Here is a 72,089-nt window from a genome sequence, read left to right as displayed (position 1 = left end):
CTCCCGCTCACTATAAGGAGCCCCGTATCCAATCACGACCCGCTAAACTTCCCGGGCAAACTTGAACAAGACACACCTGTGTACTGCCACTAGTTTCCACCAAGGTCTGGAACCTCTATCATATCCGGTCTGTTCCCAGTAATTTCCGTTCAGCGCACACCGTACCTCCTAATCCAACAACAGCTTCCAATGTGGTCCGTCCTATGAATAACATCCGGAAAGTTTAGCGGGTTGTGATTGCTTTAGAAATAAATTTCTGAAATTAGAGAGATTGCGCAAGTCTGAGTTAAGCAAGTGGTGGGACGGCGTAACCCTAAAAAATTACATGGAACAAAAGAGAATACCCCGAGGGTTACGCATACTTATATTCCCCGTATTCGATGATTTGGAGGAGGACCATTTGAAGGAATGGGAAGAATACCTCTACGCATCATCTTTTACCATGATGAATATTCTTATAAAGAACTCTGAGAGAAAGGTAGAAAAATTAAGACAACAAATAAGTGATTTAGAGAAAGAAATCAAGGATATGAATCTACCAGAGTTAACAGACAAAAATCACTTAATCTTAAAGGATGTCATTAACAGACATCAATTGCAAATCAAAGACAAAAAATTAAGTAAACTAAAAAGGGATGAGCGGGACTATAATGAAGGAAGGATTTTCACGTTTGCCCGCAGTTATGGAGAGGTGGCTAGACCCAAAACCAAATCAAATAAGACATCTGGGACAGCTCAATCAGGTGATTTGAGCACATCCACAAATTACAGTAGTTCTAGCATTTCTGCTATTGATTACAATACAGCTGGAGCTGTAGGAGGGACCCCCAAAACCAATTCATCTTTTTGCGACGAGTTAAAAATGATAAAGAAAGGTCGGAGAAAGTTTACAGGAGGATCAGAAGGGGGAGGAGGAAATCCCACAATTACATGGATGGGTATCAAAACAGAATTAAGAATTAGACCAGGATCAGGCTACCAGGGGAGAACTAGAAGTCATTTAATCTGTCAGATAGACACTTGAATGAATACAACATTTCTGTATTAAAAAAAGGCTTGAAGTACTGTCCTGTTAATAACTGTGATTATAAGAACCTTGAAATTGCTTTGTTTAGGTTTTGTAGAAATTTAAAATTTAAAAGTTTCTTTTCACTTTTGGATGCAAATGTACAGAGGAAAATACTAAATAAAAACTCAGAAATGACAACAGCAGAATTACAGAATATTCATTTGTTGATGCCTTTATTGGGGGAAATGGATCTGAATTTGGATGATGTAGCTAGTCTCTGTGATATAGAAACAGATTATCACTGTACGAGTGGGTTAAGTTGTAAATCTAAGTTTATCCCCCATGGCAGCCAGTTCGTAGCTATAGATCTATTCATGGAAAGAACTCTACAAGAGTTTCATAGATTACAAGACAAACCATTGTGAAAAAAGCAACAACATAGACAATCTGTCCCAGCTGGAAAGATTAGCTCTATCAGACCTTAAACAAGATACATCAATAACAATTAGGGAAGCCGACAAGGGGGGAAATATTGTGGTTATGAATAAATTGAAGTATATATCTGAAATACGTGAACAATTCGAGTGATCTTAAATGTTACGAGAAAATAAGAGGCAATCCAAAGAAAGAAGTAACAGAAATCATATCAGAACATCTTTATGTTTGGAAGGAAGAGGGTCTGATCGATGCATCAGAGTATAAGTATCTAAATGTCATTCACCCCATTTTTATACACATTAAATAAAATCCATAAATGCAGGGAGAATCCCCCAGGAATACCGATAGTCTCCAGCATTGGCAGTGCCACTGAACATCTCTCAGAATTTGTAGATGTTTTTTTAAAACCCATAGTGGTTAATCTACCCTCCTATGTGAGAGATACCACAGATATTTTGAATAAATTAAATGATTTCAAGTGGGAGGATGGTATGATTTTAACCACGTTAGACGTGGTTGGTATATATACCTGCATTCACACAGACAAAGGAATAGAAGCGTTAGAACATTTTCTCAGCAGTAGAAGTGCGAGTCTAAAGCACCACTTGAAAATGCTTGTGGAAATGAGTTGGTTGATATTGAATAATAATTATTTTCTCTTTGAAGATGAATGGTTTCATTAAATCAGGGGTACTACGATGGGTTCCAGGTTTGCTCCCTCGTATGCCAACCTATTTATGGGTTGGTACGAGAGGGAGCATGCCTGGACCCGCAGAGCAGGTGAATAGATGGATCTGGTGGTATTTTTGGCCAGATTCATCGATGACATCTTACTAATATGGAGAGGCACTTCTGATGAATTAAAAGACTTTTTGAATTATTTGAATGACAACGATTTCAATGTAAGACCTACGATGAACCAGAGTTCATCGAGCATAGAATATTTGGACGTGACATTAATGGCAGATAGGGATAGTATACAAAGTAAATTGTTTAGAAAAGAGACTGCTACCAACTCTATCCTAAGGGCAGACAGGTTTCACCCAGGAGCTGTTATCTCAGGCATACCATATGGAGAAATGGTTCGGGTCAGAAGGAATTGCAGTCGTGAGGAAGACTACACTAGGGAATTGAAGAAACTGCAGGAAAGACTCGGCAGGAGAGGCTATGCCAATAAAGATTTAACACGGGCTAGAGACAAGGTGCCAAAAATCAACAGAGAAACCACTTTACTTACCAAATGGAAAGAAGTGACTAAACGGGGACCATCTTTTGTTACGACATATTGTATACAAAAAGACAAGATTAGACAAGCTTTAAGCAGAAATTGGGCTTTACTTAAAGGTTTGCCGGGTTTGGCGACTTAGTTGGATGACAAACCACGATAAATTTTCAAAAAATGCCCAACGATCAAAGACAGGATTTCTGCTAATTATATTCATCCGATGACTGTAATGACACAGGACTGGTTTCCACCACAGCCTAAAGGTTTTTAAGTCTGTGTTTCTTACATAATATGTGCACAGGGCATGAATAAAACCAAAACTTTCAAATACAATAGCAATAGACAATTCTGGATTAATGAATTTATAAATTGTAACAGTACAGGAGTTGTTTATGCCATTTTATGCAGTTGTACGAAAGTATACATAGGGAGTACTAAGAGGCCCCTTAAAACTAGGATACAAGAACATAGGCGGGCAATCATCAATGGTGATGTAAAATCCCCACTATATGTACACATGGAAAAGGAACACAGTTCCAATAAAAACTTTAAATTTCATGGGATACAGAAAGTTTTTCAACATGTTAGAGGTGGGGATTGGGAGTTACGAATCCGTCAGACAGAAGCACAAAGGATAATCAAAAGCAGAACTATGAAACAAGGTCTGAATATTGACTCTGAGTTACATCATTTTTTGGCATAATCTGACAAAAATACTGGAATAAACTTAGATATATTGTGCAAATGAGTTAAATTTTAATGTAAATATTAATGAGATAAATCTGAATATGCTTTTTTTTCTGTACACATACTGGGATAAATACTTAGGCAACAGGTTGTATATACAAAGCATTCTTATCAACAAGGTAGTACTATTCCTTTGACCCGCTAATAATCCTAATTATAAATGTAAGGTTGGATCGATTGTCAACTTTAAAAAGATCTATTTACTTGAACGTAATCAATTCGACTTGGCTAAGTATAACATATGTTATTTATCACTCAAACCACATACTTTACAAAATTCGTGTCTTCGTTTACCTTTCGGAATCATGAAAAGTAAACATAAATGGTAGTAAGACCAGGGCCCAATCAGATAGGGACAAACATATCTAAACAGCAAATGACGTTGCCTTTTACAAAATCGCGTTCATAATATTGGCGCGATCTCGGCAGGTTGACAACGGAAACGTATGGGCGTACACCGGATGTTATTCATAGGACGGCCCACATTGAAAGCTGTTGTTGGATTAGGAGGTACGGTGTGCGCTGAATGGAAGTTACCGGGAACAGACGGGATATAATAGAGGTGCCGGACCTTGGTGGAAACTCGTGGCAGTACACAGGTGTGTCTTGTTCAAGTTTGCCCGGGAAGTTTAGCGGGTCGTGATTGGATACGGGGCTCCTTATAGTGAGCGGGAGTATTTGGATGACTGCTATCGGGACATATCGAACCCGGGCGACGTTGGAGTAAAATGAGGCTTCCAGTGCATCAGTAGGTGCATAGGAAACGAGGAACCCATTAATTAGACAGAATTAAGTTAGATGATATTAATGGTGCGACATGCTTATCTTTTTCTACCTCTGTAGATTGTGCTTTGTGCAATGATGAAGAAATGAGGTCTGAATTGAGGATCTTCAAAATATTCACTTTCTAGAAACCTTACTTTGGGTGAGTGATTATTAGTGTCACACTTATCTTATTTAGTAAAAGTCCTGTAGAAGTAAGACTCCTCATGTTTGAATGCACGATGTGTCTACAGTATGGTCTGCTTACTTCACAATAGGTGGGAAAATTAGAGAAGTTAACTTGAAGAATTGAAACGTTGAAAGAACGGGCAGATCCAGTGTTGATTTCATTAGCTGAGCGGCTTAAAGGTACATTTACTTATGTCGATATAGAATCTAGCAACAGTGATGCAATTAGCAATGAATATAATAGTGCGGCACGGTCCACATGAGTTGACATAAAACTACTGGGCATGGAATAAAAGACAGTGGAGAATGTTTCTAAATAAGGGGTTTCATAAATGGAAATCTCCTTTTGAAAGAAGATGTTTTTACAGTTATTAGGAGCTAGGAACATGATAGATTTAGATTGACCAATTCTTTTTTCTATTTTTAATCTAAGCATGGTATCACACTTGTAGATTGACGAAGGTGCGTGACTTATGTTGGGAGCCTCCTAGACTCAAGGCATAGAAATATTGCAGATTTGGAAGCGTCGAAATAATAATTTTCAAGGTGAGCTCGATTATCTCTGAAACGTGGCCCACATGGCATCATATTTGCCATCTTTTAGAGAACCGATTAGAGTTGAACATTAGCGAATGTTTCCCACATGACATACTACTTGCCGTTAGTGTTAAATTTCGAACAGGTTGCCCATACTATCCCAGTATGTCTGACATATGTAATAAAACAAATGCACAGATGTTTTTGTGTATATAGTTCCCGCAGAATCTCTGAGTTTTATGAGCAAATGCTATAAGAACGTTTCTTGTCTAAATAATGTTACCCTATTGGCACCAGGTTGGAAGATGTTGGAAGAATAAAATGCAAAATAACTGTTTGGTCTTTCTACAGAAACAATAATAATATTTGTCATTTGACTTATTTTTATGCATTTTGTGTTTATATTTGAAGCCCTGATGACGTCCTACCTTTAGGACGAAACGCGTCTGCTGCTGGCAATATAAAGAAATTCACTTGGAATACAAGAATTATATTGTTTTCTTGATGAAGTGTTGCTCAATCATCGATTTTTTTTGTGTCAATTGTGATTAAATAATTGTACTTTTTTGAGAAAACTTAGCACTCCCAGCTCATTCTTTGAGTACTTATTAGGATAATTTGGGGTTGGACGGTGCCCTAGTAGCTGGTAGAAGTGCAACCTAAAAAAATATTAATTGACAAAAACCCTCAGAGTGCACCCAAGTACACCCTACGTCGTCCACTAGTTTTTTTGAAGCTTCCACACTATAGAGGCCTGGTTCGATACACTCACCAGCAGGATAACTACATGGGGCATGATTGGATTGGCAGAATGTTAGATTGGACAATGCAGAGGAGCATCTATTGGGCCTAGAAGATGGCACCATGACCACAGCCAAGCGGACACCTATCTCAAGAAAGACGTTTGGCGTCTGATGCAGGGTAACACCCCAGGATGCAAATTTAAATCTGAACTCCACAATGTAAGGATGTATGGACGTGCATCTACCACTGGTTAATTTCAGTGCAAGCCTCATCTTTATTTCACACTGTTAGATCATTCACCATCGTGCTTTGTTCTGGGGAAGGGTCAGGGGCTCCACTGGCAATTCCCAGACACTGTCTTGGATGGTGAGGTGTTCTAGTCTGAACTTCCTGCATCTAGTGGAGTACTTAGATTTTGGGACCATGGAACAACAGGCTATGCTATGGGATGCCTTCAAGGCATATATACGAGGTGTCTGCCTCACCCAAAACTATGGGGTGCAGCAGGATATCCACATTGAATCTGACAGCATTATATGGACCACCCAGAAACACAGTGCCTATATGGGCTCAGTTACATCTGCACAATCCTACTGGATGGTACTCTTTCGCCCCTCAATGATGGAAGCAGTGATTACCCTACCACTGAAGCCAGGTAAATACCCACAACTCTGTATACCATACTTCCCCCTGCCATTAAACAATTTTGACAACAAAATATTGTGACTCGGTTGTGACTCGGTTGACATTACTGATGGACCAGATTATTTCACACAAACTGGGCTTGTCCCTCTTCGCTCCAAGTCCTTGAATCTGTGCGTGGTATTCTTGGCATTGAACAGGATCTTTTAAAATGTCCATGACACAGTTAGCTTGTTGGATGCCAAGAAGGCATTTGACTCTTTGTAGTGTCCCTTCCTACACACAACACTATGCATACTAGGCCTCCCAATCATTTCACTCATTATGCTATTATACTCCAATCAAAAATTGACAAGCTATGTGTTACCAGATCTCTTTCAGAAACCTTCAACATAATAAACACAGGTGCCCCCTGTTGTCAATTCTATTCCTCATAGCCGTGGTACCTTTGGTGGATCATCTACAAGAGAGACATCTACATCGCATCCTGCAATTTTTTCCTGGCACCTTGCTCCTCTCGTTCTATGCAGACAACATTTTATTGTTCATATGACACCCTGCTGAGAACGTAGTCCCTATTGTATGGAAGATTGTCTACTTTGGCAGGTACTCTGGCCTTCATATCAATAGGTCTAAGTCTGAGTTGTTAGCCTTCACAGATACCACCACCACAGTGACATGTGAATAGCCTCTCAATTCAATTAAATTCAATATAAATGTCTTTATTCAGTTATAAAAATAACTATAAAAGCACAAAATAAAATTCATTCAATTCATTGCTAATTAAATACATAATGGTTTAAAAAAATATTCATAAAAAAGCAATAGTACTTAAAATAATGAGATCTCAATGGCATTTGAATTGATATTCACAGTTTACAATAATATGTTTTCCATAAATTAAAAGCATTTTTTTATAAACACAGTAACTGATGCAATAACAATATTCATTCTCTGGGTATTGTATTGCAAGAAATGCGGGATGACACTGTTTTAGCCCTAATTACTTTAAAACGGGGATGATCCATCTCCTTCTTGGTGTATCATAGTACCTACAGAATAGAAAAATGTGAATAGTAGATTGTACAGAGATGTCATCACATGGGCACTGACACAAAACTCTTGTCCAATTGTTTACATCGGGGAAACTTAAAAGTCTAAGTAAAATATTTACCCTAAAACGTGGCAACAGAAATTGATCAAAATCACCAACTATTAATAATAGGTATGCCAGTGTTTATTTCCCTGCGGCTGGGGCGGTGACGCTCTGCAAAAGGACCTACCTGGGCTTAATCTTCAACCCGCCAGAATACCTCGGTGTGCTGCTTGGTTACCCCCTGCCGCCGCTGGCTGATACTCAAAGCTGCCGAGCGGGGGTTACTACAACATCCAGAAGCCTTTGCTTAAACACGCCCACTCCATCACGCGCCCGGTGGCGCTGAAAAGCCCGTGAGCACTCCAGTGGTGCGGGTGCTGGTGTTTGTTTCCCTGCAGCTGGGGCGGTGACGCTCTGCAAAAGGACCTACCTGGGCTTAATCTTCAACTCACCAGAATACCTCGGTGTGCTGCTTGGTTACACCCCGCCGCCGCTGGCTGATACTCGCGGCCGCCGAGCGGGAGTTATTACAACATCCAGAAGCCCTTGCCTGAACACGCCCACTCCATCACGCGCCCAGTGGCGCTGAAAAGCCCGCGAACACTCCTGTGTCGTGGCAGAGGGCAGGTGTGCCCGTGCTAAGACCGGGCAAAGGGCCGGCCGTCTGTGGCCGTCCGGGGCCTGACGGAGACTGGACTGGGCTACCCCCTTTACATTTTACATTTTACTTCTCGTCTCCTGGGAACTGTGATCAAGGTGAATTTTAAAAATTTGTGAAGTAGTTGACACTTGCACTAACTGCATTGTGTAGATTCATTTTGAACATATACTCACAGCTGTTTTAAGGCAATTCTAAATATGAGTACGAACAAAAGAACGCCAATGGCGACTCGTTCGTTCTCAAGAAAAAAGCACAAATAACTACCCCACTCCCAACCTTAACTGCTATAGACAGGATGCTCCAAAAGACTAAAGGAGTCGTCACTGCGATTGAGAGCACGGAGAGGCGCCTTTCATTACCACCAAGTATGTGCCTATCCACTCAGCTTACTCAGGAAACTAATATGCACGCAAATAACTCCACATTAATGGCCTATTCACAGGACTCTATTCTCATGGAATCGTATTCAGGCTTCCAGGAAAAAGAAAAAGAGAATAACCGCGCAACCACACTACATCAAACCTCCCCAATTGACTTTTTAACTCGGGAAAGCAGGTTGTCATGGACTCCTTATATGCGGACAAATGTAGAATTCCCCCACTCACTAATGTTTCAGATGGTGTAGAGGCAACAGATGTCTGTATTATTAACGACAGTAATTCTGCAGATAAAGTGCCAACCTTTGGAGATCAAATACCGATGAAGGCTACCCAGGGAACCACAGGCCCCAATATAGAACTGTTAAACCAGGTAAATGATAATAATACTTGCGTGGACACCCTCATGCAACGAATGAAACATTTAATGAAGTCGCTTATGCTCCCAATGTGCGAAAGGATAAAAGTATTAGGAGAGAAATTGGTAAAAATAGAGGAATTCCAACAGCATAACGATGAACTTCCGGTAAAACACTTTGAATCCACCCAAACACAGACCCAGAATAAAGGTAATGACAGGCCAGAAAACCTATCAAATAATAAGAATACTATTAAAGCTGCACCAGGCATACGCAAACCTGCCAAATGCACGCAGCTACTGACACCATTAGGCAACGGACATAAGGAGTCATTAAAGGACCCGCCAGTACACTCAGGTGGTTTTAGAGATGAGTTGCCTGCTAGTGCTAGTGTACAGCCCAGAGAAGCAGGACCGGAAAATACAAACGGGAGGGATGAGAGTAAGAGGGCAGCTGAGGGTCTGAATAATAACAACCAACAGAAGCAACCCAATGGAGTAAGACCACCCAATTAGAACACACGCATTGATTTGCCACCCGAGTCTCACCCTTTTACTGTGGTCATGATAGGAGTGCCAATTTTAGGAGAGGGGTAGCTAGCAAACCACTTAGAACTAAATAACAAGGTTAGCCATTGGCTAAATAAACATAGGCCTATTCCCCCTTTCCTAAATGGTCAAATACTTCATGTAAGAAGATTAAGTTGGGTGGGACAGAGGAAAAAGGACCAAGAAGGTGACTGCATTATCATAAATTTTAAAGACAGGCGTGTAGTGAACTATATTAGCAGTTGGATGGAAGGTGACTTAAAAAGCAGAATTCAAACGGTAGATCTTAGTTATTTCTACCCGTCACCACCCATGCTTCAACGTAATATGTTCTCAAACTATACACAAACCCTCGCCGCCGTTCCACGCATCTGCAGAGCCACCGTCGGAGGAAGATCCTTCTCATACCTGGCAGCCAAGACATGGAACTCCCTCCCCGTCCACCTTCGGCGGACCCAGGACCATCTCTCCTTCAGGAAGCAACTCAAGACCTAGCTTTTCAAGCAGTGGCAGACCCCTCTCCCCCAGCGCCTTGAGACCCTCCCGGGTGAGTAGTGCGCTATACAAATGTCATGTTTGATTGATTGATTGATAGGTACCATGACCCTTATGACAACCAATATAGGATACCTACTTTCAACCGATTTGACGCCTTCCATTTCCAGGAAGGCCTCGAAGGAGTGGATTGACCCTTTGTTGAAATTGGGACCCTAGCAACCTATAATTCGTTTAAACCACGAAGTAGTGTAGCGAACAGGGAACAGGCGCAGGCAGTCCTGCATTCAGTCCCTGCCTCACGGGATAGATTAGAATCACTACTACTAAATATCCCGGGGGAAAGGGATGAGCCTGAGAAATACACAGGGTAATTGGCGGTAGATAATGAATTACTGAGTAACAAAAATGTAGTTAAATACCCAACCGCACAAATGTGCCAATTTATAAGACTGCCACTAACTGAGCGGAACAATGCCCCGACTTAAAAATACTTCGCTGGAACGTTGCAGGCCTTGAACCCAGACTAATGGACAAAGACTGGGTTGATCTAATTTCAAGGTACGACATAATTATGTTCCAAGGAACCTGGGCACCGTACGACTTGCATGTTAACGGGTTCCACTATTATAACACAGTGGCTCACAAGTCACACTATGGTCGAACAGTAGGAGGATTGTTTGTCGGATTTAGTATAATGGCCGGGGGAAAACATAGGATCTTCAACACTAATAATGCTAATATACAAGCTATTGAGTATACGCGGAAAGTTTCCTTTGCTTTAATAAACTTTTATACCAATGATTTTCTTTCGGCTCCAAATAGGAATTTCCTAGCACTTTCTAAATTTATCTCTAAATTAGAGGACACTTGGGGCAAAAGTAATAGATTAGAGATTATATTGGGTGGCAACTTCAATGCTCAGCTCCCAAAGAATATACGGCAGGCAGATTCAAGAAAGGGGGACCCAGCTAATCAAAGGGGCCAAGAATTGAGAGTCATGCTGGAGGAGCATATCTTGAGTAACATAATGGACTTTGGTCAAAAAGCTCTGTCGCATCAGGCCCCTACGCACTGAGGACTAGCTAGCACCTCTACTATTGATTTTATTTTTGTTTCTCCTGGTATGGCAGACCGTATAATATTAACTGATGCAATAGCATCAGACTTTTGGGACCATAATCCCGTAACTGTAACTATGAAATAAGAACCCCGACCCGTTTTTAGTATGATGCAAGGAGCTAAGGATATAAGTGTAATTACTGATGAATTGAGGTTGAAATGGAAAGGCATAGATAAAGAGGGAATTACTACATCCCTACTAAGAGAAGAACAGAAATCAATAGATTGCTGTCTAGATTCCACAACTAGTGGTCAGGAAATTATTACATATTTTAGTACAAAGTGCTCCACAGTTAGAACTTTGTTGACAGTATCAGCATCCAAGGGCCCCAAAGACACTAGGTGGTTTGACAACAGCTGTTCTGTGGCAAATAGGAATCTACGCAAGGCCCTTTCAGAGATCCCCAGAGTCAGGGCGAATGTCAGTGCAGAAATGAAAGCATTCAAATTAGCCTTAGATAAACATGGAGCCACACTATTGGGTGAATGCTGGGAGGCCCTGGCTGAAACTGCTGGAGGGAAATCAAGCAACCTATTCTGGCCTGCAGTAAAAGAACTTCGGAATATGGGCCAACAACTCACCCCAATTAGTTGTACTATTGCCAGTAGCTCCTGGGAATGACACTTATCAAAAGTTTATGCCACACCATTAAATAATCTGACCCTCGATACACTCGATACACTCGAGGTGACTAGCAATCTAAAGATAACTCTGGGAGAAGTGGAGGAGGCAATTGCCCAAAGTCTAGGAAATAAAGCTCCCGGCTGAGACGGGCTGCCCATTGATCTTATTAAATGGAAACCTTATCTCTGGGCCCCGATATTGGTGAATGTTTTTAATAGCCTACCTCAGGCTATAATGCCTAATACTTGGGGCACTAGTATAATAGTCCCAATTTATAAGAAAGGAGATAGGAATGACCCTATGAATTACAGACCAATCTCATTGTTAGACAACACATGAAAAATTGTGGGTCATGTCATCTACAATAGGCTAATATCATGAACAGAGGAAAGTGGGATTTTATAATCTTGCCAATTAGGATTCAGAAGTAGGGTTGGTACTGTTGAACAATGCCTCAACCATAAACTAATTATTGATAAATATAACATTGCTCGCTCCGTCCCTATTTATTTAGCATTTATGGACTTGTCATCCGCTTTTGATTTGGTTAACAGGTCCAAACTTTGGTCTTTTTTATTGGAGTATGGCCTGGACATTTCCCTGGTCCACGTTTTAGCTTTTTTACACACAGATCTAAAGTCCAGAGTGAGAATAGGAATGGGTGGGGAACTATCAGGACCGATTAAAATTGGAAGAGGAGTTAGGCAGGGGTGCGTTTTAGCACCCCTGCTCTTTATTATTTATATTAACGGTCTCAGTAACTATCTTGGAAAGTCAACCGCAGATGTGCCCCTAATAAATGGTAAGCCCATACCGGCTCTACTGTATGCAGATGACGCAGTATTAATGGGACGCACTCCGAATTCACTCCGTATTTTGGTTTTAAATTTTTCAAAATTTATGGACAATTTAGACCTGCGGGTTAATTAAAAAAAATCTTTTATAAATGTCATGTGGGCCACGAAAACGACAGATGAACTCCATACAGGTGGGTGAAGAAAAACTCATTGCTACCTATCATTTTCCATATTTGGGAGTGACCTTTGCTGCGAATGGCTCATGGACTGGGCATTTGGCCCAGGCCACGAGCAAATTCTCAAAGGCCACCAATTCGATTTTAAGTATCCCTAGACCAAAGAGATCAAAGGCCACTAAAGCGATTGTTAACATTTTTAAATTACAGTGTGTCCCAGTAGCAACCTATGGGGCAGTAGTATGGGGTATTGGGAAACGCACCATTATCCAGCAAGAAGAAAATAGGTTTTGCAGGAAATTGCTAAGTGTGCCAATTTTTACATCTAATTTTATTGCGCACAATGAACTAAACTTTCAATTTGTCTCGGATTTTCTCAGTGCTCAACCAGTGCTATTCTGGCACTCAGTTTGGATGAATCACTCAACGACACTCACACAAGAGATAATAACTGACTGCTTAAGCTGCGACAGGGGGATGAAGATCCTGTGGCTTTCATATGTACAATCCAACTTGAGAAAAATAGGCATGGATAATATCTTTGCTAATCCAAGTAACACTAGTACAGTTAGGAAATCTGAACTAAAGGAAGCACTATATGCACTTTATTCATCGAAAAGACTTAAGATTGAATTGAGGAGAACTACAGTCGTGAATATAGAGACACCCAGACATTCTTTTGCACTGTATCTAACATTACCACTGACAAATTGGGAAAGAAGTCTTTTGTTTCGAGTAAGGGCTGGCTCCATCAGGTACCTGCTAAATTTTCCCTTGGGTCACCAGGCAAGTATAGTTAAAATCAGTTGCCCCTGTAATGGGCAAAGTAACCAAAATGATTTGCACTAAATACACAAAATTAGCACAAAAATACTGCTCCCTGTCAGCGAGTCATTCCAAACTCTGCAGGGGACCTGGTTAACTGCTCCATATGTGGGTGGCGCCCTGCCTCCAACGGTATTCCCCCTTGCAATTGTAAAAGCACAAAATTTGTGAATAGGGACAAGAAGGGCACATAAAAGGTTTCAAAAGAAAATGGCTTTATTGCCAATAAGCTGCAGCTGAGACAATTTGCAGGACTGCAAAGTGATCTGGTTTTACAGAGAGGAAATCAGTCTTTATATATGTTTTCACAGACTCCTGACACATTATTCATTAACAACTACATTGTGGTGTGACCATCTCAGCCATGTGTACATTACAACATCATGGTGCATTTCAGAAATATGACTACGTTCACACTTTACATTATTCGTGACGTATCTGACCATGCAGATACTGGTTAATCTTTTACACCACTACCTCCTGACCTACAGCCTTGGTCGGTTATCTTGAAATGTCAATGTGCACTGTTTGATCTAATCAGCAGAGGCCCGTGTTTTCTGCTTTCCCCATGCAAATGACGCACAACCTATTTGTGCTGAACAAATACTTTACCCCTTCACCTTACCCAGGCAAGGGCAGAGCAAACTTGACACGTCCTAGGTCAGCGAGCCCTTTCTGGGAATTGACTCGCTGAACTGGCTCTATACACAGGTGAAAGCTTGTGAATCATTAAACAAGTTGGAGTTACAGCAGAATGGACATGTACACGTTCACTTGCAATTCTTTTTGGTTTCAGCTGAATTTCAGACAACTTAATTTTAACCATTTGTGCAGCATGGAGCTACCTTCCATTATGAGTGGCTCATATCATTTACAGGCAGATGACAGACATAAATTAATATAAACTACGGTTCACTTTAATGTATTCATTCAACAAAGGGCCAACTAATTTTTCATCTTTTACAAAACGACCCTTTGAACCTTAGTTTAAAATAATTTCATCACGAAGCATATCACAATTTAATAATTATATTGTCCATTCTTATCATTGTCAGAAATGTCTATGTTCATCAACTCAGTAGTGACTGTTTGCATCAGCATTCTTTATTTTTCATTTAATCTCCTCCCTTGGCATTTTGTCAGCTGTCCCAATAGTTGACAGCACATTGGCAGGCAATTAATTAATAGACAACAGCCTATTATTAGTAGGAAAATTGTTATGAACACCATTCCTATCTTCCAACCCCATGCACTCAACCAACTCCAAAGTGAACCTTCTATATCCCATGTACCAGAATCCTGATGTGCTTCTACACCTATATTATGCAATCTTTTTATTGCCTCCCTGACAGCAACAGAGGAGTCAGGGACATAGGTGCAACAGGATGCCCCTATAATTGCACAGACTCCTCCCCTTTTTGCTAGCATCATGTCAAGAATCATTCTATTTTGTAACGAAACTAATCTCACAGCTTGAAGCTCTACTGTAATATTTTCAAGTATACTTGTCATTTCATTTATTGTTGCTTCTTGTAGTCTGGTCAATCTACGTATCTCCCCTGAGTTGATAGATGGACCAATCCATGGTATTACCCCTTTAAATATATCACCCGCTATCTGTGATGCGGTATCTCTTTGATCCACACTTCTCCTGCCTCGCTGTGGTGCATGTCTTTGCATGTCCCTTCGTACTTCCTTTGTGTCTTTTATTGCTATAGCAGGTAATACAAAACCTAGGTGACAACAACCACTCCAACTTGTTGGAAGCCATGTATAAGCCTTCTCTCCACAAATGAAATAAATTGAGTCACCTACGTAAAGTGGAATGCTAATATTTCCGGCCGTCATTTCAAACGTCATGTTACAATTAGTACTATTGCCCACCTGATAGGTCTCATTACTCTTAATACAAATACTCCCTATTGCGTTGTGTTTTTTTAATTTTAACTTAAAAAATGGTATATTCTTATTTGCCTCTTTTGATGGGCCTGCTATCCCAGTGCTTGTATTCTGAGTTGGAAAGAGCGGAGTAAAGATGTCAGACAGGGGGAATGTTGCATTCTGTTCTATTACTTCTGTGCAGTTCCCCAGAGTCAGAATATCTGCCATATATTTGTTATATAATGTTCCTGCAGGTGGAGCCCTAGTTGTCCCTGCACCAGCAGTACTTTTCTTTAAATTCTGCAAAACAGCTATTAGCTCTATTTTTACTATTGTTATGTAAATGGCATAACAGGATGCTGCAAAAGGCAGTGGGACTTGAACCAGGGGCAAACTTTGGTCTACAGAAGCTGGGAATTGCAAACATATCCAGCAATCTCCCCTTGTTAATATCTTATTGGTATGATGCAACAAAGTCACAAAGGAATTGTGGTGCATATCTTCTCTGTGGGCTATTTCTTCAGGTGACAACGTGTATGCAGGTATGATAGCAGGGGGTGTTGGTGTTGGTGTTGGTATCAATTGTTCCATGGTATAGAACACGTCCAATAAGTATACAGTAATTAATGCTAGCAATAACAGACAGAATATCACCCCAGGTATGCACATTTCAGACTTGTACAATTTTTTCTTCATTTTTAGAGCTGTATGAAATGAAATGAAATAAGGTATTTATAGAGCGCAAGGTGGCCAAACGGCTTCCTGGCGCTGAGAGCTCTACTGAACAGACAGACAGGGCCAAGGAAGTTAGCAGGGGTAGGCCTGGGCAAACAAGAATGTTTTGAGCGCTTTGCGGAAGTGTGAGAAAAGGGGAATAGAACGCATGGAAAGAGGGAGGGAGTTCCAGAACCGGGGGGCAAGGACAGAGAATCTGGTTCCACCAGTGCGGGATTTGCGAAAGCGGGGAACATTGAGGAGGGCAGAGGTAGATGAGCGGAGGGTATGGGCAGGGGCGTGGGTGGAGATCAAAGAGTTAATGAACACCGGGGCAGAGTGATCAACGGCCCGGAAAACTAGGCACCCTAGTTTAAACAGGGATCTCTGAAGAACGGGGAGCCAGTGGAGGGATTTGAGGACAGGAGTGATGTGGTGAGTTTTGGGAAAATGAAAAATAAGTCGGGCGGCCTGATTTTGGATTGCTTGGAGACGACGGGTTTCGTAGGCAGGGATGCCCACGAACAAGCTATTTCCATAATCGAGGTGAGAAGTGATGAGGGCCGAAATGATAATTTTGAGGGAATCAGGGGGAAAAAACGGGAAATTTTATGAATCAAACGGAGGGAAAGAAAGCAAGAAGACACTACAGAGCTGACCTGGCCGTGCATTGACAGGTCATGGCTGACCTTAATGCCCAGCGTTTTGACGGAGGGAACGGGGGTAGGAGGGGGACCAAAAATAGGGGGCCAAAAGGCAGAGGACCAGGGGCTGGATGAGCCACCAGTCAGGACAAGCTCAGTCTTATCTGGATTGAGCTTGAGGTGATTGGTGCTCATCCACCCGGAAATGAAAACCAGAGTGGAGCGAAAAAAAGATAAGGAGTGAGAAGAGGAAGAAAGATCAAAGACGAGCTGGAGGTCATCTGCGTAGTTATACACAGAGACCCCCAGATCGAGAAGAGAAACAATAAGGGGGCGAATATAAAGATTGAAATGAAGAGGGGAGAGAGAGGAACCTTGGGGAACCCCACAGGACACCGGGAGGGGGAGGCAGAGAAACCAGAGAGGTGAACAGCTTTTGAGCGTTCTGAGAGAAACAACGTGATCCAGGAAAGAGCGGAGCCCTGAATACCCGCTGCGCTGACACGGTCAAGAAGGATGGTATGATCGACCGTGTCAAACACAGTGGATAAATCCAGGAGAACCAGAGCTTGAGGGGAGTTGGTGTCAGCCTTGGCCTTCAAATCATCGAGAACCGCAAGCACCACTGACTCGGTCGAGTGGCACGAGCGGAAGCCTGCTTGGTGGGAAGCAAGGAGATGGTTCTGCTCAATATAAGAGGAAAGACAAGAGGTGACTAAACTTTCAAGGATTTTGGCAAGATAGGGAAGGAGAGAAATAGGTCTGAAATTAGAAGGGAGAGAAGAATCAAGGCCAGGTTTTTTAAGGATGGGAAAAACAATCGCAGATTTAAATGAAGAGGGGACCAAGCCAGTTGAAAGGGAAGCATTAAGAAAGGAAAGAGGAGTAGTAGGGCAAGAAGTAAAGAGAGTTCTCAGCACGCGGGCAGGGGCACAATCAGCAGGGGAGCCAGACTTGATTTTTGTAAGAAGAGCTAGAAAGGAATCCAAGGAAATAGGAGGGAAGGAAGCAAAGGAAGAATTAGACACAGGAAGGGCAGGAAGAAGGGGAGGGAAGGGAGTGGTAGGAATGTTGGATTTAATTTTAGCGATCTTCTCAATAAAGAAGTTGTTTAAGGAAGAACAGAGGGCCTGGGAAGGGATAAGCTTGGGGCAGACACGATCAGAGGTGGCCAGATTAGTGACCAAGGAAAAGATCTCTTTAGATTTATTAGCGGATAATGCTACCTGTTCAGAGAAATACTTGGTCTTGGACACAAGGATAGCTTTCTTATAATCATTAAGAAGACGTTTATATTTGGCCTTGAGATCGGGGCAATAACTGCGACGCCAGAGACGCTCAGAGCGTCTAAGTTCCAGTTTGAGGACCTTGAGTTCAGCGTTGAACCATCTATGGGCCTCGTGAGGGAGAATAGATTTGACTATTTTAAGAGGGGCAACAAGATCACAGCCAGAAGACAGCCAATTGCTTACTGCGACGGCCTGAAGAGCGAGAGAAAGGCCGTTGAGGTCAGGAGGGGAGGATGCCAGGGAGAGAGAAAGGGTAGGGAGGTCCACGCGGTTCCAGCTGCGTGCAAAGATGTTCTTAGGGCGGGAGGATTTGTGAAGGGAACCAAGGTTAATGGTGAAGAAAATAAGAGAGTGGTCAGACCAAGTGCAAGGAAGGATGCTGGAGGGAGAAACAATGTCCTGAGATGACCAGACTTGGTCCAATGTATGACCAAGATTATGAGTAGGAGCGGAAACATGAGACAGGAGATTAAGACACGAAAGGGTGGCCGTAAAGTCCTTGGACGCTAGGTCCTCCCTGGAATCACCAGGCCAGTAATTGAAGTCTCCCAGCAGGAGAACCGAGGAGTTGTTAACTACTAGGGTAGCAAGGAGTTCCTGCAGGGAGGCCACAAACAAAGGCATGCTCAGGGGGGGGCGGTACACAAGGACAACTGTCAGAGGGGCAGGAAGATTAGTGGAACGGGCAACCAGAAAATCCTCCCCAGCTATGGGAGGTTGAGGGAGAAGCTGGAAGTGGAGACTGGCCCGGACAATCATGGCTACACCCCCTCCGATCCTGCCGTCAGGGCGATCAGCCCGGAGGGCGTAGTAGGAATCGGGGAGGATGGCCAGGATATCTGGGAGTGAAGCCTCTGAGAACCAGGTTTCCGTTAGAAACAGAATGTCTGGGGAATCAGAGGTAAGAAGATTAAATAATTGGAGTTGATGCTTGCCTGCCGAGCGAGTGTTAAGGAGGCAGGCAGAGGCAATATGAGAAGGAGAAGGTGTGGTGATAGAAGGCATAGGATTCTGAGAGGGCGAGAGAGGAATAGCCCGTGGGGATATGGCACGGTCCGGATAGGGGGCATAGATACCTAGGGAAGTAAGATGCTGCGTGAGGGAATGGGAAAGGGGCACATCAGCAGAACAGGAGAGAAGTTGCGCAGAGGAATATGCGAGCAAAGAGGCAGGGGCTGTGGCCCCTGGTCCCGTCCCGTCGCGGACGGGCGCAGACGGGCTTAACTTAGGCGCGACTTCGGCGCGCCTTCGTCGCGCCCGCTGCGCTCGTCCGCTGCGGTGCCGGGATAGGAGGGCCATTAAGTAGGACGCCGGAAGTAGTAGGGGCGTGGCAGGAGGTGGAGGGACAGAGGAGCTGCCCCACCAACCACAGAGCAGCCCAAGATGGTGGCCACGCCCGTCCCCGCCCCAGTGACCTGCCCGTCAGAGGGGGGAGAACGAACAGCGTGGGGCGCTCTGGCAGCAGGAGCCAAGGGAATGAGGCAACGGCAAGGGGTACGTGAAGTCCAGAGCGCAGCCCCAAGCAGGAGAAGGTAAAGTAAAAGAAAGTCTTTGCAATTTTAAAAACAAGGTTGGGCCACACCAGGTAGCGTTGTTGCTCCCGGCAAAGCCTCGGGAGGTCTGATCGGCAGTAAGAGCTGGGGCGGGACTCAGCCGGTCCGGAAGAGATTGCCAGGGGGGGAGGGACAGAGGAGCTGCCCCACCAACCACAGAGCAGCCCAAGATGGTGGCCACGCCCGTCCCCGCCCCAGTGACCTGCCCGTCAGAGGGGGGAGAACGAACAGCGTGGGGTGCTCTGGCAGCGGGAGCCAAGGGAATGAGGCAACGGCAAGGGGTGCGCGAAGTCCAAAGCGCAGCCCCAAGCAGGAGAAGGTAAAGTTAAAAGAAAGTCTTTGCAATTTTAAAAACAAGGTTGCGTTACACCAGGTAGCGTTGTTGCTCCCGGCGAAGCCTCGGGAGGTCTGATCAGCAGTAAGAGCTGTATATTTCCTATTCCTACCTATCTATTCTTATACTTTCTTTAATTGGATGTAGTGCTATTGATGACACTATGTTGTGTATTATCACTGTGAATCTTTACTATAATATAGGCTAAACACACAAAAAGCATGAACACATATAAGGTGAGGCTGTAGCACAGAATATATTGCGAACAGCTATTCGTTAATATTTCAGATGGCCTCTGAGAATTTCTTGGTACTTCTCGCCTCCCAAAGATATGCATGTAATTCTTGTAAAGCACAACCCTTTGGTCACGTATTTCAACCTTTAGTGCAACCTTACTTAATTTTTACAATATTGTCCACTATACCTCACCCTAAAGGTAGCTTTTTAAAGCAGGCTGTCCTGCCAACCTGTGAAAAGTTATTTGCTGGTTGCTGCAGCAGCACGGGTGCTCACTGTGACAGGAGGACTCGCAAATACCTCCCGGATCAGTTCATCTACTAATTGCTGCAGTGGCACGGGCACTTTGCAGTTACAGGAGGACTCGCAAATACCTCCTGGATCAGTTCATCTACTAATTGCTGCAGTGGCACGGGTACTTTGGAGTTACAGGAGGACTCGCAAATACCTCCTGGATCAGTTCATCTACTCAACGTTGTACTTGCCCACTTTTTACTAAGAACTCCCTGATGAAGTGTGCTATACTTTTCTTGTTCTGCAACTGAGCTATTACTCCTGGTGGTAGTGTGCAATATACCCTAGTTGAATTTTCTCAGTCAGAAAGTACTCTGTCTAAAGCTTCTCGTAATGCTATACTGTTTAAGTCTCGCATTAGCTCATATTCTAGCTGATCAAATGATTCCTGGATGTACAGTAGTGCGCTTTCGTTGTTTTCTTCACCGTTATTCCCAAAGTCAAAGATATTTGTTAAAATATCTGTTAGGATGATATCTAGCAGTAATACTTCATCTATTTCCTGAAGAGGATCAATTATAGGTATTATTGACATTTCATCTCTGTCTTCTTTGTTGACCGTAAATTGTACCTCTTCTCCTCTTTGATCAATTCCGGTGTTGGCATGTGCTGCTGACCTGGGTCTTGGCTGGATGTGGTGTCAGGTGGTGCCCTCTTGATGTTGCTGGCGTGGATCCAGGATTTGTTGTTGGTGCACTTTACCGCAGTCTTCGTGGCGAGCAGGACTTGCTGTGGACCCTTCCAGCGAGCTTGGAGACAGTTGGACCTCTGGAATGCCTTGATGAGCACCCAGTCCCCAGGTTTAAACTTGTGTCCTTCAACTTGCAGTGGCTCTGGAAGGGCCCCCTTCACGTGCTGGTTGATGGAAGCAAGAGTGCGTGTAAGTGATATGCAGTAATCATTCAACAATTCATTCGTCATCATAGGCAGAGCATTTTTGTCTGGAACTCCCCAAGCTACCATTGGCAACCCAGTGACTTTTTCATGAGCACTGAGTTTGGTCTTGGCATCTGGTGTGCTCCTCATGCTCATTAGGGCAATAGGTAAGGCATCCATCCAGGTCAATTTTGTGTCAGCACATATTTTTGCTATCTTGCTCTTGAGCACGCCATTTTTTCTTTCTACTGTACCGGCCGCCTCTGGATGATAGGCGCAGTGTAGCTTCTGCTGTATTCCCAAGGCTTTGCATGCCAATTTTATTATTTCATTACAGAAGTGGCTGCCATTGTTTGAAAATATAGTTTTTGGGACCCCAAAGCGTGGGATCAAGTCCTTTATCAAGCACTTGGCTGTTGAGATGGCATCCTTGTGTTTTACCGGGTATGCCTCTATCCATTTTGAATACATGCACACCACCACCAGGATATACCTATACTTATTTGTAGGTGGCATCTCCACATAGTCTATTTGTAGGGCTTCAAATGGCATTGTTGGTTTCTGAAAGTGGCCTTTGGGTACTGGAGCAGTCTTACCCACATTGTACTGTGCACATACCATACATCTTTGACATATTTCCTGTGCTGTTTTCCTTATATTCTTGTTCACCCAGAACTTGTCCATACAATTTACTATGGCATCCCTGCATATGTGTGCCGGGCCATGCATGGCCAAACACATGGAGTAGACCATCCTGTCTGGTAACATATATTTCTCCTTGGAGTCATTCATCCAACATCCTTGAACAAATGACCCGTCCTTTGACCAACCCATCTGTTCTTCTGCTGTTGCTCCTTGTTGCATTAGTCTTATACCTTCAGTTGTTAGATCTAGTGACTTCACTTCATCAGGTAAGTCTTGGGCCGTTAGTACTAGTGCTGAATTATTTCTTGCTGTCTGTTTTGCTGTTATGTCAGCAAATGCATTTCCCTGGCCTACCTTGTCAGTAACTTTCTTGTGAGCACTGCATTTAATTATGGCCAATTTCTTTGGAAGTGCCAAGGAATTAAGTAATTGAGTGATCAGCACTCCATGCTGTATCTTTGTGCCTTGTGAGGTAATACAACCTCTTTCTTTCCATAGTCTTCCAAAGGAATATGCCACATTAAAGGCATATTGGCTGTCTGTGTATATGTTAACACACCTACCTTCAGATAACTCACAAGCTCGTGTGAGTGCCACAAGTTCTGCTGCTTGTGCAGACAACTCAGGTATCTTACAGGACTCAACTACAGTTATATTTGTTACAACTGCATAGGCTGCTGATGTATTTCCATCCTCCGTTCTAAGGCAGGAACCATCCACCCACAATTCTCCTTCAGCATCTGCATAGGGTGAGTCAGTCATATCTATTCTACCTTTTGTTTGCTCCTCAGTTAACAAAATACAATCATGGTCTGAGTCCACTAGATCATCAGTGGGAATAGGTAACAGAGTGGCAGGGTTAAGAACATTACACTTGTGAAGTGTTACATGTGCTGCAAATAAACAGATCTCATACTGCGTGAGCCTGGCATTTGTGAGGTGTTGAGTACGTGTCTTATTTAATATCAGCTCCACTGCATGTGATACATAGACATCAACTTCATGTCCCATTATTATGCTTTCTGCATTTTGTAGTGATAAGGCAGTTGCTGCAACAGAACGTATACAGGAAGGTAAAGCCTTGGCTACAGTATCCAAGGTGGCAGAGAAATATGCGCATGGTCTTTTGTGGTCACCAAACTGCTGGCATAGAACCCCAAGAGCACTCCCGTCAGACTCATGAACATAGAGTTGGAAAGACTTAGAATAGTCTGGTAGGCCTAAAGCAGGAGCAGAGCAGAGAGCTTGCCGAATGGCAAGGAAGCTTTGTTCATGTTCTGGCAACCACTGAAGGGGTTCGGGCGTGTCCTTGTGGGTCAGGGCCAATAAGGGTTTTGAAATCAAGGAGAAGTTAGCAATCCAATGTCGACAATAACTGGCCATACCTAAAAAGGCTCGCACCTGTTTTGGGTGCGTGGCACTGGTGTCTGTAGAATCAATTTAATGCACTTATCATCCAATCTTCTCTGCCCTTTCGACAGGATGTGTCCTAGGTAGGATACTTCCTGTTGAACAAATTGTATTTTCTCTGGTGAAACCTTGTGACAACGTTCAGCTAAGAAATTTAACAAATTAATGGTGTCAGTTGTACATTGTGTCTCAGAGATGCTTCCAAGTAGCAGGTCATCTATATATTGTATTAGCACAGAATTAGGTGATAAATTGAATGTGTCTAGTTCTCTTTTCAAGGCCTGGTTGTAAATGCTCGGGCTCTCTGTGAACCCCTGAGGGATACGACAGAAACAGAAGGTTCTCCCGCTTACAGAGAATGAAAAGAGGTACATGCTACCCTCATTTACTGGAATTGAGAAGAAGGAATTTTTTAAATCCACTACAGAAAAATATGTCATTTCTGGTGACAATGTTGACAATATTGATAATACATTTGGGACAACCGGGAACTGTGGCACCACAATCTTATTAATTTCTCTGAGATCAACTATGAATCTGTAATTTTTTTCATCAGTATTTCCATCGCCTTTTTTTTTAAGACCGGAAGAATAGGGCTGTTACAAGGACTGCCTGATATTTCTTTAACAATCCCTTCTTTTAGTAAGTCAGCTACTATATCCTGCAATCCCTTTAGACCCTCTGGAGCTATTTTGTATTGTGGTATTCTTGGTAATTTCACATTCTGTTTGACTGTAATTGTTACAGGTGTGATGTTCATTTTCCCTGTGTCATTTTTGTGTTTTGGCCATATTCTTGAATTTGTCTGGTCCATTATATGTGCTGTAATATTTTGTATTCATATTGATAGGAAGCAGTTGCCCATTTCCTCTGTCATTGGTCCATCTACTTCAAAGAAAACTCCATCTGCAGTGCACTTAATTGTGGCATTCATCTTTTTTAGCAAGTCCAATCCCAACAAATTAAATGCACATTTGTCTGATATAAGGAATGAATGCGTGTCCTGAATTGGGCCTATGCTGTATTGCAAGGGTGCTGAAATTGGGCTTGTTACAAGTATGTTGGTGAATCCCACTGACTTATTTATTTTTCCCGAGAGAGGAACATCTGGAAACTTTTTCTTTGTTAAGGAGGAATTGGTGGCCCCTGTATCTATTAGTAATTCCACAGGTGTACCTTCAATCTTACCCCTCACATATGGTCCAGTGGGATCTACAGGGATTACCATCCTCTGTATTAACTCTCTTGGGCCTCCCTAACGAGCATAATAGTCCCGTTCCCCTTGGGGCCCTTCCTGATAGATCCCATCATAAGGGTGATGCACCTGCATTTTTGGTATTTGTTCATTATCGAAGAAATTTGTGTTGGGGGATACCCTGTTGGGCCAGGTTGTGAGTCACGTCCTTGCTGTTGATATCCAGCTCTTCCCATGCTCCTTCCCCGACCTCTAGATCTCCCCATCCCACTACCTCTCTGTGACTGCTTGACGGGGTGTGGGCATTGCACTCTCCAATGATCATGGTCCCCACAATTAAAGCATCCCTGTGTGTGTGTTAAGTCATTTGTGGTTGTATGCTGTGCTGGGGGTGCAGAGAATGACCTTTGTGGGCCCCCACGGCCTCTTCCTCTCCCCCTGTTTCTTGGACCACGGCTGCTATACTGGTGAGCCTGCTGAATCAAGACTTTTGTTTTTAATTCTTTTATTTTGTTATTTTTATTTTCCAAATCCTTTTTCCCTAGCATTTCGTAATACTGTGCTAATTGTAAAACCTCTGTTAGAGGTTTGCATGACCAAGTAGGGTTGTACTCTAGAATCCCTCTTTTAATTGCAGGTTTTAAATTATTTACAAAACAGGAGACAAGTGCGCTTTGTGTTGCTTCTTTTTCAGTATCTAAACCACTTGAAGCTGTGAAGACTTTCTGTACTCTAGAGAAAAACCCAGATACTGTTTCTTCAGTTTCTTGAATGCATGCATTTAATTTTGACCAGTCAATTTGTTTTCTTGGTACTAGTATATTTATTTTAGCCATTATTTTAGCCGGTAAAATTTTAATTTCCTCTGAAATATCTTCTCCTTGTTTCCTCTTGTCTGTAGTTATTTTTTCCCATTTTATTTTTAAGCATTCATCATCTTCTCTTCTTATCTTTCCCCAATGGTCTGGTGGCACAAAATTATGGAAAATATCTGTTCTATGTCATCTAGTGTTAGAGTGCCCACTCTTAATATTATTTCCGTCTGTCTGTACCATTCCTCTCTTTCTTGTCTAATGTCTGGAAACTGAAGTGCAAATCTATGTAATTCAACATTTGACCATGGTGTGTGAACTTTAATAGTGGGCTTCCCTTCCCGATTTCCTGGTACTTCTCATAATGGCATGGTGAGAGTAAGGGAAAGAGTACTAGCTTCCTCCTCTTTAATTTTTTTAAGTTTTGTAAATTTTTGTTCTAGTATCAGAAGTGTATCTATCCATTCAGCTAATATCTGGAGAGCATCTAATATTTCTGTGCTTGTTGCCCCTACATCGTCCATTACTGCTGATATTGTGCCGTTATGAAAACGGGACAACCTGTCAGGTTGGGGGTAGCCGTCTTCCTCAGGCCAATATTTGTCCCAGTCTTTAAACCAGCTGTAACTTTATTTGTCCAACTTTTTTAAAGCGCTGCGTTGAAGTGCCAGCGTGAAATCAGTCGGGAAGCGGCTTTTTGCATTACGCCATGTAGAAGTACCACTTTTCATAACCTCCATCACCCACTCGTGTACCACTTTCTGTTCTTTGTCTGATATTTTTGTCCGTAACCCTTGTCTACCTGAGCCAGAAAGAGGCTTATCTTGAAGTTGTATAGGTATTGTCTTACTAGTTTGTGATGTAACTTGTGGTGTGTGTGTGTGTGTGGCGTGTGTGTGCGTGGTGCTGATGAAGCTTGCATTGTTTGCGGGCTGTATGGTGGTGGAGTTGTCAATAAACCTTCTATTACAGGGTCTTCAGATTCTTCCTGTTCTAAGGGAGCAATAGGTAGAGTTGGGTAAATATCTGGTATTGGCTTGTGAACTGTGAAGCATTTGTCTACTTCCATTTCCTTTTCCCTACAATGACTTACATGTCTTTCTTCTCCTTTCTCTCTATCATGGACCATAGCTTTTCCTCTCATAGTTTTAGGTTCACTTGAGAACCTTGAAGCTACATATGATCGCCACGCATGAAAAGCATCCCACTGCAACAAACTTACCTTCTTCCCTTTCTTTTCACGTTCCCTTAAACAATCTTCTAAATAAAGCATTTTAGCTTTATCAAATGTGCCATATTCTGGTCATTGCAATTCATTATTTTTCCTGCTGTAATGAGTTCATTGATCTAGATGGAGAATTGCAGAGTATCCCTTTTTCTTTGATACGTACCACGCTGGGGTACCGCGAGGGCCTGTAGGTTGGGTGACATCTAACGCTGCCCTGCGGCCTTTAGCTGTGCTCAGAAATAATTTGCTAAGCATTTTTAATTTTATTTAGTTACTAATTTAATTATTTTTCTTCCTTTATCACTTTTTATTTCTTTTCTAGAAATACACTGTTGTACACCCTACTTCAACAATATGCATATTTTTTAGATGTCTTTCAGAAGCATGCTCTGTCTTGAGGCAACCACCCACGGTCCCTCTGAGGCAACCTCCAACGGTCCCTCCTCTGTCCTTGAGATCCTTATGATCTTTCACAGATTGGACAGTCCTCCTCAGGCACTTATGTTAACGGTACCCTCAGACCTCCCCTAGGAATTCCTAATGAATTCCAGTGTCTACTCTTTAAGGTATCAGTAGAACAACATTCTATTTATAAAAGTCAGTTCAGTGCATTATGCACTTCCTACCTGATCATCTGATCAGTAATGCCTTTGTATGCGTCCTTCTTTTTGTGGCAGAAAACCTCCTGATGGCTCGAAGGGAGTTGCAGGTGTCTTGTGTCAAAGGCTTATCAACGGGAGCCTTGTCGTCTGGGCGTGTCAGGAAACAAGTCCTCTTTGGAGCTGTGCAGCATACACCGAGATGTTGAAGGCCCCCGTAGAGTCCTGAGACCGCAGTTCATCAACCCCTGCAGGAACCAGCAGTCCCTAGCAAGTCACAGGCACCATCTGTAAAAGCACATTTGTGAATAGGGACAAGAAGGGCACATACAAGGTTTCAAAAGAAAATGGCTTTATTGCCAATAAGCTGCAGCTGAGACAATTTGCAGGACTGCAAAGTGATCTGGTTTTACAGAGAGGAAATCAGTCTTTATATATGTTTTCACAGACCCCTGACACATTATTCATTAACTACTACATTGTGGTGTGACCATCTCAGCCACGTGTACATTACAACATCATGGTGCATTTCAGAAATATGTCTACGTTCACACTTTACATTTTTCCTGACGGATCTGACCATGCAGATACTGGTTAATCTTTTACACCACTACCTCCTGACCTACAGCCTTGGTCGGTTATCTTGAAATGTCAATGTGCACTGTTTGATCTAATCAGCAGAGGCCCGTGTTTTCTGCTTTCCCCATGCAAATGACGTACATGCTATTTGTGCTGAGCAAACACTTTACCCTTTCACTTTACCCAGGCAAGGGCAGAGCAAACTTGACACGTCCTAGGTCAGCGAGCCCTTTCTAGGAATTGACTCGCTGAACTGGCTCTGTACACAGGTGAAAACTAGTGAATCATTAAACAGGTTGGAGTTACAGCAGAATGGACACGTACACGTTCACTTGCAATTCTTTCTGGTTTCAGCTGAATTTCAGACAACTTAATTTTAACCATTTGTGCAGCATGGAGCTACCTTCCATTATGAGTGGCTCATATCATTTACAGGCAGATGACAGACATAAATTAATATAAACTACGGTTCACTTTAATGTATTCATTCAACAAAGGACAAACTAATTTTACATCTTTTACACAATCCCACCCCTATAAGCAGCAGGTGCGAACTACTGAACACCAGGTCACTGCCCCAACACGCCCTCAACATCTATAGCCTCCTTGCTCATGAGAAAATGGACTGTCTCTTCCTCACGGAAACCTGGCTTGGCGAGGGCTCAGAGCCTGATCTGGCCATAGCCATTCCTCCGAGCCATGCAATTTTCCGCAGAGACAGAAGCACGGGCAGGGGGGGACGGAGTGGCTCTCATTATCAATAAACACATCCCCTGCACGATCCTGCCAGTGGACAATCTACCGGGCTGTGAAATCCTAGCCTTCTCCCTGGCCCTCTCTCCCCAACAATCCTGCTTTGGGCTTTTACTTTACAGACCCCCAGGCCCTCTCGGCTCATTTACCGTGGACCTTTTCTCGATCATTTTCACACTTAGCCTAAAGGGCAAGACACTGCCTGGTCCTAGAGGACTTTAACATCCACATGGACAAGGCAGAGGACCCGGAAGTGCAAAAATTTCTGGACATGACATCCTCCGCGGGGTTCAACATGTACCTACAGGCACCTACACATGAGAAAGGGCACATTTTAGACCAAATCTTCTCTACTGCCCCAGTGACCCTATCCTCCCTCGCCCCAGTCCTCTGGTCGGACCATTTCTTAGCTGACTTCCAGATAGCACATCACACAGTGACCCAACGCAATGGTCAGATGCACGAAGCACGTACTTCCAGAGCCTTCCACAAAATCTCTCCAGCCATGTTCACTCTGGCTTTAGAGACCTATCCATGTGTACTCACAGGCAGGCTAGAGGACGATGTTAAGCGCTTTCAGGATTGGCTCACTGCACGCCTGGCAGCCCTTGCGCCGCCTCGCTAGGTCAGATCACAGCTGGTAAAAGCTTCTGCCCCCTGGTTTTCCGCTGCCTTGGCGGGCAAAAGAAGGCACTGCAAGAAGATCGAAAGAAACTGGCGGAGGCAGTATGATTCGACCTCTAAGCAGTCCTATAGAGAAGCGGTGAAAGAATATCACCGGGACATTATAGCAGAAAAGAAATCCTTTCTAGCCAGAAGGATTGAGGAAGCAGATAGCTCCTGTAAAAAGATGTTCAAGATTGTCAAAGAGTTTATCGCTCCCACCTGCTGTACTCCCTCGTCTTCCTTTTCGGAACCATGGATAACTGATCTAGCAGAATTTTTCACCAACAAAATTCTCACGATCCAAGCGGCCTTGAAAGGAACATACAATGTCCCTGTTTCCAGCCCTGAGGTCGATGATCCTCTTGTTCCCTGGTTACACCAATCCGATCTGGACAAAGTTATAACCGGTCCCATTCTTGACTGTTTCCCTGTCCTAGAGCTCCATACTTCGCTCGACCTCTTGGCCAAACTGAAATCAGGCTCTCCGCTTAACCCTTGCCCTGCCAAATGTCTTGCGACCTTGGCTCCCGTTCTTAACCCTATCATCAACCCCATCATTAATCTGTCCCTGAGCACCTGCAAGGTTTCCACTGCCTGGAAGCAGGCCCTCGTCCTCCCCCTTAATAAAAAGCCCAATGTGGATCCTAAACTGCACTCCAATTACAGGCCAATCTCGCTGTTGCCTGCTCTGGTGAAAATAGCGGAGAAGCATGTGCACACCACCCTATCCCAATTTGTAGAGTCAAATTCCTTACTTCACCAGTCACACTCTGGGTTCAAATCCAACCTGAGTACAGAAACCGCTTTACTCGAGGTGACCGAGGCTGTGAAGGAAACTCTGGACAGTGGTGGAAAGGCCATGCTTATCATGCTAGATCTGTTGGCGGCCTTTGACACCGTTCCCCATGACCTTCTCCTTACTAGACTCTGGGAGATTGGTCTTAGGGGAACGGTGTTCAAATGGTTTCAATCTTTTCTGGCCGACCGCAGACAAACGATCTGGGCTCCCCCTTTCTCCGCCGCAATGCCGCAGCTTGTGGTAGGAGTCCCGCAGGGATCTATACTCAGCTCCTCTCTTTTTAACATCTTTTTGACACCCTTAGCGGCGCTAGTGGAGGAGCGTGGGGCCCAGATCGTCTCCTATGCGGATGACACGCAGCTCCTGTTCACATGTGACAGGGGCTGTGATTTCGACGGAGCTGCCATCCTGAGGTGTCTTGAGGCTGTGTTTGACTGGTTTGGGAAAAGCGGCCTCAAATGCAACTCGGACAAGTCCGAGATCCTGTTCTTTGGGTGTCCCGCCGACCCAAGATGGAAGCACTGGTGGCCTTCGGCCATGTTCCCGCCAGCCAGCGATTCTGTAACAGCTAAGAATCTGGGCATTCAGGTGGATAATACTCTCTCCTTTAAGGCCCAAGTAGCAGGTCTGACAGGAAAGTGCTTTGCCATCTTAAGGATAATGAGAAAGTTTTTGCCGTTCCTATCCTTGGAGCACAGAAAGATCACGGTGCAAGCGCTGATAGGTTCGCGCTTAGACTACTCTAACATCCTTTACTTGGGTCTCCCCGAGTATCTCCTGACTCGCTTGCAGGTCGTCCAGAACTCGGCAGCCAGAGCCATATTTGGTCTAACCAGAAGAACTAGGGCCAGCGACCTTCTTAAAGCTCTGCACTGGCTGCCAATCCACAAACGCATCACCTTCAAGACCTTAACAATAGCGTTCAAGGCTCTGCATAACTTCGGTGCAGTGTATCTACAAAAAAGGGTCAATTTCTACCTTCCATCTAGACCCTTGAGGTCCGCTGTTCAGGCCAGGGCAATCGTGCCGGTAGTGCGACGTGCACGATGCGGAGGTCGTTCCTTTAGCTACCTTGCCCCTCGTCTTTGGAACACATTACCTCTGACCTTACGCGCCAGTTCTAACCTGCTCACTTTTAGAAAGGAGCTTAAGACTCTTCTCTTTGCCCAATAATTCTGTTTCCTCTGAGCACCTTGCGTCGCTGGTGGTATTTCTGTTAGTTGCTGGTATTTGTTTTTGATCTGCAGCGCCGGGACGCTCTTCGGAGCAGCTGAGCGCTTTACAAAACCCCCAGTAACATAACATAACACTGTAAATACTATCTGAAATATACAAAATGGCGTTTAATCCCGTTTTTTAAAAAACATAGACCTATCACCTTGGACCAATCGCATCAGGCGCTGCTAACTCTTGAAAATGAGGAAATAATCTGTTGTATTTGTACTTTCTTTTAAAAGTTGCTGTTCATGCTTGTAAGATGATGGAAAATGCCTAAAGTAATACCTTTGCCAATTCTTTCCCTAATTTTGTTTTATTAAATGGAACATATGTTTTTATGAATTGTGTATTAAGATATGTGCTTTCATGAATTTCTAAAATTCGAATAAAGATTTTGAACTGAACTGAATAGGTATGGCTGTATCGCTGGCGACAACAGAGTTAACTGGTGGGGTTGTACCGTTGATTTCCTCAATTTAATGATCGCTCTACCTTCACCCAAAAGACTCATACAACTGTCCTTCAGGGATTTTCTTGAGACACTGCAGATTAAATATGGCTCAGTGAAATATTCCAGATGGTCTAACTTTAAGAGAAATGTTTTCACATGTTCTAGCCATCTCATTAGTTTGGCACAAACCAACCCCAGCGCATTTGTTGTTATATCCCGATTAAAACCAGTTTCATCCGATGTCCAAATTGTATGCCAAAGAGGACCGGTTGGATCTGGATCTTGATCGTGTCCTCCAAATATGGCATACCCAATTCTTGGTGGCAGATGTAATTTGAAGTACTATCGGGGAGGGAAAGAAGAAATTAAAAAAAATGATTTCTACGACTTGCAATGAATGTACCTCTGCGTAGCTTCATATTACCGATCCATAGGTGGCTACTGCCACACATTTGGCCGTATAGATGTGTAATAATTCCCCCGTAGGGCATGTGCTTAGTTTACAGCTAAAGTTTTATATTGCCATTAATGACTCAACAAACAGTAGGCGTCTAATCTTCACTGCCTCTGACCAAGAACCAGACCCGTCAAATACAATTCCTAAGTAAGAACATGATTTTGTACACTCTATAGGCCTAGAATCAATGGTGGAAGATTTGCCCCTGCCCCACAATTCATTGTGAATATTTTTTAGCAGTTAATCGAGAGCCCAAGCTAGGTCATAAAATTAGAGAACAAATTCACAACCCTATGGAGTGCAAACGGTGTACGGGCTATTAAAACTGCATCATCTGCATATAAGAGTGCAGGGATTGGATGCTTCGCTAACATCAGTAGATCCCTGCACTCTTAAACTAAAGTAATTTCCAGGTTATTTATATACAGAGTAAAGAGGAATGGGGCAAGGACACAGCCTTGCCTCACACCTTTCCTTACATTAAAGTGACTAGAGCAGTCTTCACACAGCCCATAACGGACTTTAGCCATTGCCCCTGAATAGAGCTTTTTTAAAAAAGTAAATATTAAAACATCAACCCCTAGACTTGCAAAAATTGACCAAAATTTATCATGTGTGACGCCGTCGAAAGCTGCCGTCAGGTGAACAAAAATCCTAAATAATCTTTCCTTTTTGGCGCTAGTCTATTTATTCAGTATAATATATAAGTTAAGACCCTGTTCAAAGGTACCCTGGTCCTTACGGAACCCGTATTGGAGATCGCTTATCACATTCTTTTTCTCCGCCTACGTCTGCATTATATCTAATAAAATCTGCCCAATAATCTTGACTGTTGAGTCCAGCAGTGAAATTTGGTGAAAGCAGGCTGGGTTCGCCCTGTCTCCCTTTTTAAAAATTGGCACGATAATAGATTCATACCACGTTCCCTACATGCATTTAAAACCTGTGTTAAAAGTGGTCCCCATAAAACTACATTTGATTTAAAAAGATCTACAGGTATACCATCAGGCCCTGGAGCCTTTCCACCCAGGCTTGAGTCAATTGCTGCTCTAACTTCGATAAGCGTAAACTCCATTGGTCGTTCTCGTTCAAGGGTCTCCATGCTAAATAGAGTCTCATAATGGTCTATTGCGGAATTACTGTACAACGTTGAATAATGCTGTATCCACTCCGGCTCAGTAATGGCAATCTCTGTGGAGGCCTTATCCTTCTCATCTAAAAAGGGCGCATTCACGCCTTCCAAAAAGCAGAAGAATCCCGTAACTCAGAGGCATCGCACAAAGCGCGCCATGACTCCTCCTTTAATGCGGTCTTTCTTGCATTTAGAGCTAATCTATAGTTTCTTCTTGCCTCTCTTATATCTTCCCTATTTTTCACTATCGTGGGAAGGGTATGTTTTAGCTGAGTATCTGGCTTTGTGCACTCAGTGTCGACCCATCCTTGTTTCTTAACAGGCCTCCTTTTTGTTTCGACAGTGAGAGCTTTTTCACATAATTAGAGATAGACACAACATTTTCTATAATTTCTTTTCAAGAGGCCCTTTTATCTAGGCACATTCAAAACATACTTTTACAGTTTGACACCACTTTGATATACATTCTTCAGAATCCACCATGGCCCATTTAAGTGCACATCCATTTTGCCTGGTCAGAGCAATATTTTCTACAATGTCAGCAGAATTAATTCTAGCATTAAGGCACTGGCTATAGATCTTTACGTCCACACTTAGGGGAAAGTGTTCACTTAAAGCAAGTTCATGTGTCTTAAAATTACTAACACATGAGGAATATCTACTGTAAAATAGTATATAGTCAATAGTAGAAAATGTGCCTCGGCCATTAAAGGTGGGACTGAACGGCACAGTGGGTGAACACAGGGTATTAACAAACCCCAGATCAAGCATGAACATAATTTAATTTATTGTGTCACCATACATTGTATGGAGAAAATGTACAAGGTTATTGTCTTTTTCAAATGCCAGGCACGATACGTCATTATCAATATGTTTACATAAAAATGTTTTAAAATCCCCACCCCATACCACGAATATCTCCTTCTTCAAGCGAGCATGCACGTTTTGTATAAGTAGGTTCATTGATTTAAGTACTTCTCTAATCAAGTCTGGGGTAGCATTATTATAGAAGTTCAATATCACCAAACAGAATGTACCGTCGATGTGCAGACTAATTATTTGATATTGGGGTTCAGTTGCTATTAAATACATTTTCCCTATATTTAAGTAGTTTGATATATATATGCACAACCCCCTTTAGCTTGACCATGTGAGGAAGTAATAGCCACTTATATGTATAGGGCCTATTGCCCATGTTTCTTGCAGGCTGATAATGTTAACATTTCTCACAAACTTAAACCATAGGGCATTAGTGAGCTTAGATTTTAAGTCTCATGAGGAAGAAATGTGCATTTATTTCTATGGCTGTTTTGTAGGTGTTGGAGAAACACAATCATCTCCAAACTGCGGAACAATGTAGGCCATCAGACTACTTAGCATTTTTGGCAAGAGGCCACAGTCCAACTCATCTATCCACTTTACTTTGTGCACCTTACATCAAACTTTTCACCTCTCAGTCTGTCCTTTGACATCTTGATGGTACACTGGGTGCCCGGTATTCAATTCACACTGACGATGTGTAGCCGGGCAGAGTCCAGATGCACTTTGAGTCAATCACGCACTAATATAAAGGGAACATATTTCATCACCAGGCCTTAGGGGCATGAAGCTCTCCAAAGAATAACACGAGTGCCTTTTAATTGCACCTATAAGGTCAGTTCTGATAGATGTCCTTGCAAAAGACCTGAATATTATCACTTTGTAAACACTGTTCCTTCTTAACCCCTTCTCTGCTAGGCCTTCCCCCCTGTGCTGAGCCTTTTTTTGGCTATTTGAGGTAGGTGGCGCTTAGGCCCCTGTAATTATTTGACCACATAAGGAATCCACGCCAAATTTGAGTCCTTTTTTTCCAACATCAAGGGGATTTTAAAGATACCCAGGGTTTGTGGATTCCCCTGGAGCGGACCCAGAAATTAGCCAAAATGCAGCTACATTTTATTTTTGGGGAAAAAATAGAAAAAAGGGCTACAGATGAAAGCGTCTGTTTTTTTCCCGGAAAATGGTATCAGAAAAGGGGTTGTGTTTTTCTGAGACTTAACCTATTTTTGCTATATTCGTTACTTTCTACCTCCTTCCAGTTAATGGTAGAAATGGGTATAAGAGAAATAATGGATCCTGAAAAGCTATACATTTTAGAAAAGTAGTCATAATTCTGAATTTGGCAAGTGGTCATTTGTGTAGATACTTCAAGGTTATTTTAAAGAAACTAACCATTGAATATAGGACAAATTGAAAATTAGTTGAAAAAAACAACCATCTGTGTCAACGTTTTCACCTTAAACTTCTTCTAATTATTACAGCTGCTTGAAAGCATTATACCGTAACATCAGCGGAACCTTTCTGGTTGTGGTCATATATAGGAATTGTAGGTTCACCAGGAACCAGAAGAACCCAGAGCCAATAAATGAGCAGCGTCTTGCAATGTTTTTTTATTATGTACCGGGTATATAGCAGTTAATTTGGGGAAACATATACATGGCAAAATCTGTATGAGAGACACCTTTGTATTTCTGAAATTAGAACAAAATGCATTGTGAACACACCACATTTTCAGAATGAAAACAGACCCTTTTTTTGCAAAGTGCCTAGCTGTAGATTTTGAACCCTTACTCTGCCAGCACCTTGGGAAACCTTGCAAAACTATACATCTTTGAAAAGTAGACACCCAAGAGAATCCAGGACAAGGTGACTTGACTGCCTCTCACCAGGGTCTGTTACCCTGAATCCCTTGCAAACCTAATTTTATTTAGAAAAACACATTTTTGGCACATTTCTGTGGTGGAAAGTTATGGAATCTGCGTGGATCCACAACATTCCACCCACCCCGCATTCCCCAAAGTCTTCCAAGAAAAATAGGACCTCACTTGTGTGGGTAGGCCCAGTGCCCGTTGTGAGAAATTAACCTGGTATATGATGTCCACTATTCTAATCGACCCTTATTGATGGTAGGTTATAAAGTCAACCATATAGAAAGCTATCCCAGTGGTAGCTGTGTAGAGCAGCCTTCAGGCTAAGACTTGGAGACAAGTTAAGCATGTTATTTTACCATTTATAATCTCTTGAGTACCAAATGAAAGCACACCACACAAGGTATCTATCAAATATATATGTATTTATTCTAAATACAACCCCTCTGCACTCTTTATGAGGTCAGAGTTAAAGTACAATACAAAGAACTTAAATAGCATACGAAAAGTTGCACAATATACATTTTGCCCTAGGGGCCTCACAAACCATATACTAAAATAGTGGTATAAGAACAACGTGAGAAGTACAAAGCAGGCCTGGGGCCTGTGGAATCGCTGGGGATACTCAGGACAACCAAAGGTTAGGATGTAGGAGGCCCACGGGAGACGCGTGCAGTGTCTAAACACAGCTGCAGGTTACCGTTGACTTTCTATGAAGAATGAAAAAGTTACCGTTTTAAAGATTAAGTGTACAAGGAGGTGAATTACGATGGAACCCTTTTAGACAAGGACACTTGGAGATTCAATACCAACGGGAGCACCGGAGTACTCGTGTTACCTCACACAGGGAAGCCGGTTGCATAGGTGTCTTTTCGTGTCTGGTTTCGTCATTGATTCCAAGGGAGAGCTATGAAGAAGTGCTACTGGCGACCAGAGGAAAATTGTCCGGCTGGATCCAAGCGTGGATCATAGATGTGAGGAACCTGAAAGCAGAGGAAATAGAGTCTGGGCACTAGACAGTGACCAGGGCTGCGATGGGAAGATGCCACCAGATGTCGGGTGATTTCAGGTAAAAACGTGAAGATTGTCTTTTCAGCAACAAGGTCCGGGAGGTGTTGACGACAACCAGGATCTGGATTCAAGTTGTCCCACAAAGATCTAGTTGACTGTTGTGTCAATGTCTTTTATTGGACCCAACAAGCCTTGGCAAATGCAACCCATGCAGGATGTCAAGATTGGCTTCGGTGTAAACCAGCAAGGTCTGTAGAACTTCTCCTTTGCAGGGAAGTTAGAGCAAGCCTGGAGCAACCAGAAAAGTAAGTTAAATCGAAGCTTGGTCTTTGTGGGGGCTCACTAGCCAACGGACTAGGAACCATGAAGACACATTGAGCTGAAATGCATCAAGCAAGCCCTTGGGACTGTCATGGAGTGAGGTCTTCTGAGCTTTAGTGCAAAAGGTGCATCGGGCTGGGGATTCAAGCACCCTAATGTACAACTTCGGAATACCTCAAGGCATTGGTACAGGTAGCAAAATACAGTAAGCCCAGGAGATCTGGTACCACATCTCTCGTGTCCGTCATGGGTCTCAGCTTTGCTGGGAGGGAAGATCATTGTCAGAGATGTCAGGAAGTCCAAGTCCTGTGTCACAGATTCTTCAGGGTCCAGCTGGAGCCTCAAAAATGCTGACCAGCAAAGATGCTGCTGGTGCCTGTTTGAACAGGGTGGTCACTCCTTGACCACAAGGGAGAATTCTTCAGTCTTCAAGTTGAAATGGAATGTGGAAGGTCCAGGATGTATGTTGCAGAGTTTCGTCCATGGTAATCTAAAGTCCTAGGGAATGGGGTTCTATACTTATAGTAAGTTTAGGGGTTTGACTAACTCTAAGGTCCCTCCTATGGGTGGACCTGGGGTGGGGGTGGTTACACCCCTTCCCCTTTGTCCAGTTTCACACCAGAGCTTTGGATGAGTGCCCCAGCAGCCGGTTTGAACAGGGAAATGCATGGAGCACTTTGTGTGCCCCAAGCAGTGTCTGGAGAGCATTCACTGAATGCAGCCCTCCCTGCCCCGATACACTAAGAGCCTGTCTGGGGAGGTGCCAGCACCTCCCTGGACAGGAAACCTATTGTCCAGGCCTCCCCTGCCAGAGTTTCTTCCAGCAGCATGAGGGCAGACTCGTGTCTGTGGCAGCAGCATCCATTTTGTGATGCTGAGGCTCTGTTTAACTTTACCCGGGTAAACCAGTAACTACATGTCTTCTCCTTCTAGAAGGGTGGAATGCTACACCCGCCGCCAGAACTGGCGGGGGGTAGTATTCAAAAGTGTTTGACACCTTACACAACATGTTTTGATAAAGCCAAACCAAAGTTAGCATTAACCGCTAGGATTATAATTCACTTAAGAGTATATGGTATGGCTATATCATAGAACAACCTTTAAGGAAATGGTTCAGAAAGCTGCAGAGGGGCTCAGCTCATGCTAGGACACCCTCTTACATAAAATCCTCCAGGATTGTCGAGGTCTGCCATAGGAGTGGCTTATAGGTACATATGTGTCTATATAGGTATATAGATATAGGTATACTATATCTAAGTAAGGGGAGATTACACCACCTTACCCAGGCTGTAAGCACAGACCTGTGGTGTCAGTTTGGAAGGCAAACCAGGGGTGGCACAATACATGCTGCAGCCCCAGGTAGGCCTAGGGTGCACCTATGCCCTGGGTACTTATGGTACATTATACAGGGGCTCACAAGGGTGACCCAGTAACCAATCTGGTATGTACCTAAAGTACATGGTATCAATTTAGAGAGAGAACAGCTGAGCTGTGGGCCTGATTAGCAGGTCCACAGCCACACCAAAGTTGAAAAACCAGAGAATCACAGCAAAAAGTGGGGGTAACCATAGGAAGCAGACCCTACTCTCCTACAAGGGCTAGTACCCACTCCAGATTCCAAAGCGAAAAATATGGGAGTGATCATAGATGAGAAATTGAACTTTGAGGCTCAAGTTAATGCGGTTTCCTTATCCAGCTTCTATCTACTTAAAGTGATAAAGAGAATACTACCTCTTATTCCAGAAAATAGTAGAAATATCTTAGTTACATCCTTAGTTCCCTCCAAGCTAGATTATTGCAACAGGCTTTATCTTAGCATACTCGAGAGGCAGCTACGAAAGCTCCAGATGATCCAGAATGCTGCTGTAAGGCTGCCATTAGGGATCCCCAAGTTTCAATCAATAGGGGAGCTCCTTAAAACTCTTCATTGGCTTCCAGTCAGACACTGCATCGATTTCAAAGCTCTATGCATTACATATAAAGCACTCCATGGTACCGGACATCAGTTTCTGAAGTGAACATTGAAATGGTACTCCCAAATAGATAACTCTACCCGGAAATTGATGCATTTCCCCAAATAGGTTTCAGAAAGCCAACTGGGGTGGCAGAAGTTTCAGAGTGGGGGCCATAAAACCCCGGAATAGCCCTCCGAGTTCCATTAGGACTTTTCCTGCTTTTTTTTCTGCCATGAACTAGAACAATTTAATTAAAATAAAATAACATGGAAATGACTTAGGATTGTCGAGTCACATGTATTTTGACATCAATTTTGGATTCAATCTTTTTGTGATGGAAAGGCCTCTTTATTATCCACTCTTACAATGAGTGATGTTGGGTTGAATTATTGAAGTGCAGACAATACCTTTAAAATAGACTGCCCAACAGGGATGACTGCTATTCCTTTTATTCAAATCATGGTAAGTAGATGGAAAACTGCAATGAATTATTCTCTTTTTGCACCTGCCTACCCCAGATTGAAAAATGGCCAGGACTGCTGGTGAAAGGCTATCAGTTCCTCATATTAGTGAACATCTCTGGCGTTGGTCTATGATGCACGAAGAGGTGCTAGGTGTTCTGGACAGAGAGGTGGGAGCCTCACAGTCACGGGCAGTGACACTGCTGTGCAAAGAGAAAATGTTTCACCCTTTCACGATGCGGTTCTGAAGGGAGCAGGCCTGTTTGCAGTCTTGAAGTCTGAAAAGCTTGGTTTAAAGGACCCTGGAGCTGTAGATAATGAGAGCAGGTGCAGAGCCCATTTAGGAGGCCCATTGCTTGGCTCGGCTACCTCAGGCAAGGGTGGGACTCACAGAAGGCAGAGTCCAGCAGCTCCAGCAGAATTGTTGGATGTCTTTTGTGTCCCTGATATTTCAAAACACAGGAAGCAAGCCAGCAAGCCCATGGAGTCACTCTGGGTTCAGCCCTTGGAGTCACTCTGGGTTCAGCTCTTGGAGTCACTCTGGGTTCAGCCCTTGGGGTCACTCTGGGTCCAGCCCTTGGAGTCACTCTGGGTCCAGCCCTTGGAGTCACTCTGGGTTCAGCCCTTGGAGTCTCTCTGGGTTCAGCCCTTGGAGTCACTCTGGGTTCAGCCCTTGGAGTCACTCTGGGTTCAGCCCTTGGAGTCACTCTGGGTTCAGCCCTTGGAGTCTCTCTGGGTTCAGCCCTTGGAGTCACTCTGGGTTCAGCCCTTGGAGTCACTCTGGGTTCAGCTCTTGGAGTCACTCTGGGTTCAGCCCTTGGGGTCACTCTGGGTTCAGCCCTTGGAGTCACTCTGGGTTCAGCCCTTGGAGTCACTCTGGGTTCAGCCGTTGGAGTCACTCTGGGTTCAGCCCTTGGAGTCTCTCTGGGTTCAGCCCTTGGAGTCTCTCTGGGTTCAGCCCTTGGAGTCACTCTGGGTTCAGCCCTTGGAGTCACTCTGGGTTCAGCCCTTGGAGTCACTCTGGGTTCAGCCCTTGGAGTCACTCTGGGTTCAGCCCTTGGAGTCACTCTGGGTTCAGCCCTTGGAGTCACTCTGGGTTCAGCCCTTGGAGTCACTCTGGGTGCAGCCCTTGGAGTCACTCTGGGTTCAGCCCTTGGAGTCACTCTGGGTTCAGCCGTTGGAGTCACTCTGGGTTCAGCCCTTGGAGTCACTCTGGGTTCAGCCCTTGGAGTCACTCTGGGTTCAGCCCTTGGAGTCACTCTGGGTGCAGCCCTTGGAGTCACTCTGGGTTCAGCCCTTGGAGTCACTCTGGGTTCAGCCCTTGGAGTCACTCTGGGTTCAGCCCTTGGAGTCACTCTGGGCTCAGCCCTTGGATTCACTCTGGATTCAGCCCTTGGAGTCACTCTGGGTTCAGCCCTTGGAGTCTCTCTGGGTTCAGCCCTTGGAGTCACTCTGGGTTCAGCCCTTGGAGTCACTCTGGGTTCAGCCCTTGGAGTCACTCTGGGTTCAGCCCTTGGAGTCAGGTTCAGCCCTTGGAGTCACTCTAGGTTCAGCCCTTGGAGTCACTCTGGGTTCAGCCCTTGGAGTCACTCTGGGTTCAGCCCTTGGAGTCAGGTTCAGCCCTTGGAGTCACTCTGGGTTCAGCCCTTGGAGTCACTCTGGGTTCAGCCCTTGGAGTCACTCTGGGTTCAGCCCTTGGAGTCACTCTGGGTTCAGCCCTTGGAGTCACTCTGGGTTCAGCCCTTGGAGTCACTCTGCATTCAGCCCTTGGAGTCACTCTGGGTTCAGCCCTTGGAGTCACTCTGGGTTCAGCCCTTGGAGTCACTCTGGGTTCAGCCCTTGGAGTCACTCTGGGTTCAGCCCTTGGAGTCACTCTGGGTTCAGCCCATGGGGTCACTCTGGGTTCAGCCCTTGGAGTCACTCTGGGTTCAGCCCTTGGAGTCACTCTGGGTTCAGCCCTTGGAGTCTCTCTGGGTTCAGCCCTTAGCCTCAGCAGGGGCAGAGATCAGCAGGCAACATGACAGCTCAACAAAGCAGAGCAGCAGTGCCTTAGAACAGTCAGTCGCAGCAGAGTCACAATCACTCAGCACAGCAGCCGTTACCTAAGCAGAGTTCATCCTAGGTCCAGTGCTGTGCTGATTTTATAGAGCTAGAGCCCTGGTATGTAAACCCAAAAGTGCCTTTGATGTAGGTGGTGACTTCAAAGGAGTTTTCTGAAGTGGACAAGGATGACTTTAAACCCAGCCCTGGCTGGAGACCTCCAGTTGGGAGTATATCAGCACTTTGCGTGAGGGCAGGACACAACCTATTCAGGGGAGAGAAGGTGGCCTACTGGCTATAGTGGATGACCTCAGAGCTAGGGAATCGGTTTGAGTCTTGGCAGGGCCGCTCAACACCCTGTAATTCTGGATACATCACTTAATCTCCCAATGCCTAACAAAATTAGGGGATATTCTCAAGAACGTGTGATAATTATCGCAAAATGAGCTTAAGGCAACCATCAACATTGCAGTCTATCGCTGGAAAATAACGCTGTGTTAAAGTGGAATTCTCAACATGGCGGTACCATGCGATAGTCACACGATAACTCATCAATTGACCATGTTAAGATTAAATGTGAAATCCTTACGCAAAAAAAGGGGCGATACTCCAAACCGTGATACAAGAATCAGCAATAAACAGCAACAGGCCTGCAATTCCCATGTGTCATGCAGGAAAATGCACCAGAAAAGCAGAGAAAAAAACTGTGAGATGACAATGTACAAGTACAAGCTCACATCTGTGATGTGGTACAAATATCCACTGTCCCACATCAAATAGGCATCTCCTCATAAAAAGTCCCAATGTACATTGTCATGCAGTCTGTATGTAAACTTCACCAATACATCAACATACCTTGAACACACTGTGAAACTGTATCTCCCCATTACATTGCAGAGGGACAATCGACACCTCCTGCAGAGCAGACCCTATATCACATCAGTGATGATGGAGACGACCCCCAGGACAACGACTTCGACAAACTGAAACAGTTCATGGACAACCTCCACACCCCACCTCCAGTAGCACGACAGCCCAGCACCATAGAGGTGAGCCCACCCCCAGCACAGACCACACAGCAGGAAGCACCTACCACCACGTCTGGCTCCAAGCACCTCTCCGAAGTTCGCCATGTGTGTTAGGCCGCCAGAAGGAGCTAGCTGAATTGATGGGTGGGATTCCGTAGTATCTGTGATACACAGAAATGGCATTTCGAATACCTGACACCCTAAACAGCCTCTTTTTAAGATATGTGATTGTTAGCACTATATGTTGCACTTACACTTGTCAGAGTGAGGTGTTTGGACAGAGGAGTGACATGCACTCAGGGAATGTGTGTTGTAATTAATTTATTTGCACATGCTGTGCCTGTGGTCATTTTGTACTGTCCCAGGATTGCTAAGTACTGTGACAATGTCATGTGCTCATGTGAAGACATTTTCAATGATGGTGCTCCTATGGGCTATCCCTGCTGTGGCTGAAGTGGGGTGAGGTCCACCTGCCTCATCTTCCTCACCATTGTCCGGTGCATCTGGCACTTGTATCCATGGGGCATTGGTGCGTACACATATGTTGTGCAACACAAAACATGCATCGATCATCTTGCACACAATGTCTGGACTATACAGGAACCTTTCACCTGTGATGTCCAGGCACCTGAAATATGACTTCAACAAGCTAAATGTGCGTTCCTCAATGCTCCTGGTGCATTTGTGGGCCACATTGTACTGCCTCCTGGCCTGTGTGTACGGGGCTCGGAGGGGTGTCCTCATCCAAGGGCAGAGTGCATATCCTTGATCACCTGTGACAGTGCAGTGAGCCATGAATCAATAGTTGGTTCTGCATGATGTGTTGGCAGGCTCACTGGTTCATTGGTGTGTGATATGTGTGACTGAGTAACTCCTGTTTGACATGTACTGCTTGTAGCAAAGGAGCGGCATCAATGTCTATTACGTAGCCTCACTGCTGCTCCTCCCTCCCCTAAGCCTATTTACTAGTGTGCGCAGCGCGGTTGCATCACTTGCACTACTACGGCACACCACATAACATAACATAACATGTGTATTTGTAAAGCGCACGTTCACCACTACGGGTATCTTGGCGCTGAATAACAGATGTTTGTTGTTACCCAACTCAATGGTACTCATTGTCATGCTTGTCTGTGCATGTCCACAAGCCTGACAAAGACACTATGATGTTGTGCGTGGAAGGTGGGCGGGCATTTTTGTGTATGCCTATGGAAAGGATGAATTACTGACAGAATATCGACGGACAAAATATCAACCTACAAAACAATCGACGCTGGAATATCGAAGGCAAAAATATCGATATCCTATCAACAACATGGTAAGTACAAAAATATTGAGAAAAAAATATTGATGTTAAAAATATCGTAGTTAAAAATATCGTTTTTTTGTGTAATTAAAAACATTGTAAAATAACGTAAATAATACTTATAAACCAAATAAACAGGGTTAAAAATATTTAATACTGTTTAAAATTAATAAATAATACATAAACAATAATATAACATTAATCAAACATATACATAAAATATATAATATATACTTACTTAATAGTAAGTTTTAATGATTATTTTAATGACTCAAACATTATTTAAAAATATAAATTACAAATACATCTAAACATAAAAGAATAACATAAATAAAAAGTAAATAATTATATTTCTTACATTAAAAAATAAATATACTTTCAATATTTTTAAAATTATTAGTATGCAACATTAACAAAAATAATAATACAAATATTAAATAGCTAAATAAAAAAAATACTACTCAAAGTCTTTAAAAAAACTACAGTAATGATAAAATTGAGTACTACAGTAGGGAAAGCGTTGGATAGCTTGAAGGATTAAAACTACTATTCCAACTCCAGAGGGGGCAACAGTAGGGAAAATATTGGATAGCGTAAGGGTAAAAATTACTATTCCAACTCCAGAGGGTGCTACAGAAGGGAAAGCATTAGATAGCGTAGGGGTAACAATTACTATTCCAACTCCAAAGGGTGCTACGTAGGGAAAGTGTTGGATAGCGTAGAGGTAAAAATTACTATTCCAACTCCAGAGGGGGCAACAGTAGGGAAAATGTTGGATAGCGTAGGGGTAAAAATTATTATTCCAACTCCAGAGGGTGCTACCGCAGGGAAAGCGTTGGATAGCGTAGAGGTAAACATTACTATTCCAACTCCAGAGGGGGCAACAGTAGGGAAAATGTTGGATAGAGTAGGGGTAAAAATTACTATTCCAACTCCAGAGGGTGCTACAGTAGGGAAAGCATTAGATAGCGTAGAGGTAATAATTACTATTCCAACTCCAGACGGTGGAGCAGTAGGGAAAGCGTTGGATAGCGTAGGGGTATACATTACTATTCCAAATCCAGAGGTTGTAATAGTAGGGAAAGCGTTGGTTAGCGTAGGGGTGAAAATTACTATTCCAACTCCAGAGGGTGGAACAGTAGGGAAAGCGTTGGATAGCGTAGGGGTAAAAATGACTATTCCAACTCCAGAGAGTGTAACAGTAGGGAAAGCATTGGATAGCGTAGGGGTAATAATTACTGTTCCAACTCCAGACGGTGGAAAAGTAGGGAAAGCGATGGATAGCGTAGGGGTATAAATTACTAAACATGAAGTGCCGGAGCTAAAAGCAATCAATTCGGTAAAAATGATTATTCCAACTCCAGAGGGTGTAACTGTAGGGAAAATGTTGGATAGCGTAGAGGTAAACATTACTATTCCAACTCCAGAGGGGGCAACAGTAGGGAAAGCATTGGATAGCGTAGGGGTAAAAATGACTATTCCAACTCCAGAGAGTGTAACAGTAGGGAAAGCATTGGATAGCGTAGGGGTAATAATTACTATTCCAACTCCAGACGGTTGAGAAGTAGGGAAAGCGATGGATAGCGTAGGGGTTAAGCATGGGCGGAAAATCCGTTTCGCTCGCGGATTTTGCGGATTTTCGGTAAATTCGCAATCCGCGAGATTCGCGAATCTCCCGCAAAATCCGCAAATCCGCGAGCAGCGGATTTTATGGCTTGCTCGCACTGTTCGCGTGAGTTCGCGGCTTCCCAGTACAACTTCGCGCCCCGCGAATAAGCGCTAAATTGCAGAAATACGATCTTAGCAAAACTGAAACTACTTACCAGGTTCAAAAGTTCAGGCTCATCATTAGTAGCCATTTCCTGTAGTGCTTCCTGAGGGGCCCCTCCAGAGTTCAGTTGCCAGTTGCAACTATTATGTGACCCTGCTCTGAACCTCAGAATAGTTACACATATGCCACAAAGGTCCTGAATTACAGCTAAGGGAGACAAGCAGGAGCCAGGCTGGAAGTTCAAATCCATTAATCAGCCCCTAATTCATTATTGTCAGTTGGGGCAGGGCAGGTTTTGTAACTAATTTTGCAACAATGAAAGCACTTAGCAAGTGCAAAAGATCACTAATCAGGAAGCACTAAGGAAGCAGGTGCCAGCTAAAAAAATATTCTGTGACACATTAATCAGCCCCAAATTAATTCAGGTCACTTGAGGCGGGGAAGGTGTGCTTTGCTTTGCCACAATAATGTACACTGACTGGACAACCAGAGGGTGCTGTGATGAAACAGAGGGTGGCATGGGTGGGCCAGAGGGTGGCATGAGTAGTCAGAGAGTGGCAGTGGTGACAGAGAGTGGCAGTTATGAAGAAGAGTGTCCCAAACAGGCTGGACACGTAGAAACAACAAGTTTGTGAAACTTGCGACCCGACAGGTAAGTTCGCGTTTGCGAAATTGTACAAAACCCTCGCGAACTGGCAGAAACCCGCGAGAACACACAAAAAAAAATCCGCAAATTCACGAGAATTCGCGGATTTTGCGGATTGCGAGTTCGCAAATCCGCAAAATTCGCGAACGCGAGATTCGCAAAATTCGCCCATGCTTAGTAGGGGTATAAATTACTAAACATGAAGTGCCGGAGCTAAAAGCAAAGCTGCAACTACCATTTTAACTTTCTAGTGCTCTGCAGCCAAGTAAGTCCCACATGAAGGCGTACCTGCAGTGCTTATTTTGTAAAACATGTAGTTTGTGGGCAAAAAGCTCAACTGTAAAAATGCTCAAAAACACAAATGGGTCGATTCCGATTTGGGAAAATGTGCTCCGAATAGCTGTACGGAGCGGATTTCCTGTACACCTTCCAGTTCCCCGTACGTACGATCCCCGTACGTTCGATCAAGTACAATTCAAACCCAAAGCAGATCCCCGTACGAATCGTAACAAACACTGTACGACACAACAATACATACGATTTTTATCCGGGTCACGCAGTACGCTACGTCTGTATGTAAACAATCAGCAGTTTCCGGCCAAGCAAGTACGATTCGTCTCTGCGACACCCTTTTTCTACAGGACCCAAAAACAGCCGTAAAAGCAGAGTCTGGATCGAACCGCACCCCGGTACGCGACATACACGCCAGGAACCCCTTCATCCGTCTCATCCCAGTCCTGTACGCCTACGACCTGGTGCATAGAAACCAATGACGGCGCAGACAGTGAGAACAACGTATCGCAACAACAGGAGTGTACATGTACGGTGCGTCATACACGCTCGCGTATACCACCATTGCAATAGTGATACGAGCTGCACACACACCAGAAATGTTGGGGTACAGTGCATCACATATAAGGGGTGGGTGGGTATGACTCCCCGCTGTGCCCAACAGTATGCGGGTGGGTGGTTATGACTCCCTGCAGTGCCCTGACATAAGAGGGGTGGGTGCATATGACTCCCAGCAGTGCCCAACAGTATGAGGGGTGGATGGATATGACTCCCAGCAGTGCCCAGACATAAGAAGTGTGGGTGGATATCACTCATAGCAGTGCCCACCAGTTTGGGGGTAGGAGGATATGACTCCCAGCAGTGCCGAGACGTAAGAGGGGTGGGTGGATATGACTCCCAGCAGTGCCCAGACATAAGAGGGGGGGGTGGATATGACTCCCAGCAGGCCCAGACATAATAAGGGTGGGTGGATATGACTCCCAGCAGTGCCCAACAGTATGAGGGGTGGGTGGATGTGACTCCCAGCAGTGCCCAGGTGTAAGAGGGTGTGGAAAAAGGTAGGGCTAGGACCTTTCTCAAGATTTGCCCGGCGCTAACCGCCCTTGTACCATTCAAGTTTACCAAGCAATGAGGCAGGCGCCGGAGACCAGAAGGCAGGAAACAGAAGTTTATTCCGACGGAGCAGAACACATCAGATCAGACAACAAGGTATCATGTCGAGGTGCTCTAACAGCCTCTCGGAGGCCTGGCCTTTTATACACTGGTTTATGGCATGTGACCTTCCTTTAATACAATCAAGTCTTTGTAAGGCAAGAGAAAAGACATCCCCGTAATCCTAGTGTCAATCCCACCCCCATATACCTTCACAATAGAGGTTCTCAACCTGCTGATAAGAGGAGGGGACCATCACGCAGCTGAGTGTTCCGTCGAGTCTTAGGATGTGTGCGCCTGATCATATCACAGGGGGTGGGGAGGCCTGGATCAATAGAGGGTCCTTTGAAGGAGAGCGACCTCATACAATAAAGGGCAGTAAATGATATCTCCCGGCTTAGGCAATGGCCTCGGATCTGTGTGGACAGTCGGACACGGGGTGAGGGGCCATCAATGGAGTGGTATTCATGCTGCATGGACAATCCAGCACAGGAGGGAGGTTTATCAACAGAGGGGCATTCATGGGAGGAGAGGAGGTGTTGGTCAGGCGCTGGCGTGACTCCCAAGGACTGAGCCATGCAGAAGGGTCATGCTCATAAGGAGGAGGAGGGAGGGGGAGCCAGGGTGCGCGGAGGATGCTTGCTGGGTCAGAGGGACGTGCTGGCGATCGATCGTGGACAGGGAGACCATGATATCTAAAATGGCTGCCGTGCACGTAGTACATAGGTGACAAGCTGGCGCAGATAATGTTCAGATCGCAAATTAAAATTCCACAGTCCTCCCTTTTAACATATCTCGCCAACTTGTCAGTTTGGATTTATCCCCATAAGGCCACGTATTTCTACTTCATAGAGGGGACTCATGTGCTCATTTCGGAAGTCCAAAGTCTTTGGGCACATACAGTTGGAAACAAGGCCGCACAAAGGTGGCAGACATTGGATACCTAAACAACACCCACATAATATTACAACAGGTATCAGCACGAAGGAAAACAACTTCCAACCCCAATTCTTCAAGGTGTCCCAAAACCAGCTCCCAAGTGACCATCCTTCTTGTTCTTGGTGAACCTCTGAGGAAAGTCTGTGGAGGTGTTCAATGGCTTTGTAGACTGAAGGCGAGTTGTCAGGCACGTATGTGCAGCAGCTGGATCCGATGATGCGGCATGCTCCTCCTCGGTCGGCTAGGACCACGTCTAGGACAAGTCTATTTTGGAGGGTCACGAGGCGGACCGCCTGAAGTTCCGCAGTGTTGTTGGCGAGGATACCAGCAGTGATGTTGATCGTTGTTTCTACTGCCTGGGTCAGGTGTCGGATAGCACGGCTGTTTGCCATTGGGCCCCACAGAGGAACAAGTCCCTTTGCTGCATCTAGGAACTGTGCTCCGGTGGAGTCGACTTGTCCAAGGTCGTCTGCACGCCTCTGCCGGTGATGGTTGGCAGGGGCTACATATGTGGGTGGGAGAACGAAGGCAATGTAACAGGTACCCTTCCAACCCTTCGGGAGCCAGGTGTAAGCCTTGGTGCCACACACAAAGTACATGTTTGGAGAAGCAACAAAGGAAGGGGGGTCAGCTGAGTCCAATGTTCTGGTGATCTGGCAGGCGCTGTGACCCACCAGTTGCGTTCCATGGCCTTCGAGACACACGAGACCTGTGACATTGATGACAGACAGAGCCACAGTCAGTGTAGCGGTAGTTTGTTTTTGCAGATGAGAGAAGGTGGTCCTGGCTGGATTGTGGAGCACCTGTACTTCGACTCGTTCTTTGGCTGGAATGTCTTTGATGAAGGTGGCGCCTGCGAGCGCAGGACACAGGGCAGTAGGAGTCTTTCCGGTTCTGTTCAGCCAGAACCCAGAGTAGAAGTGTGACACTGTCCGGCCGGAGGTGGCGTTGTCCTTGTGGCTCTCTTGCATGAGGATCAGCCAGGCGAGGCAAGAGCCGTGAACTGAGAAGGGTGAAGGGATGAAGGGAATAGAGTGTCCAGTGGCATGCGGGAGCAACCCGCAGATCCAACAGTTCGTAGCATTTGCAGCAAGGTTGTGTTGGTGCAACAGTTGCACGAAGGAATTGTTCCAGAATTCCCTGCGCCTTTCTCGGAGCTGAGGCGACAGAGAGATTAGGTGATGCTCTTTCAGGGGGGTCGGCTGTGCAGTAGGTAGCAATGCCTCATGAGCCGGTGTGCTTTCCTCCAGAATCCAGAAGGAGGTCATGAGGAGGAGGCAGAAGAGGAAGACAATGAAGAGTGCGATTGTCTTTGATTTGTGCAAGTTGTCAGTCTTTGGATTTCTATACTGGGTATTTCCTGTTGCTTCCATCATCTTCTTATCTGGCGCTTCCATCATCTTCTTATCTGGCGCTTCCATCACCTTCAAGGGAGCTCGGTAGCGGGCAGAACCACAGACTTCGTTTAGCTTCTCTCCCGGCAACCCTTGATTGCGTTTAGGTCACCGTTCTGAGATTTAACTTAGTCCATGGCCTACTTAGCCGAAACTCCCTCCTTTCGACGCAGGAAATACCCTTCTCTGGATGGCACAGTGGGATCGGAGAATTTTGCAAGTTCGAGTGCCTCAGTATCGGGATAACAGTCCAATATCGGTCGGTCTTTGCTCAGGAGCTCTTCTTGGGTGCTGACGTTTTCTGTCGTGGCCAGGTTTGCAGAGACCTTTCGGCAATGATGCGCGTGCAGCCAATGCTTCTTCCCCTCCACTCGGAGTGCCGTTCGGGTGGTGATCAGCACTTGCCAGGGGCCCGTCCACCGAGGTTCCAGACTCTTGGTTCGCTGGAAATTTCGTATCAGCACGAAATCTCCCGGTTGGATGTCATGGCCGGGGCCCCTGGAAGCATCGGGGATAGCCTGCTGCACCTGTTGATGAATGACAGACAACGTTTTAGTTAACTTGCACAAATAATCAGATAGTAGGACGTCTGGGACGTCATGAATGGAGGTCGGTTTGGGGGCAGTCCAGAGATTCATCGGACGCCCAAACACGACCTCGTAGGGGGTCAAATGGTGCTTGGTGGGAGTGGAGCGCATCGATAACAAGGCCAGTGGGAGGGCATCCGGCCAGTTAAGTCCAGTGGTGGCCACTATTTTTGCCAGTTTCAGCTTCGGCGTGGCATTATGGCATTCCACTAGACCAGCGGATTGGGGGTGGAAGACCGCATGAAATCGTTGCTTCACCCCCAACCCTTTTAGGATTAATTGGATAACCTCAGCTATGAAATGGGGGCCATTGTCGCTCCATAAAATTCGGCAAAGGCCATAGCGAGGGAAGAATTCCTTCAGTAGTACTTTGGCAGTAGTCATGGCAGTGTTGTCACGGGTTGGATAGGCTTCCACCCATTTGCTGAAGGCACACACAATGACTAGTACATACTTCAGGTTTTGGCATCTCTCTAGTTGGATGTAATCCATCTGAAGGACCTCAAAGGGGTGATTGGGGGTCCCGAACCCTCCCCGGGGTACTACAGTCCCTTTCCCGGGGTTGTGTTGCAGACAGATGAGGCACTGCTGAACTAGGCGTCTGGCTGAGTCGGGGATTTTGTCGTTATGCCAGACTTTGGAAACGAGTTCGATCATGGGTGCAGATCCTATGTGTGCGGGGGAGTGAGCCATTGTCAGTATGGGAATCAGATATGAGTCGGGCAGCAACCATTTGTTTGCATCTTTTGTTCGCCAGCAACCCTCTTCGTCCTTCAAACCCACCCTTGCCCATTTAGTCAATTCGTGAGGGGAGCTGGCCGACTGTATGTCTCTGATCATTTCCCTTGTGTCACTCCATTTTTTTGCTTGTGACCTAGTCACATATATGCGTGTCACTGTTCTATTCTCAGCTGTGGTTCGTGCAGTGATGTCGGCTAATGCATTCCCTTGTCCGACTAAGTCTGTCACTCTTTTGTGTGCCTGACATTTGATCACCGCTAATCGTTTGGGGAGGAGAACTGCCTCAATCAGAGCGGACACTAAATCTCCGTGGAGGATTGGGGTACCGTGGGACGTCAGGAATCCCCTCTCCCTCCACAGGAGCCCAAAATGGTGGACCACTCCGAAGGCATACTGGCTGTCCGTATATACGTTCGCGGTGGTCCCTGCGGCTATGATGCATGCTCGGGTGAGGGCTATCAGCTCTGCTGCCTGGGCGGATCGTTGTGTGATGCAGACTGTCTCAACTACTGTTCGGGCTGTCGTTACTGCATAGGCAGCTGAAGTGGTGCCATCTGGGAGTTTGATGCATGAGCCGTCTACCCATAGCTCTCCATCGGGGTCAGGAAAAGCAGTGTCTCGGAGGTCAACCCTACTCCTAGTCTGTTCGTCTGTGAGGGTCACACAGTTGTGTATGGGAGGAACGTCGGGTCGTTTTCAGGCAGGGGTAACAATGTGGCAGGATTCAAAGTCGTGCATCTCTTTAGTGTGATGTGGGGTGCAAGCAGAGTCAACTCGTACCCTGTCAGTCGTGCGCTAGTCAGGTGTTGGGTCTTTGTCTGGTTCAAAAGGGTGTCAACTGCATGGGGCACTAATACAGTGAGGGAGTTGGAAAGTACGATTCCCTCGCTCTGACGGATGGAGACAGCAGCGGCAGCTACTGCTCGAAGGCAGGCAGGTAAGGCTCTGGCTACAGGATCAAGAGTGGCGGAGAAGTAGGCACAAGGGCGCTGCTTAGGGCCAATCGATTGAGTCAGGACAGACAATGCGCATCCCTCCCTTTCGTGGGTGAAGAGGGAGAAGGGTTTGGAGTAATCCGGCGTTCCGAGGACGGGTGCTGAGCAGAGCGCATCCCGTAATTCCTTAAAGGAGGCTTGACACTCAGCGGTCCAAGGAAGCGGGGAGGGGACATCTTTGGTCAGCAGGGCAAGTAATGGTTTCACAATGAGGCTGTAATTAGGCAACCACTGTCTGCAAAAAGAGGTTAGGCCGACCAAAGAGCGGACCTGCTTTTGTGTTTTTGGGATGGGGGTGTCTAGGATGGTTTGGATTCGGTCAGGGGTAAGTTTCCTCCCTTCCTTGGACAGAAGATGGCCTAGGTAAGTTACTTGTGGCTGGCAGAACTGTAGCTTCTTTTTGGAGACTTTATGGCCATTTTCTGCAAGGAAGTGTAGGACTTGGACGGTGGCTGTCGTTGCAAGCGGGGTGGTGTCGGCCGCCAAAAGGATATCATCGACATATTGGATCAACACCACTCCCTCTGGTAGCTGGAAGGCATCCAGCTGTCTTTTGAGAGCCTGGCTGTAAATGCTGGGACTTTCAGTGTACCCCTGGGGAGCTCTACAAAATCGGTACAAGCGAGATTTTAAAGTGAAGCCGAAAAGATAACGGCTGTCTGGATGAATGGGGATAGAGAAAAATGCGTTTTTAAGGTCGATAACAGAGAAGGTGGTGGCAGTGGACGGGATGAGGGTCAGAATGGTGGTGATATCAGAGACCCCAGGATATTGGGGTACAACCACTTTGTTAATCTCTCGTAAGTCGATGATGAAGCGGTACGCTTTCTCATCTCCTTCACCTTGCTTCTTAACAATAGGTAGGATTGGGCTGTTGCAGACGTTGCTAACCACTTCTTCAACCACTCCTGCATCTACCAGAGACTGAATGATCGCTACCAGTGCCTTCTCACCCTCTGGGGATATCCGATATTGCGGGAGTTTCGGGAGCATAGCGTCCTGTCGTACAGTTATGTGAATAGGGTCAATCATCATTCGCCCCACATCAGAGTCATTTTTGGCCCACAGGTACGGAGGCAGGGTGTCAAGCAGGGACAGGTCAGCGTTAGTTATGCAGCACATGTGTCATGGGGGACGGGATCTGGGCATGTCTGGGTTGTCGTACAGAATGACTCGTATTCCATCTGGGGAACACCTAATGGTAGCTCGAAAATGTTTCAGTAAGTCAATGCCCATAATGGCGTCAGGGGAGTTGGAGGAGAGTAGAAATGTCGCGTCAGCAGTGTTGCTTTCTAGGTCAAAGGTAATAGGTACGGACAGGGGGTTAGTGGAGGGCGTCCCATCGAATCCTATCGACGTTATGTGTGAGCCAGACAAGGGTGCCCTTGGAATCAGTCGTTTTGATAACACACTACGTGTCGCCCCAGTGTCTACCAAGAATGGAGACTCTGTACCCAAGACCTTAGCGGTGACATAAGGACCTTGCTGGTCAACACAGAGCTCGACTGGATCCCTCCCTTGCCCCTGGCAGTCCTATGCAAAATCGGGGGCATTTTCACCTTCGGATAGCTGATATTGATTCTGTCGGGGACGGTCAAATGTATTCAGTCTTCCTGATCTGTCATTGTTAGTGTCGTTGGAGTTCCCCCGTCCCTGTACTCTATTCCTCGGACCACCTGCCACATCCCTGGAATCCCTATTTCTATTCATCTCTAGCAAAACCGGACACTGGAATTTCCAATGGCCGAGCCCTTTGCAGAAAGCGCATTGGTCATTGCTAACGTCTCTCCGTCCAGGGTGAGATGTCGGGGTGTGATCCTTAGGAGGTAGATCTCTGGGGGTGTTTGATTGGTAGTTCCCCCTTTGATGTTCCCGTCCTAGCGCTATACCCTGTATCTGGGCTATCATTACCCTTTCCTTTAAATCTTTCTTCTTTTTCTCGGATGCCCTATCATTCTCTTTATTTTGGTGCTCGTAATACTGAGCAATCTGAAGGATGGCTGCGGGTTTGGAAGCCCCCCAACTACTCTCACTCGTCTGCAGTTTTTGGGAGACTTCTTGTGTTAGTCCCTTTACATAATTTTGCACAAACAGGTGCTGTCCGGTTGCGGTGGTCATGTCCTGGCCACTGTAGTCGGAGAACACTGTCTCAAATCGGGAGAAGTATTCTGACACATCTTCCTGGGGTTTCTGTCGACAGGCCGTGACTATCGACCAGTCTACTTTTCTTTCCGGGACCAGTGTTTTTAATTTCTGGACTATTTTATCTGGGAGTTCCAGTATGTCCTTCACTGGTTTACTCCCCGGCTCTCGCTGTCTATCTAGTTTACCGAGTTGGTCCCAGGTATGTCCAAACAGATCCGTGTGGTCAGCCTTCCGGATTTGCTTCCACACGTCAGCTGGCAGACATAGCCCAAAGAACAAGTCAATATCTGCTAAAGTCATTATTGTCGAACCCAAGGCTGTGCCTAATTCGGTATAAAATGCTGTCGGGTTCTTTCTTAAGTCGGGCAGGGTTTGCTTAAAGGTTAGGATATCTTGTCGGTCCCATGGTTGGTAAACCCAATTGTACACAACCCTTCCCTTTGCATTTTCATTATTAATATCATCGCTCGTTCCCTGGCCCCGTGGCGGGATCCAGTAAGGAGCCGCTTCTCTGATAGGCATCATAGTATTGGCTACTTCTGCCGAGGTTGTTTCAGGGACCGTAACCTTGGCTTCTGGTTTCTGTTCTGTGAGGTGGCGGAAGACCTCAAGCATCTGCATGAAGAGCTCCGTCGCCTCACGTTCAGTCCCATCTCCAACATCAATTTTCCTATACAGTGTTGTTAATTTAGCGGGTCCCTTACTCTGATACCTATCTTCATACGCGTTCAGGGTGTAGTAGCTGAATCGCAAGATGAAATGCCGCCTGTGGCTGTCGGCATGTGAATTATATACGCTCATTGTATAATCTTCGCTCTCCCTTCGTTCTACTAATGTCTTTGCTATTTTGTCAATCCCATCCCGCTCATCTTTGCTCAACCTATTTAGTCTGGCCGATGATTGTTTGCTAGACTCGGGGTCGTCTGATGAGGTTGTTAATGTGGCTGGTGCAAAGGCCGTGAGGGCTGGTGCACTAGCACTGAGATCGCTTTCGCTCCCACTCGGAGCGTGAAAGCTTTCTCGACAGGGGGCATATGGAGGGGGCATGTAGATGATTGGGGGACCTAGTAGCAACTCATCGTTCGTCCGTTGTTTGGAGGGCAATTCAGGGTAGAGCGCAGAGGGGGTCCTAACAGGGCATTGGCCTGTCGACCCTGATTCTTGGTTTTGCATAGTATCTTTTCTTTCTTTTATTTCTTCTTCTAGTTGCTTCGCGGCTAGGTGGGCTGCCTTTCGTAATTCTTTCCCTATTTTTGCTTCTTCTCTTTTCTTTCGTTGTTCCGTTTCTTTGCGCCACATGCCGATACTGTCGAGCATAGTGGGCGTGGTCTTATTCTTCTGGAGCGCTATTTCTAATGTTTTTATTTTATTTTCGTCAAAGGAACCTATCAGTGGCCACTGACTTTTAGGGTTCTTTTTCGTATATTTATGCCATAGTTTAGTGTAAGCTATAGCGACTAGTCCATACTTAGTGAACATGTCCTTATTAGGGGTGCCCTCCAGTGGAGCTGGATGGTTCATCTCTAATAAGCGGTCCGGGCTAAACAGGCTACCAACCAGTGGGGAGAAGACAGGCATGACGGATTACAACGGGGACAAAAGTCTGCACTACCTATCTTATCACGGCGGACAAAGACTAGACAGAATATTTCTATTCTACGTTGTTTGGAGGCCGTGAATACCTCAAAAGAACCAATACCGAATAATCGGCCAATCAAACAATCCAGTGGGGAGAATAAGTGGGCACGAAAAATTATCGTTACCCACTCTTTCTCTACCTGCAAAGAGAGACCTTGTTCTTCCCTGTTTGCAGACAAAGAATCTCCAGACAATAATCCACGAACGATAGTTCGGGAAACAGTGGGGGAGGAAGATAGGCACGACGGTTTACAATGGGGACAAAAGTCTGCGTTACCTATCCTTCACTGCTTGCAAAGAGAGAGCCTGTTTGTTTTTCCCCGTTTGCAGACAGTGAATCTCCAGAGGGTTTCAACAAAGCGTAATACTAGTATTATCCAAACAAAAACAATTTTCCTTAATTTGTCGTGCTTACACGACCTTACCCGGACCGCATGGACGGTTTCCTGTCCTCTGGATCCAGCGCCCGATCGTCCTCTCTCCTTCGTGTTGTTCGCGGCACTCCTGATGGTTCCCAGTCAGGACCGTAGATCACTCGAGAGAGGTCTGTTCAGAACTAGTGAAGGTCGGATGATCGGCTGTCAGACGAGGGTCTATCGGACACGAGCTCTTCCCGATCGTTGCAGTCGTTCACTCTGTCATCGGGACCTCTCCCACTGGATCCACGTGTCGCTGATGGGCCCCACGCTTTGGGACGCCAATTGTGGAAAAAGGTAGGGCTAGGACCTTTCTCAAGATTTGCCCGGCGCTAACCGCCCTTGTACCATTCAAGTTTACCAAGCAATGAGGCAGGCGCCGGAGACCAGAAGGCAGGAAACAGAAGTTTATTCCGACGGAGCAGAACACATCAGATCAGACAACAAGGTATCATGTCAAGGTGCTCTAACAGCCTCTCGGAGGCCTGGCCTTTTATACACTGGTTTATGGCATGTGACCTTCCTTTAATACAATCAAGTCTTTGTAAGGCAAGAGAAAAGACATCCCCGTAATCCTAGTGTCAATCCCACCCCCATATACCTTCACAATAGAGGTTCTCAACCTGCTGATAAGAGGAGGGGACCATCACGCAGCTGAGTGTTCCGTCGAGTCTTAGGATGTGTGCGCCTGATCATATCACAGGGGGTGGGGAGGCCTGGATCAATAGAGGGTCCTTTGAAGGAGAGCGACCTCATACAATAAAGGGCAGTAAATGATATCTCCCGGCTTAGGCAATGGCCTCGGATCTGTGTGGACAGTCGGACACGGGGTGAGGGGCCATCAATGGAGTGGTATTCATGCTGCGTGGACAATCCAGCACAGGAGGGAGGTTTATCAACAGAGGGGCATTCATGGGAGGAGAGGAGGTGTTGGTCAGGCGCTGGCGTGACTCCCAAGGACTGAGCCATGCAGAAGGGTCATGCTCATAAGGAGGAGGAGGGAGGGGGAGCCAGGGTGCGCGGAGGATGCTTGCTGGGTCAGAGGGACGTGCTGGCGATCGATCGTGGACAGGGAGACCATGATATCTAAAATGGCTGCCGTGCACGTAGTACATAGGTGACAAGCTGGCGCAGATAATGTTCAGATCGCAAATTAAAATTCCACAAGGGGGGGATGGATATGACTCCCAGCAGTGCTCAGATATAGGGGGTGGCATTATCATCATCATACCACAACTACATGGGGGTATGTTTACATCCCTAACTTGTGAGTTGCCTGATAGTGCCATAGCAACACATCACTTACAGCAGTCTCCCACTCCACAGAGGATGGATTTCTGTCACACACTGCATGACACACCACTTGTAAGTGTGATGTCAGATCCTGCAAGCACACCCACCCATGGAAGTTGCTGGCAACCAACACACCCTACCATCATGACACAATAGTGTATAATTAAGTAACAGCCCACCAAACAAAGAGAGCGAAAGGGAACACACACCGTCATGTACATCCCTGGGTTGATATGAATGTTCAGGTTGTGGTCAGACCACCAACATGTACTCTCTCATGGAAGGAATAGGGTTGAACCCCCTTAGATACAATGCACACAATTGTGCATCATGTGCACAAATACCCTGCATAGCAATTCCCAACATTGGGGTAGGCTGTGATTACATACCTGCATAGTGGTAAAAGGGTGAATGTGTCCATGAAGGAATTTGTACATACTCAAAACACAAGTACAGTGAGTAGCATGGATGGCACAGACTAATGAGCAGCAGACATCTGTGATCAGGCATGGCCATTGCTGAAGGGTACCGTCAACAAAATAGAAAATCTGCACACATGTCAGCATAACAATTGTGCAACTGTCGGTACTGAAGATCTCATGTGTCACAGAGGAAAGAACACTCCTTGGGACAATGTCTGTAGCCAAAATTAACACACACAAGCAATGATTAATTGCAGAGACATTGTGATGGCATACAGATACCATGGTCCTACACATTTCCATCATAAAATAGACATCTCTCAGAACCCCAAAACATTACCATGACACTAACTCCTAGGCCCTCAGCACCTAAAGCAAGTACCTGAAATGCAATAGTTTAGAAGGAAAAATAAAATGCTTTATTCAGCTCCAAAGGAAAATGAATATAAAAATGAGTCCCGGCTAAAACAAGGCCAATGGCCAGTCCACATTAAAGTCTGGTGGGTGGACGTTGGGGAGGTTGTTGACCCCAAACTTGCCTCCACATGAAAGACCTGAAGGGTTGTTGACCCGTGGGGGGCATCATCAGGGTCAGGGCCAGGCACTGCTGGGACAGTAGTGGGAAGGGTAGGTGTTGTGGGTGCAGGGAGAGGTATCCTCCTCAGTGGCTTGTGCAGCGCCAAAGGTGGAAAGAAACTCAGCGCTGCGCACTGCTGCCAGTTCAGACAGACCACCACCTGCACCTGTGGACACCATGGGAGTAGAGGAAGAGGGCTGTGAGTCTTGCGGACTTTGTCTGTGGCTGCGTGCCTGCTGTCTGACCCCAGTCCCTGTTGGTGTGCCTGCATCACTCTGAGATTACGTGCCAGGAGATCTGCGCTTGCACTTCTGTGGTGGTGTGCTGTTTGTGTCTGTTGGTGTGTGTGATCTTGTTGTTCTGTGTGTGCTCTGGACAGGTATGGGAGAAGGGGGTGTGGATGGGTCCGAAGAAGGGTGTGGGACAGACCACTGCAGGAGGTCAACTGTTGCCGTTAGTGAGGAGTCCATGGACGATATAATCCGACATTGGTCAGATATCGGTGTTGATATGCCCTTCATGAATGACAATACCTGTGTCAGTGTTCTAGTGTGGCCATGGAGGACAGTCAGTATTGATGTCTGACCAACCTGAATCTACCGGAGTAGGTCCACAGACTCGGCACTGGGGGCAGCAGGGGAGACAGTGGCAGGGGCTGCGGTGCTGGGGACGAAGGAGACATGGGGGCAGCACGGACAGAAGGGACCCTAGCAACTAGCAGGGTGGAGATGGGTCGGGAGGAGGTGGGGACAGACACAGTGATGGTAGATGGTGTCGCCAGTTATTCCCCCTCCTCCTGGGAGTCAGAAGCTGATCCGTCTGCATGGTAGGAAGTGTCGCCTTCCAAAGGTCCGGCCGCCTGACTCCCCTCACCCTTCGTGCCACTGGCTCCCTTTGACTCCTCAGCTGTGGTGGCACTGCGGCTGGGTCCCTCCTCCTGGTCTGTGCTCATGTCTCCTCCTCTGTCTGTTGATGATGCTGTGGGCAAGGAGAAGAAACAAAAATGCATCAGTCACCTGTACACATCCGACACATGAGCACAAACCCACTTGGTCACACAGCAAATCATGGCATGCATCTTGAGTAACTTCTTTTCAAACAACATTGGTAACATGCATACAGGAGATTAGAGAACAAATAAAATATAGACAGAGTCAATCTATATTTTAGAGAGACATGTCCAGCCGGACAGTGGTCTTTCAGAGCTTTTACTCAAGTTACATGTAGTTAAATCACACTGAGTACCTTCCGCAAGTCAGCCAGTGTGGACACAAGCCTGTGCCCAGCACTTACAGAACGGGTGCAAAGGTTAGAAGTAGAAAGCATGGTCCAATGGAGGTCTTGATGGCTTGACACACATTAGTTTGTACAACTGACAACAAAGGAGTCTCAAGAACTCAAGACCACTGTGGGGTCATGTATATGGAGATCAAAGCACAACATTAATTACTAACAATGGCCTCCTTCAAAAGCTGCCTGCTTCTTTCAAATAATTGCAAATGTTGTTTGGTGTGCCCTACCTTGTGAGACAACTATCATGCAGGCACATAAGTGTTACCTACACAATTCGTCATATGAACACATTCAAAACATTAACAACTTTAACCAGTGTTGTGAGTACCAAGGTACAATCAACAACGTGAGACAACTTGAAATATGTCAGTCCTCACAGGGGCATCTATTACCTGATCATAGAGTTTCTAGCACATAAGACCCACTGGCTGTCATGTGAAGTGGCCCACATGAACCAAATCAGGACAATGCTCAAGCTAATGGGCCTGCAATTGTGAAGAACGAAATCATTGCTGCATAATGGACACACCCTTATCCCCAGCAAAATGTCAACACAGTAGGGTGCACAATAAGACAAAACAGCGTTGCACCAGAACTGCATACATGTGGCAAATATGAATGAGGCACAATCATATCTGGAAACAAAATGACATAGGCTGTCAAGCCCTAAATGAAAGCACTGTCCACCATCACAGGGGAAGTGCATGGTGAAACATCGACCAGCCAATTCTCACCCACCGGTCACAACTGCCAAAGTCAAATCAGGCAGGCCCATTAGACCTCTGCCGCACAACACCCCCATCCCTCAGGCAATGTGATTAATACAGCTGAAGAAGTGAGAATTCAGAATCGGGGTAACAAAAACTATGCAGCAACATTTTAAAAAGTAACTTTGTGGGGCTGCCAATACATGTTAGTCACAAACAACCAACCACAGATTGTTGTGAATAGGCTCTCAGGCGCTGCCCAGTGTGAGTATGCACAAGCCAAATTTTGCATTCATGTCCTGTGGGAACATGTAGCAGACACAGGATAAATACAAACTATGCCAGGTACCAATGCCACTGAGGCAGACCGATGCTGAACCGACACAGAATGGGCACAGTGTTGGATAACAAACAAGATGCTGAGGCGAGGGTGTCTCAGGGGACTGTAGTGGACACAGTAATCCATGGGTCTGGAATGAGCTGACCGTACCAGAAGCAACCGTCATGGCACTATGCATATCTCCCAAATGATGTACATCATGTCTGAGAACACAACATGGGTCATGCATGCTGCAAAGGTGTGCAGTTGAAACCTCACACTCCTATGTTGAGACTAATCATCAGTGCAAACAAATGTGAAGCCCTAACACAGTGCACAGGTCCTGGCACAGGCAAGGTCCCAACACATGTCACAGACCACCCTCCCACATGATGCGCTAATCAATGTGCAGTCTAAATACCTTGCACCCTGGATGAACACTTGCAAATTTGAATACACACAGACCAGGGGACACGTGTGAAGGAGGGGAAGGGATGAAAAAGAGCACCAGCTGAATATGGGGAATAGAAACTACACTGCACATATAACCTGTCTGACCAGACACCCCAACTGTGGGAGTGTTTCCAGGCTTCTGAGCACCTCAAGAAGCAGGTGACACACAACACAACAAACATCCATGTACCTACCCCATACTTGCTGCTGTCTCTCCTTCAACTGCCTATCGAGGTCTGGAAAGACCACTGCCAGGACCCGGAGCATGTGAGGGGTGAGGTGATGGCTTCCACCATGCCGGCATGGTGCTCCATCTTCAGCTGGACCCGGACGATACGCCGGGTCCAGCCACCTTTTTTTAATGTTGAGCAGCCGCTGGCGATGGCCCCCCGCAATCCTGACAGCCCTGACGATCTCCAGCCATATCTCTCCTATACCTGTCAGGAAGACAAAGTGAAACAACATCACTACACCTGCTCCATCTTCCAGAGACACACACTTGCACACCATTGATAATGTGAACAGGGCATAGGATGCTGACAGGACTTGCATCATTGTCCATGTGAATTAGGCCTTTAGGCAAACCCTAATGCACTACATGGCATTGAAAGGCAACAGATGGTGTAACAGATGCAACACACGCACGTAATGTCGGGGTACGTTGTGTTTCACAGGGTGCGTTTCACATACATTTGTGAATGCAGGGGTACGGTGCATTTCACACTGTGCGTTTCACATGCATTTGTGAATGCAGGGGTATGGTGCATTTCACAGGGTGCGTTTTACATGCATTTGTTAATGCAGGGGTACGGTGCATTTCACAGGTGCGATTCACATGCATTTGTGAATGGAGGGGTACGGTGCGTTTCACATGGTGCGTTTCACACGCATTTGTGAATGCAGGGGAAGGTGCGTTTCACAGGGTGTGTTTCACACGCATTTGTGAATGCAAAGGTACAGTGCATTTCACACGGTGCCTTTCACACGCATGTTTTAATGCAGGGGTACGGTGCCTTTCACACACTCACGAATGGCACCATTACAATAGTGATACGAGGTGCACACATGGCAGGGATGTAGGGGTACATTTCAAACAAGGATGTGTATCAAGTTCTTTTCATTTTATACTTACATGTGTAGGCCCAAGGTGTGGCAGGCAGTGATATAGCACAGGGCATCTGATCTAGTTGCCCAATTGATGTGTGCTGACCTGTTGACACATGTCATGTGTGAGGGGGCACTATGTGGTACACATAACCTTTACACTTGTCAAATGTGTACCATTATGCAGACGTAGCCATGCACATCAACACTGGGATGGCACAGTCATCACTATGGGCACCTGTCTCATGATGCCAGGGACCAGGTGTCACTTGACATTTCACGCTCAGCATGACCCTATGTGACTATGTCCTGTGTGTGTCATGTCAAACCCTGAGCTTGTTGTTAGTGTTACATAAACTGCATCTGCTCTGGTGCATCTAACATGGGTCTGTGTTGAGATGTGGAAAGGTTTCACATGTACGCTCACCATGCCACATGTGCATTTCTATAGCTTTTGGGTCTGATGGCATCAGACATCAATTTTCCCAAGGCACATATGTCTGCCTCCTGACAAGGGCTGAGTCATTTTTTTGTCACTTGCACACCTTTATTGCTATGTGTAAATGTAATTGTAAATGTTGTATTACTTGTATAGCGCCCGAATCACCCCACATGGGGTCTCTCCGGCACTTGTACGAATGCCGCTGTGGAACCCTTCCTGGCTTTTTCCCTGTGAGGTGCCCACTCCTGGGCACCCCCAAGGTGCAGCCAGGCATCCTTGCGCTGTTGGGGCCGTTGTGGAGATTAAGCAAGCTATTGCCCAGAGTTGCAGAGTGGGACCCATGGTTAGAATAGGTACCGAGGCGAGAATTATCAGGTCCGAGGAAATTGAGCCCAAGACCCGCCGAGGCGGGAATTGAACCCTGGTCCGAGGCCAGACCTCTGCATCAGGGTCTGGCACTCTAACCATTGAGCCACACTTCTCCACTATGTGTGTGATATGTACTTTTGCTATTTTATGTGACCTGTGCATGTGCCTTGCAGTCAGCTGTCTGGATGGGTTGACAACCTTCCACTGCAGGTTTGGTGACGTGTGTCACTCAAGTGATATCTTGGGTTGTTCACTCAGACCAGACCAGCAGCTTGTTTCAGGGCATGTCACGTTTATTGAGGCAAACAACAGGTGTATCTGGGTTTACGTAGGAGTGCCAGCAGGCTACCATATGTGTCCTGGATGTATTGCACACGCCAGACTCCATAGTGACATGATGTCTAGTAGCAGTTTTGCATGTGCTATGTACCTTGCCATTGATGTTGTTTGACAGTTATTCTCCATTTTTTCCAAATATGTCCTGCAGGGCACCGTCTCCACCAAGGCCATTTCCAGACTTAGCTACCATGAGGGAACGTGACTGCATTCGACGTTACAGCTTCACTCAACAGTGGATTCAGGACTTGTCGAACAAGCTGGCACCACATCTCCAACCACAACACAGGTATCCTACTGCGCTGACCCCTAAGATAAAGATGATGGCAGCCTTCCATGTTTTTGAGACAGGTACTTTCCAATTAACCATAGCTGATGTAGGTGGAATGTCACAAACAATGTTCAGTTGTGTCTTGCGTGATGTGTTAGCAGCCATGTTGGAGCATTTAGATGAATTCTTCAAATCTCCTACCCCTGGAGAGTTGAGAGATGTCAAGGGTGAATTCTATGCCCTGGGAGGGATGCCACATGTAATTGGGTCCATTGATGGGACACATGTGGCATTGGTGCCACCACAGGCTCAGGGACAGGCTTACCGCAACAGGAAACATTATCACTCAATAAATGCCCTGGTGGTGTGTCTTGCTAACATGCTGATTTCCCATGTTTGTGCACATTTTCCAGGATCGTGCCATGATGCACTCATCATGAGGCATAGCAGGGTGACAAGAATGATGCTGCAGCTGGCAAACAATCGGGCATGTCTTGTTGGTGGATAAACTCTGTGTGTCCTGTGTGTTTCAGTATCTTTTGCTCTGTCTGCATCTCATGAAATACTTTTTATATGATGTATATTTGCAGGTGACTCTGGATATTCCAACATGCCATGGCTGATGACACCTCTCCGGAACCCAAGAACAGCTGCAGATCAGCGGTACAATAATGCACACGGGCAGACCAGGCGAGTGATAGAGTGGACGTTTGGCCTCCTGAAGAGCCGATTCCAGTATATCGATAAGACCGGCGGATACCTCCCATATGCCCTGGCCAAGGTCTTTAATATCTTCATTGTGTGCTGCATGCTGCACAACATGGCAGTTGAGAAGGCAGTGCCACTCATCCTGGATCATGAGGAGCAGGAAGTAACATCCACCCGTTGAGGATCAAAGGCTCGGTCACGATGCAAGTGATGAGGAGGAGGAGGATGATATCCGGAGTCAGCTCATACGCAACTTTTTCTCATAATGGTGAGTCACTGTGTATGAGTGTGCAAGCTTGTAGCATTGAAAGGCATGTGTTGCAAAGTGTGTGTCCAGTTGACGGTATGCAAAGTCACTTTTATGTGTGTTCTGATGTGTCACGCAAGTGCTGATGTAATGCCACACTGAAATGCACAATGACTTAGCATAAAATTTAATTGTGTACTACATTGTTCGTTTTTTGTACCTGCCCATGTCTTTAGCAAAGATTTGTAACGGTGAGCCCCAGTGTGTCTCTCATTCCAAGGTTGCTGTGCCTGTTGTCAGTTTGTGTCATCTTAGTCCTCCTGCTATTCCTCACGATAATTGCAATGTGGACCGAATCAGCGTTCCATGCATGGACATGTGCAAATGTTAGTTCAGGTTAGAGATCCAAACAGGCTTTATTGGGTTGGTATGTTTTGGGAATGTGTGGGAACTGTTTCTGTTCATGTTGAAGAACTATCCATACATGTCTAATCACCATGGATCAAATTACATGTTGCACCACTCCCATGACAGGACAGTCACCCTTCTTGACAGTCATCTGTTGTGGAGTACTGACTCTGGTGAAGGCATCAATGTGTGTCAACCTTGACCCTGACACATTGCAGATTCCACGTGTTGACATTGTAAGGGACATCACAACCACAGGCTCCATGGTGAATTGCAGCCTCACTGTGTGCAGTAGGATGTGTTTGGCTCATCCACTTAATCTTGTGTGCCAGTACAGTTAGATTTCTAATCAACCATGTTGTGAAGGTGTGGGCCAGGGTTTGTCCCACATGTTCTGTCAAGTGTCCTTTGAGTCTGTTCGTATGATGCATTGCCCCTTGTGCCAGTATGTCATGTCACGGTCATGTTTCTTCCTCAGGGCTGGTGGAGAACACTGCTTTGCAAGCCTTCTCGGTCAGTTGATGTTAACTTTCTATTCCCATGATGTCAGAAACGTTGCGCTGATGACGTTACAACGTTGTGCTGTAGCTAATGTAAACGCTTCCGTTGCACCAGTCGTGTGATGTCAATCCCTGGATTCTCTTGTGGCATGCTGCATTTCCTGGTCACGGTAAGGTTGGTTTTGTGGCATTGCTCCTCATTACTCTCTGTTGAGTTCCGGACCAGCAGCTTGGTGTGTTAGGCATTTCAAAGCCCCATTGGACGAGACAATGCCTGTCTCTTGCGGTGCTTCCTTGTGTTTACATAATTCCCTCCCTCGTCGGATGAGCTTCTTAAGGCTCTTGCGGATGATGTATAATTTCCCTTCGTGACCCTCACTGATTGCATGGGGTAACTACGGATTGTTGCCTTTGTGTAAGTACCACTGCAGCGCATTAGTATTTTTGAACATTGGAGCATTATTAATACACTGTGAGTACCTTCGTTACTGCATGGCTCTAATTGCATTGAAGCAGCCTGCACAGCGTTATACACCCTTCATTGTTGCAGAAAAACTCTGCTGCCTTTTATGTCTCCGTGTTCAGACATCAGATCTAGTATACGTTTCATTACTGGGAGGCCAAGTATGATACATTGGCAGTTGGTTTCATTTACAGGTGTAACGGTTACAGTATAGGTCCTGAGGTATTCTGTGACTTAGTGGCAAGACCTGTGGAATGCTTATGCTTGTTTACCTTTGTTTCCGATCTCCCTCCCTGCTGTTCCCTTTCTTTCCTTCCCTCGCCAGATCACCCTTTTGAGTCAGTAATTTATACTCGGACCTAGGGGCTACCAGGAGGTGGACCACTATGATCATCGCACCTTTATGAGGATTAAAGGAACCAACAGTCCCAAGCAGCCGTGTGCACATTGTCTCACCAGCATTACAGGTAAACTCATTGCATGACTGTTATTTTCTTCTGAGCAATGGGACTGGACATGGACATTTGCCAAAGCAGCATGGCCTCCACACAAACTTAATCCATTTGTATAGCAAATGTATCCCACACAGTACAATGTGCATCATTACTGTCACCGCAGATCTCTTGCCAGTTTGCATGCGTCATCTATGGCTTAATTGACAAATATTGTGCATATTGCAGTATGTGTACTGTGGCAACATTCATGGTGTTCATCATAACTAATGATCCAAATTGTGCATGAAGTACATGGTTGTGTATGTAATGCTGCAGCTTCATACACACAATTGGCAGCCAACACCTGCTGATGATGTGTGTCCTGTGCGCAGCTTGTCCTTTTGGTGTCTGATCCTGTGCCCATCATTTATAGTGATTGTTCTTCCTTTTTAGTTCTGTGACTCATGAGTAACCAGACACTCCATCCTTTTCATACACCAGTTACATTGTGCCTTTCAATCCTCCTTCTCTTTCTGTGCTAGTTTTTGCATGGTGTCTCACCCCTTCCACCATCATGTGTTCACTCATTCCTGCTGCTGCCTCCTCTGCGGCGCCACCCCATCGAGTGCCTTGATTCTGCAACACACACATCTCCCAGATGCTCCTCCTTCCCTCCACCCATTGTTAATGCAGGCATCAGCTTGTCAGTGCCACTGTTACCCCCCATCCGTTCCAACGTCTGTACCGTCTGCAGCTGCAACGTGCACAGTGCAAGAGTAGACCCTCTGGTCCTTCCATGACGTAGGTAACACAACAGACTCATGCTCCAGACACCCTCCAAACAGGGAACACTAGACATTCGTCCACCTGCTATTAGGCAACCCCGAAGCGCAACCATTCCAGCTTTGCTCACTGTGTGTGCAACTCCTACTGCCAACAACGCGCTGACCTGCATGACAGACCATGTCCATACAACCAGGTCATGTGCCTCCTCCTGCACACCTGCTACATCCACCAGCACGCCATTGGACTCTGTCACCTCAGCCAAAAGGCTTAAATGACCGGATGGTATACAGTTGTTTTTTGTGATCATGTAACTTTTTACCATTATGATATATGTTCATGATAACCTTGATGATATGCTTCCTTAACAGTTTTTAGCGACTTTGTCACCAACACCAATTAGTGCCTAATGATTACTTATGAACTTCAATTATGCACTGAGTTAATCTAACCTTGTGTCACATGTTGGTCTACTGTAGCAACAGTAGATTTAGACACCAAGCAGCAATGACATTATTTCTTATTAACTGATTTCTTTACTCACTGATTTTTTTCGCTACCTTAGAGATGTTACATTCAGAGCATTTATTTTCGTTCACATACTAGTTTTAATTTACATAACTTCACGCTCTATATATTGATTCTTTCTAACGACTACATTAGCTGCGGGACCCAGTGTTCACCTATACATAGTGCCATACATGACACCACTACAAGATGGCTGCCACACTGCTTAGTTCGTTTTCGCGTTCTAGTGACTTTGTAAACGCATCAGAGCCAGGCACCACACACCAAACTGATTGTTGCGAGTGTAATGATTTACCGGAGGCATGACTTTACTATCAACCGCCACGCGGTAAGATTCCATATTTATCTGACACTCTTATTTGTCGGGTGGGCTATCCGGACGCAAGTCATACGTAGACGTACATGGCTTTATGCACACTTTTAGGTTAAGACTTAACTGCATGTGTTTCATTTTTCCACCATCTCGTGACCGTGACCGAAACCAGACAACACCGAAGACCCAGTCAGCGTACCGATTTAACCACTTTGTTACAGCGATGCACGCAAAGTCCTACCTTGCTCATCTCATTTTTAACCTCACCAAAACCGGACCCTTTCACTTTTAATATTTGGCCACCCTTTACTTAATGTAGCCTTTTTTAACCAGTGCACTTTATCGTTTTTCGATTATTGCGATTTGCATAAACATTGTAACCAACATTGATAGTCATGTTTGCATGCTGTTTTGTTCACATCGTTAGTAGTACCTTTCACCACATTCACTCGCTAATAGTGGAAGATGTACCACACCTGAACCAACACATTACAACACATATCCTTTTACTTACAGATTGTACTTTTTTATCCCCTGACGAAGGGCACAAGTCCCGAAATGCATAGGATACATACATCGCAAATTGAGGTTGTATCAAATGAAGAAGCGACATTTAAGTTGATCTATCAATTGATTATATGGAGTATAGTTTTGAAAGTTACAATGGAGAGATTGAAATGAACACTTGAAAATAAAAACATTACTATTTGGAGTACCATCCAATGGATTTTGAGTACATCATTTAACTCAAATTGAACTACAATTAGGTTACATTCAGAGACAGAGTCTAATTAGGAGTGCCTGATGGGCACTGGGCCGTTTGGTCTGCACTGCACTGAGGATTATTCAAGTTTTCAATCCCTGAGGGTCAGAGGCGATTAGAACCCAAAGGCACCCAGAAAAGTTATCTACCGAGTACATTGCTGACACCTCAGTCAACTGTGTAAAAAGAGGAGTGCTGCACACCATTTATTATTTCTCATTTATTATTATACCTCAGCCAACACAACAGCCCCACACATCGCCTTCATACAGTGACCTGGTTGAACGCATCCTCAGCACACTACATCAACATTGCCATCACAGATGGATACAAGATCACCCACAGGGACCACACCAACACTCCAGGATGATGACTCACAATTTTACCAGATGTACCCCCTCAGAGTCACATACAACACTAAGGACACACTCAGCATTGTCTAACATCTGCACTTCAGGTTTCACACCAACCCCCAGACCACCCTCAGTCTAACTATCATCTAAAGATCTCCTGGCCTACACCCACAATTCTGCTAAGACATTTATAATTATTAATAGTTATGTATTGAGCGCACATGTAAGCCAACGGGTTGTCCCAGCACTGTAGTGTGCCGAAAATGAGGCAGCATACGGAAGAGCAACTAATCTAGCAGGCTAAATATCCATGTCTTAGGGGCTTAGCAAGAATCACATTCATACAGAATCAGAATCAGCAGAAGAGGTAGCTTAGTCCAACATTGGGTGGTTACTACCTGAGAGGTTTCAACTCCTGATCTAGGTTTAGCTAATCAAGGACTAATGAGCAAGTGCTTGTCATTGGAACGTAGAGATCGTGATTGACAATAGGGACACAGTCTCCTCCTAAGGTAGACCGGACCACAGCCTTGTCCTGCCCAGAAGGCGAGTGTAAGCGTCTTGAATTCTATTTGTGTAGCCATGGGCAGCCAATGGAGTAGTCTAAGACATGGGGAGATATGTTGTCAAAGTGAGACTCCACATACCAGGCAGGCAGCAGCATTTTTGGCCATCTGCCTTATACGGAGCAAGCCTAATGTGAGACGTACGTATGAGACTTTCGCGTAGTGTAAATGGGAGGTAATCAGTGCGTGAAACACCGTTTTCCAGGTTACACTATGCAGATAGTGTATCATTCTCTTGATGAGTTTAATCTTGCGAAAACAAGCGGCACCTGCCTCTTGTACCTGTGTGGCAAGGGATAGCTGATTGTCCCATCTTACTCCCAGATTCCTGAACAAGTCCTTGTGTGCCGGAGCAATGACCAGTTCCTCTGGCCACCACAGATTGGAAGTGAGGGAAGAAGGTTGCTTAAATAAATAGGAACTCTGAGTTAACTGTATTAGGTTCTCAGAAATTGTGGTGCATCCAGGCCACAATAATCTAGAGACAATTTCCTAGTGTGTCAAAATTAACGGCACACACAGCATTCAAGGTGAATAGCAGCTGAGGCTCATCAGCAAATGATATGATTTTGACTTCAGACATGGCAATCGATGCAGTCGGTGGGATTAAGTAAATATTACAAGACAGAGGGCTCAGAGCAGAGACCAGCGGCACTCCCCACCTCAGTGATTTGACTGGGGATATTGATGGATAGGTCTGGACCTGCTGAGTGCAGTCAGATAGTAGGGACGATATACAGTTCACCATGAAGCCATCCACGCCTATGGTCTTAAGGAGGTTCAAAAGAATGGGATGGGCGACGGTGTCAAATGCTGTAGACAAGTCTAACAGCACCAACACCGCCTTGGAACCTCCGTCAACCGCCCAGCGTATAGAGTCTGCCATTTCAATGAGGGCCGACTCCGTACTATATCCGGGGGCTAATGCTGGATTGAGAGTTGTGAAGGAGGCTATTATCTTCAACAAAGGCCCTCAGTTGTTGCAAGGAATAGTTCACTTAAAGGTTGGCCCTAGCTGGTACGTGAGAGTTAGGTCTATGATTGCAAGGAGATACAGGTTCTGTGTTGGCTTTCCTTGAGATGGGCAGGAGGAACATGTGTCTCCACACATCCGGATTAGAGCCCAATTAGAAGGAAAGGTTCCAGATTGAGCTAAAATGGTGATTGGGACTCTTAGCTAGGATGTTGTATAGCTTGGCGGGCAAGGAATCAGTAGGGTGACCGGATTTACACATCTGCAATTAGAGCAGAGAGGCATTGTTAAATATACTGAGACCACAGAGATGGGAACCGGCTTTGCAAATTGGTACTCAGACATTGGACAACTACATCAGCACGCAGGCCCTCACCTACACAGACTACATGGGTCAGGGATACAGTATCTCCTGGCTGGAGGACAACCACAGCAACATCCTGCATTGGTACATCAACATTTGCATCCAGTTGGCCAAAACACAACACACTGCACCACACTCCATTACAGATCCACCAAGAACGATTGACCAAAGTCAACACAAACATGCTGTGTGGCACCCTCACACAGGACATTCCAACCAACAACATCGCCACACCCTGCAACTGCACACACTGGATCAGCGACTGACCCAACACCCTTGCCACATTGGCGGAATTTCCTGTGAAGCACAACAACAGTTAAGCCACCCGGGACAAGGCAGACCTACTGGACTCATACATGTCTAGCCAGACTCATGTGCAAACCTTGTAAAACAAGCAACCATCATTTAGCTTTCAGCCCTGAAATCCACAACACAC

Source organism: Lissotriton vulgaris, chromosome 6 (genome assembly GCF_964263255.1).
Source record: "Lissotriton vulgaris chromosome 6, aLisVul1.2, whole genome shotgun sequence".
Taxonomy (NCBI): Eukaryota; Metazoa; Chordata; class Amphibia; order Caudata; family Salamandridae; genus Lissotriton; species Lissotriton vulgaris.
This window is presented reverse-complemented; position numbering follows the sequence as displayed.